This window comes from Dendrobium catenatum, unplaced genomic scaffold (assembly GCF_001605985.2).
Source record: "Dendrobium catenatum unplaced genomic scaffold, ASM160598v2 fragScaff_scaffold_665, whole genome shotgun sequence".
In the NCBI taxonomy this organism is placed as follows: Eukaryota; Viridiplantae; Streptophyta; class Magnoliopsida; order Asparagales; family Orchidaceae; genus Dendrobium; species Dendrobium catenatum.
The window spans coordinates 3,200,019-3,261,638 of NW_021319127.1; the positions used below are offsets into that span (position 1 = coordinate 3,200,019).

General features: G+C 35.2%; 2 protein-coding genes across 3 annotated transcripts; both read left to right on the forward strand.

The window, feature by feature from the left end:
* Window positions 1–6,040: 6,040 nt before the first annotated feature.
* Window positions 6,041–7,798, forward strand: LOC110092119 (heavy metal-associated isoprenylated plant protein 32). Its single transcript, XM_020816508.2, has 3 exons — window positions 6,041–6,392; window positions 6,547–6,622; window positions 6,716–7,798. Exons 1-3 carry the CDS (start codon window positions 6,345–6,347, stop codon window positions 7,612–7,614), a joined length of 1,023 nt encoding a protein of 340 aa, XP_020672167.1. The 5' UTR covers window positions 6,041–6,344; the 3' UTR covers window positions 7,615–7,798.
* Window positions 7,799–17,629: 9,831 nt separating this feature from the next.
* LOC110092125 (mediator of RNA polymerase II transcription subunit 33A) lies at window positions 17,630–53,335 on the forward strand. Of its 2 annotated transcripts, XM_020816516.2 has the most exons (12): window positions 17,630–18,006; window positions 30,708–30,818; window positions 32,444–32,785; window positions 33,926–34,230; window positions 41,325–41,416; window positions 41,503–41,857; window positions 41,947–42,157; window positions 42,565–42,679; window positions 42,906–43,067; window positions 43,151–43,820; window positions 44,910–45,116; window positions 52,130–53,335. In XM_020816516.2, the coding sequence occupies exons 1-12, from the start codon at window positions 17,711–17,713 to the stop codon at window positions 53,242–53,244; spliced, it is 3,981 nt and encodes a 1,326-aa protein (XP_020672175.1). In that variant the 5' UTR covers window positions 17,630–17,710; the 3' UTR covers window positions 53,245–53,335. The 2 variants fall into 2 exon arrangements, with proteins under 2 accessions (XP_020672175.1, XP_020672176.1); XM_020816517.2 differs by lacking the exons at window positions 17,630–18,006; window positions 30,708–30,818 and having other exon boundaries at window positions 32,655–32,792.
* Window positions 53,336–61,620: the final 8,285 nt, after the last annotated feature.

The following is a 61,620-nucleotide window of genomic DNA, read 5'->3' on the forward strand; positions in this document are numbered from 1 at the left end:
ATTTTTTTTTATGTTTTTATTAAACGGATATTATTTTTTTTCAATTAAATGGATGAGAATCTAAATAAAATTATTTCTTTTATATATTTCAAAATTTTGTCATTTATTAATTATTTACGGCGGGGGTTTTTTTTGGGACATTTACGTCAATTAAGACAAATTCACACACACATCACATATATAAGACTCGATTTCCAGATCTTTCGGTTGGTAGCCAAGCTCCCAACGAACAAACCAAGGTGAGCCGTGAATGACTGAAGTTATTATTCACCTAAATTTCAATATTTTATTAGCAAATCCGAACATCAATTTGCTTGCCAACAATTTTATTTCATTTAATATTTTTCTAGAATAGATAAAAAAAATCATGTGATCATTTGTTTTTATTTTAAAATAAAAATTGTTCACTAATGAGTTAAAATAAGGATTTATTTGATTTTTTTATTCTAAAAATTTTATATAATACATTTTATTTTTATCATAGCTTGCACTTAAGAGGAGAGAATTGATTTGATGTTTAGGCTTAGTTTTAGACAACTTTTTTTTACTAACTTTTAAAACAGCTTCATAAATTTTTATACTATAAAATTGATTTAGAATTGCTTTAAAAAGCATTAAGAAAGTCACCCCAAACGAAGCCTTAATCTCTCAGAGTAAAATCAAGTGCAAATAAGAGGAAATAAATAGGAGTTAATCAAATTATACTCAAAGTACTTGGCAGATGCTCAAGGAAATGGACAATCAAAACTTTGTTAAATTCAAGAAAGAAAACCTTCAAGCTAGAGGGTTGAAAGAAAACCTTCAAAGAAGATTAATCTAAAAATTCAATAATCAATTTTCAAATTTGAGTTTGTTTAAATTCAAGCTAGAGAGTTGAAGTGTTGACAAGTTAGATCAGCAATATCGGAGAAACTTACTTCCTAAGTGAAGCTCAACAATATATATAATGAAAAAGTATTCGAACTCAAGCTTGAGATGAGACTTAGGCTCAAATTTAAAAGTGATAAAATTACTTTGCAAGAAAGCTGAAGTCCCTATACCCAAAACTTGTAAGAGCTGTAAGGCCCCCAAGTAGACGAACAATTCACACTTAATAAAATCACCTATTGTATTTCACTCTAAGAATGATAGGATTTGTTGATCCCAATCCGTCTTTGATGAACGAAAGTCCAACCTTCCAGCTACCCATTTTCTGCATGAAGAAGAAGAAAACACTCAAGAGATCATAAATGATGAGCACGATGAATTACATAGCATACCAGAATCACTTCTCCCTTATCCTACCCCAAAGGTAAAATCATATATATCTAAGGAGATTTAATAAATAATATCATATAACTTTCATATATTAGACTAAATCTTTAATTATATTCTAGAAATAAAATCAAACCCTAGAACTTTTGACTCCCCCTTCTTTTGTGACAAGATTCACATTGAATAGTGAGAGTATATCTAGATTGCTACCTCTATGAAAATAAAATTCTCTTGAAGGAGAGGCCCATCTTAAGCCTCAATTTAGTTAAAATAAATAAATAATAAAAGGTCAAGTAATACTTAAATTTTTCTCAAGTTGGAAGCCTTTCAAACTTCTTTTATTCAGCAAATTCTTGAACAATTTCTATCCAACACATTTTTAGATATTAATCCTAGCAAATTATTTTTGAGATATTAATTCATATGTTCGTTTAGGGTTCGCAAAAGATACATTAAAATTGAGGAACTAAGTATATGATCTAAATCGCTCATGCTAAGCTCGAGTCAACTCGACTGGCTAAAAGAAGTTGATCTCACAATTCAATTAAATCATATCAGAACAATTAGTTGGAGCATGTGGGATCTTATATCTGGAAAATCTTAATGAGTATCTCACATAATTAAAGAGATATAATAAGCATATCTTCTCTTTTTAGTAATATTTTAATAGGTCATATTATATAATTAATGTATTTACCTTTAAATGTAATTTTTTTATATAGCATTTTCTCTATTCCCAAGTATAAATAGAGGTTCAAAGGGCAAGCCTCTCAAGCTCCCTACTTTTTGGCAATAAAAAGCCAAAGAGTTATCTTCTTTCCTCGTCTTCCTTCTTTCTCATTGTCTTCATTTTCGTTCTCTACTTTGCATAATCAATCTTGCGAATAATTAAGGTTCGAGTATCGCTCATGGCCAAATTTGAGTTCAACAATAAGTACATATAGAAATTTCTATTTTTTTATAAACCAAATCTCATTGTCCTTATGTAATCCTCCTTGCCATCATGCCGACAAATTCTCTTCGAACCAGAAAATTTTGATCGAAAATTACAAAGTGTCTACAATAGAGAGAAAATGTAGCAATAATACCTAATATTCAAATATTATAAGGAAATTAATGTTTCACTTAACCATCATATTTTTATCCAAAGGGAAAAGGACAAGCACTCCACACCAACAGCTATTAGCCAGCTTCTATTGAAACTGACCCTCCACCAACCTTCACATTATTCTGCAACCACCATTAGTTTTCTCAACACTAAAATAACGAGAATAAGAATTTGAAGCTGGCATAGGATACCCTTCAGCCATGAAACATCCGTTCATCCTCATCCTTTGTTGCTGCAGCATCTCAGAATACAGTACTGTTGGTGATAAGGATTAGCAGAACCTCCGGCCACTGGACCTGCCGCTCCGGCGGGCTGTTCTTCCAATCATTGCCTTGCCTATGACCATTTGTTATTGCCATCACCATTAGTTGTTGCCTTTGTTACTTCCATTGTTAGCTTCATGGGTCCCTCCACCACCATTTTTACTCGCACTATTACCTTTACAGTGCACTTCACCACCAAAAGCTTTTTTAGATGTCACAATCCCTTTGGCTGCAGAATTCATGGCTTTCAATTCACTCCTATAGCGCCATCAATTTCTTCATGGCTTTCTGAGCTTTTTAATAAGGATGGAAGAATCAAAGTTTCCGGTAACAGTTACCTTCTCCTGCTCTGAATCGAAAGGTAAAAATATATTAGAATTAGTAGAGTTACAAGAAAACTAATATCATCAATCTTTCAAAGCAAAATCTTAGCTTTCTTTTTACATGTTTCACCGTGGATGTTCACTTTAAGAACACAAGTCTGCACACTGAACAAATAGAAACAGCTGAAGTTATAAAAACTATGTAAGATTCAGTTCTTCATACAGAGAAAAATAATATGTGAAGAAATTTTAAACAAAAGTTTAAAAAAGAGGGATATATACTTTCATCTTGAGAAGTTCATATCTTCTACTTTATTGAGTATAGCATATCTGCAACTTCCACAGCAGAACAAATTCTCTAATTGAAAAGAACAAAATCTTCAACAGACGTAGCCATTGAACACAGATAAGGAGACAGCGGCTGCTTATTTGATAGAAAGAAATGGAAAGAGGAAGAAAAGATAAAAATGTTTTTTATTGTTTACTATATATAAAATTATTGACCTTAAATATAGTATTTAACGAACAATTAAATAAAAGAAGATTTACCAGAGATGCAAATATTTTAACATGAAAAATTATTAGATTTAGCTCAGTTTAAATGTATGTCATTGGTAAATAATATTCTTAGTTCTTTGTAGTTAGGAGAGGTACTAATGTAATAACATTAATAATTTAACTGTAGTTAATGAGTTCTATGGTAAAAATTGGGGGTAGGTTGTATGATTATTTTTCTTTGAGGAGAGAAAATTAAAAATCAAGAAGTTCAATCTAAATATTGGTGTTCATGTGGGAAATCAGAGTTCATATCGATGACTCGTATCATCTTATAGTTAAAGCCATACATTGAAATTGGTGGTGATAGTTGTCAATGGAGTTGGCGGGTGTTGATGTTGGTGACAATGGCATGTATCAATTATGGAGGGCATATGCTGTTGGCAATGACGAGCAATAAAGTTGGTGGGTGTATGTGTTGATATTGACGGCATGCATCTACTTTATATGTAATCAAGTGTGTCGACATGGGTGGTGATGACAGACAACAAAGTTGATAGACGTCAATACTAGCATCAATGGTGTACACCAATTTTATAAGTGATGTTGTGCATCGATATTGATGGTAATTATGTTCGTCTATTTTGATTTCAATAGTGTGCATCGAACTTATATGTGATATAGTGTGAGCGAACAATGGTGGTGATGACTAGCAATGAAGTTGGAGGTAGTCATTGCTATTAACGAGCATTAGCCTTAGGTGGTCTTATGCATAGACGTTGATGGCGATGAAAGGCAACAAGGTCGACAATTGTTCGGCAACAACCTGATTGTGATGATCAAGCGGCAATGGCCTCTTGATAGTAATCGGGCAACAATGGTCCAACGATAGTGATTTGGGGGAGGAAATGTGTTGATGGTTAGGCAGTAGCAGTCTCGCAACATCAGTCGAGGGAAGGAGGTCCGTCGGTGATAGCTGGGTGGCCATTGTTTGAAAGCGATCGTCCAACGGAAGTTATCAGATGACGTTGCTTTGATAACAACAATTGGTAACAATAGTCTGATGATGATTGTTGTACAATGGTGTTCACATAATGTAATCGAATAATGATGTTCTAATATAGTAAAGCAACGATCTAACAATTGTAAAGCTTTAGGATTCTTCGGACCTCTACGTCTTCTCTTCTCTTATATATCACCCCCATATCCTCCTCTATGTTTAGCATGTACATCTTGTTACATTTTTTGATAGTGACACTCTTCATAATTATAGTTAGAATTTAAAATACTTTATGATTGATTAAAAATTATATCAAAATATCATAGTAGGCTAAAAATATTAAATTTATTTGATACTAAAACTATAAATAAAAATTTTATATTACATTTATATAAAATAGATTTAATATTTTTTTAAAGCCTGCCCTTATTAAAAGTCATACCAGAACATTCTGAAGTAATTTTTTTTTCAAATAATAATAAAAAGATGACAAATATTCACCCCTCGTGCAAATACAATTTCACTGCCACGAAAAATAAAAATAAAAATAAAAAAAGAAGATTTGGTGCATTGAAATCCTAAGCCACTGTACTACTTACGGCAGGTCTGCAATCTTTTTCCTGTTTGTGGTGGCCCACCGCCCACTCCTCCTCCTCTACTTCTCACGCCCGACGACTCCCACAGCTTTTATCGTTACGGGTAGTAATTTTTCAATAGCCTCTGATCCGACTGAATTTTCAATACGATAGTCAAAATCTTTTCTGATCCGAAAGAGATAATTATTCAATTTTGATATATTAAATATTATCCGTTAGGATAGTTTTCTAAAATTTATGAAAAAAAATAGTAAATTTTATGTAGGCATTAAATTTATTTAAAAATAAGTGTATTTAATGCGAGAATTGCGACTTTGGGTGATTAAGTCATTAATAAGTGAACACATTTTAGATATCTTAGATATGTTGTTCAAAGTCATGGTGAGAAAGATGGGGATATTATCAGCATAATTTAAATTGGATGGCTAAAGTGGATGAATTCATCGGGCTTATTGCGTGATAGAAAAATCTCCCTCAAACTTAAGGCAAATTTCTATATGATGGTGGTGAGACCTACAATGCTTTATGGGGCCGAATGTTGGCCAGCAAAAAAGAAGAATAATACTAAGTTAAGTGTTGCAGAGATGAGGATGATAAGGTAGATGAATGGCTTTACTCTTATAGATATGATACGAAATAAGCATTTTTGTGAAAAGGTTGGTGTAACTCTAGTGTAAGATAAGATTAAAGAAAGTTGCCTTAAATGATTTGGTCACATAAAACGGCGGCATTCTGATGACCCAGTTAGGAAAGTAGAGGTATTAAGTTTGACTTATGTTAAGAAAGGTAAAGGTAGATCTAAAAGGACTTGGTTAGAGAATATTAGAAAAGATCTTTCCTTATTAGATTTAAATGAGAATTTGACTTTTAAGAGGACATAATAGAAGAAAATGATTCTATGTAGCCGACCCCATATAATGGAACAAAGTCTTAATGTTGTTATTGTTGTTTTATTATTATTATTACTCAAATAAATAAATAAATATCCTGCTGCTCCCTGGCCTATTGCTAAGAAGAAAAATGAGAGAAAAAAAAAATCTTCTCTTTCTCCTCATCACATGGCTAATATTATTATCATCATTAGCATCTTTCTCCTCCCCACATGCATAACATTATTATATCATTAGTTTCTGCTTCTTCTTCTTCTTCCAAATCCACTCAGTTCTCACCGACTCTACTTTCTGTTTCTCAAATAACCAAATACTGTCTCCTTATCTGTCTTCAATGGCCTAAAGTTTCTGTTTAGGATTTTGTTCTTTTTAAATTGAGAATCTGTTCTGCTGTGGAGGTTGCAGACCTGCAGCCATGAGTAAGCTCAGTAAAGTAGAAGACTTGAACTTCCTCAAGACAAAGGTATCTCTTCTTCTTGGCTGAGTTTTCTAAATTTAATCCTTTTTCTTTCAATTTTTTCTTCACATATTGTTTCTCTATGTTTGAAGACTACGTATTCAGCTTTATAGCTTTTGTTGAAGCATTCTTTAGCTATATCTGCTTGTTCTGACTGCAGACTTGTGTCCTTAAAGTGAACATCCATTGTGAAGGATGTAAGAAGAAAGTTAAGAAGCTGCTACAAAAGATTGATGGTATTTTTTTTTAATATAATTTTCAGCTAATTTGGATTTGTTATTGACTTTATTTTGCTTATATTTTTGTAATTTATTTGTTAAAAAATTCAGGGGTTTATACTATTGCAATAGATACAGAGCAGGGGAAGGTAACTGTTACAGGAAATGTTGATCCTTCCACCCTTATTAAAAAACTCAGAAAGTCAGGGAAACATGCTGAGATCTGGGCTGCTAAAAAGAACAGTAATATTGAATCACATCATCATCTTCCCAAGCTGCCTATTGATGCTGCCAAAGGACAGAAGAACTCCTTCAATAATTCAGAAACAAAAGACCAGAAAATGAAGATTCTGCAGGAGGAGCTGATGAAGATGAAGCTTCCATTCACAAAAGACGAGAAATCCGTTAAATTTTCTGCTCCTAATCAAGGTTTTGACAGTGGAAACGAATCTGATGATAGTTTTGATGATGAAGACGACTATTTTGATGAAACAGATGTTTCTGTTGATGAAACTGATGACTACAAAAGTGATTTGAAAGCCATGAATTCTGCAACTAAAGGGATTGTGATAGCTAAAAAAGGTTTTGATGGAGACGTACATAGTAAAGGCAATACTGGGAATACAAATGGCGGTGGAGGGACCCCCCATGAAGCTAAGAATGGAAGTAACAAAGGCAACAACAACGGTGATGGCAATAACAACGGTCATAAGCAAGGCAACGGTGGCAAGAACAGCAGTGGCCTTGTGGGCATTCCGATGGCCGCTGGAGCAGTTCCTGCTGGGTATTACAACAGAGGAATGGCAGCTTCTGCCGCTCCAATGGCCACTCCGGTGGCCGGGGGACCTGTAAATCCTCACCAGCAACAGTATATGACAGAGATGATGCAGCAACAAAGGATGATGATGAATGGACATCCCATGGCTTATGGGTATCCTATGCCAGCTTCAAATGCCTACGCTAGTTATTTTAGTGATGAGAATACTAGTGGTAGTTGCAGAATAATGTGAAGGTTGGTGATAAGTCAGTTTCAATAGAAGCTGGCTAACAGTTGTTGGAGGTGTGATGTGAAACAAATTAGTACATGAATGTTGATGTGTGTGGTTCCTGTGTATAATAGTAAGAGAGAGATTATGGTGTTGTTTACTTCTTAATGATGGTTAGTTTAATTATAATCTTGGTTTTGTCTTTGAAGCTTTTCTTTTCAGATTTTTCATGAGCATATTGCAAGGTCTGTGTGAAGCTTTTTTGTCTAGTGGACAACTAACTATCAGCTAAATACCGTTTATTACACAACCTATTACATCAAGTCCATTAATGCAATTTTATCTTATACCGTTAACATTGACTCACTTCTATAAATAAATGGCAAAAAGTCAAATTGAGTGTTATGGAAAGACAAATCCAACAAGCTTAACATCGCTTAATTGGGGTTCAAATTATCTCCAAATCTACATTCTTATAGTCAAATTGAGTTTTATGGAAAGACAAATCCAACAAGCTTAACGTCGCTTAATTGGGGTCCAAATTATCTCCAAATCTACATTCTTATAGTCAAATTGAGTGTTATGGAAAGACAAATCTAACAAGCTTAACATCGTTTAATTTTGATATAATTAAGATGCTCAAATGCCCAAAGAATGATCTATGATCAAGAGAATACTTATGTGCTTTTGGGCTAGATTTACGGAACATGACACTATAAAAAAATATGAATATATCACACTTTCTACATAAAGGGAAACTTGGAATAAGATTCAGGAGACCTCAAAGGCCTGAAAAATCTTAAAGCTCCATCAAGCCATTGCCTGGACATAGTCATTGATTCATTGTCACTATTATTATTCAACCATTTATGCCCAACCATATTATCATCGCTTGACTATAGTCCTTTGGCTATCATTGCTCGAATATGATCTCCCAATTGCCATTACTTGACATCGGTTTATGACCATTGTTGCCCGACTATGATTCTTTGACCACCGTCGCCCCAACTATAATCCTCCAATAATCATCGCTTAGCTTTGAACTTCCATTATCGCCCGACTATAGTCTTCTCACCACTATCACCCGACTATTATCCTTCATCCACAGCCACCCAACTATAGTTCTCCTACCATGGTCCCCTGACTACAACCCTTTAACTAACATCTTTTATTCACGACCCTTTGACCACGATTGTTCCACTACAATCATTTGACCAATGTCTCACAATTATAGTCCTCCAATCAATATCACTCTTCTATGATTTTTCGACCAGCACTACCTAACTATAGCATGCCGATCATAATAGCTCGATCATAGTCCTCCAACAATTATCATCCAATTACTGTCCTTCAACCACATTGCTCAACTATGGCCTACTAACTAGAGTCGTCTAACTACAATCACTTAACCATGGCCATTAAACTACAGACCTAGGATCACCATCGCTCGACTATGTTCTTATAACCACCATCGTCTTGCTACAATCCTCTAACTAGCATTGCTCTACTACTATCCCCTGACCATTATCGCCTAGCCAAGTCCTTTCACCATTACTACACAATTATGATCTTCTAAACACCATCCCCAAACTAGGGTCCTCCAACCACCATCATTTGACTACAGTCAGTTGAATATTATCTCCCAACTATGATCCTCCAGTATCTCTTGGTTACGATCTCCTAGCCACAATCACTCAACTGTGGTTCTCCAACCATCATCACTTAATCTTAGTCCTTCGACAACTATCACCTAACTTCACTGATGCTCATTAACTACATCACGTGATGTCGCCAACAACTTTAACCCAAAGAATCAACTATACGGTCAAGGTACGTCATTGCCATAAAGGATGACACCCTTGACTTCATTGCCGTCAATAACGACATGCATAATCAGCTATAAATTGATGCACATCGTCGTCACAAAACTATGACTCCTAATGTCAACACCAAGATTTATACTGGACTCCCTAGTCTCTAATATCCCTCCTCAAAAGAAAACAACTTGTATAGAATCTTTTTATAGAAAGTGGATTAAAATTGACTTATTGTTTTACATGTGTCAATCTTAAAAACAAATTCAAAAACAGAAAAAAGTATTTAGTATCTAAACTTAATAACTCAAAATAAATGAGATAAAGGAATAAAAATTAAAACTCAATTCATTAAAAAAAACGGCTTGAATGCACGAAAAATGTCGCTTAATGAACGTAATTTGATACTTTTATTTTCTATGGGAAAGTTCTCATTAATAATTTCCATTCATCAATGAAGATAAAGGAATCAAAGAGGCAGTTGTGATCACTTTTATTTGTTTATTTATTCATTTTTTTTATATTTTGATTTCTAATAAAATATATGTAGAAAGTTGATTGATAATGTTATGTTGGCGGTCACTAGCAAGTTAGGAGCAATAGTAGGTGAATGATGGTGATAACTATTTTTAAAAACATTTAAAACCTATTAAATTTATTTTAATTGTTTTAAAAAATAGTTTATTTTGATTTTAACATTTAAAAATGAATAATATCACTCTAAATAAATATTTAAATACGGCAAAAATAAAATAAAGAGATTCCAAAAAAGCCATAACTCTTTCTCTTTGGACTTTCAATAAAAAATATGATTTTATTTGATTCATTGTTGAAATTTTTGATATCATAATATATAATATAATGATGAGCTTATGATTGGTGCTCTCTTATGATCTAATTAAACTCAATCCCTTTAATTAATCCAAATCAAGTATTCAACACTAAGATAATCAAATCAAGAGGACTTCAAATTTCAACTCCAACCGAAAAATTCATTTTCCACTCCAAAATGCAGTCATTATTCTTCAATCTAATGACATTTCTTCTTCTTTTACGCTTTCTGCGAATGTAATCATCTTTAGCGTGCTTTTCTCTCTTTCACGTCCTTCTTCGACAAATCCCGTGGCAAATTTATTTGGCGTAGGTGAACAATCCGACGTCAATATTGGCGTCGTACTGTTCACATAGCAGAATTTGCCATGCTATTTGGAGTTCAAATAGAGCAAATGTTGGACGGTATACAATAGTATGGAGTTCGGTTGGAGATGATCTTAGGCCAAAGAACATTTCGCACATGATGGTGGGGGCCATAAGACCAATTGTATTGGATTGGTTTGAGTAGTACACTATAAGTTAGTAAGACAAATATGAAAATGTGATGTTGCTTTCTTGCCTGATAAGTTGGGCAATAAATTTATCATTCTATGGTGGAGATGAGGGTGGGCCCCACAGACTATGATGGTAGGATTGAATCAAAGGCACCAGGCAAAATGGAAGTGTTAAGTGGCCCCCATTGGTATTGTGGTTGAAGGGATTTTTTTGTTTGGAAAATTTTTTATAATAAATATTTCATTGCATTATTGGTGACATTGACATTTGTACTTTTAAATTCATTAATAAATATGACTAATCATGAAAAAAAGTATTTTTAATTGTAGGAAAAAAAAAATAAAACTTCTTTTTGAAAATTTATACAATTTTTTTTAATGATTTGCATCTAGAGGATGAGAGGTTCAACAACATCTTTGTAAATGGTTGTCAACATTAGAATGACTTAAATGAAAAAATATATAAAAAAATACATTGTGTTAGATAATTAAGGAAATTTTTGTTTATTAATTTAATTTTAAAGTTGAAATTATGTACTTTTTAAGTATAAATAACTTAAATATTAAAAAATTAATAATCATAAGAGTATAACACAAGAAAAATCTTCTTATGATCATCATTAGCCATACATCACTAATGTATAGTATAAAATATGAATAATAGATATACATGTGTTTTATTTAACAAATATTTCTGGACAAGCTCTATTCATGTTACATTAGATTAATAATCTATCATTCATAATTCTTTCGAATTAGTTTTATCTATCAGTACAATTAATGTATTTTCTTAATATTTTTATCATACATATTTGAATTACTAAAAAAAATAAAATTATTATGAATAAATGATACTCTAATGTGAATGTGAAACCTAATAAGCAATATAATTGTATTTTTTTTTCAAACCAAATTTTATTCCAAAAAAGATAAGGGAACTACAACAAAGATAAAAAAACAGCCGAAGCCAAAATACTTCAGATAATGGGATATGAAAGCAAACTCAACAAAATAGACAATCAAAGATGCATGAAAAGGAGCCAACAGTGGACTCGAGAAATGGCAGCCCCTAGCCAGACACCAATCATCCATTGGTGACAGCCACTCATAAGCACATCATTAGTCTTGAACCTAAATAGCTAACCACCAAGGTTGCCAACAAGCCCGGGCCAAAAAAGTGATAAGCAGGGAGCCGCCTCATCATCGTCCAAATCGTTAGTAAAGCCCACGACATCGAAAGCGAGAGGGTAACCCAAAGACTATTTCTTCTTAGGTTTACTTTTACGTCTTTAGCCACCACTATTGAGTACTGCTTGATCAACAACACAACCAACCATAAAACTATACATATCATCATTTACATGGTCACCAAAATCATCACTCTCCCCCTCACAAGGCGTGGAAAGGGACTCATCCATATCCAACCATTCAGATTGATCCAAAATAGAGTTATTCAAAGACCGTGCTAGATGGGCTTTCAAATCTGCGTTAGACATAACTGAAATATGAATATCAACATACTATGCATTTCCCTTCGAGACATTCACAATAGGAGACAAGTCCGACTTAACATTAATAGGTAAAATCAAAGCCAAATTAACAGACAAACTTTCAACATCACAAACCACATGCCCCAAATGAATAGAACCAACACAAACAACCAACTCATGGATTGACAAACATGGAAAAATAGAAGCTAACATATCCCCACCAGCAGGTACACCATCCCCGGAGCCCACAACAACAAATATATCACTCGAACCTGCCACAACATCCGCACAAGAATGGCTAGCTATAAGGTTAATACCACAATTATTTTCGATCAAATTTCCATCCTCACCAACACAAATAGCATTCTTAGGTGGAACCAAAGGAGCATGTTACTTCTCAACAAGAATAGAATCACCAAAGGCTAAATCAGAATTCAATTGAACAACATTATCCCCCAAACAATCAGCAACTCCCAACTACAACACCAATGGGACTCAACTCCAAATTTCTATCATCAACATTCTCCACCCTATTGATATTAGGTACAACATGAAGAAAGGAAGGGATAGCAGAATGATCCAAATTCCCTTCACAACTAACCAATATAATTGTTATTAGATCTTTTTCTTTAATATAGGTTTGACGATGATGAATAACTCAACATTCCTCTCTTCAATCATAAATGTATACTCTAAGAACCAAAACTATGTAACATGTCTAAATTTTTTAAACATCAATAATTTTGTTTACCTGATCCCTCAGTTCGGATTTTTTTTTCTGTTCCCCCTAACCTTTTGCCTCTTCCAACCCCCCTACCTTTGTCTTCCTATCATACCCTGGGTTCTCATGGAAGAATTAAATTTCTAAAAACATTTTTTCTCAATCTCAATATAAAATAAATTAGAGCTAACTAATTAATTCAAAACAACATTAACAACATGTAGTATCATCAATTTCATTCCTCAAAAGCATATATAAAATAATCTAGTTCACATGGTGACTATACATCAAAATAAATAACTAAATTATCAAACCACCTTAAAATCTTGCTCCTAACGAACTTGCCCTTATCAACTCATTTTCCTAAAATATCAGAGAAATATCACAAAATGAGCGCCAATAGCTCAATGGACTTCTTTTGCAATCACATTACATATATCGATATCCATTTTATTATAAATAATAAATTATTCATATATTAAGTTAAACATCTGGTTGTAACTAAAGAATTAATAGAAAGCAACTCCATATGAAAGTCAATATATCAATGGTTTTTTAATTGTTATTATTATTATTCAATATATCAATGCTTCAAAATACATATTATTATTTTTTAATTATATATATAATATTTATCTTCAAACATTTAATAGGAGTGTTTTTATATATAGGGTTATCAAAATATAGTCATTTCCAAAGCTATCATTTATACTTTTTCACGGACAAACTTTATAGAGGTGTTAGAAAAAAATAGAGCATTCTCATTATAAAATTATCACATGCACTTGTACTTAATTCATCAGTATATGCATACAAATTTTGGAATTCATTAGAATATGTTCAAAATATCAAATATATTCAACTCATTAAATTATCAAAATATGTAATGCATGAATGTACTATACATATGTTTCGATGTGTGCTTATAATTAACTCTACTTTCACTTATAACTCTCTTTAAACTTCTCACACCCATATACAACAAGTGTGGCCAAATAGAGCAAAATAGAAAATTTTTCAAAATAGCATACAGTAAGTGGGGCTAAAATCTCTCTTGCATCCACACGAGGTGGATAAGGCCATATTAGAATATGCAGGGCTCTTGTAACATCAAAGATAGTGCACTTTTACATTTTCCTTTATCATAATCTCTTCCATATGCATGCTATGAACTTACAATTTGAACATTTCAACATAGAATTATAGCATTAGACATGAAGACTATTATGCAAGAATTATCAGGTATACAACATTTAGATGTTAACATGGGTGTAAAATGCCTACTTGCTTAACTGTCTTTTTAAAATATCATTTCAAGATGACATCCAGAACATCATTTTAAACCTTTTGTTACCACTACTTGAAATGTCAACATTATATAATATGCACATAAATTTGTATAGAAAAAACTAACCATTAATTATAGTTTCTTACTATTAAAATGCTTAAAATGGTATATACTACAACATATTAAAAGTTTTAAGATTGAAGTTTATTAAAATCAAAGAAGCATATTTTTTTATCCATAACTCATTATATACTTATTGAAATTGAAATAAGAGATAAGCGTTTAAAAGGCTATATCGTGCTCTAAAGAACCCTTAATTGGTCCAACAAATAAATTGCAACACCTTACTGTTCAACCAATTCTGACTCTCAAATAATTTATGTATAGCTAGCCTCTCTTTGCATTAATCCAGCCTTCACATTACTTTACATTTTAATGATGACATGTATATGTTTGATAAGTGTAAATGTTGAATTGCTTATTAACTAGATTTTTATTTACTTACTTTTCCTTTGAATAATTTGTACTCTCATTCTATTTTTTTTCTTTTATGTGTTTACCTTTTTTACGAGCTAGGTACTTATGTCTTGTATGGTTGATGGCTGGTGAGTCATTTGCTTGGGGTCTTATGAGAAAGCTCTTACGTTTTACTGGGGGTCTGCAGATATGCCCAGCACGCCATAGTCAGGTAAAATTTATGCTACTTGTTAAGACTTCCTCATTGTATGTCGAACGACAACATATTAGTACACACATAACTGTTTTTACTTTTCCACCCTATGCTATATGATAGGATGTTTAGTCAATTGATCTTTAGTTAGTGCACCTACGAAGTCTTGGCCTTGTTCGCTAGGACTTGCCCCCTCTGTGAAACTTAGAGACCTTTGTGGTCACCTATGCCTGTAGTATAGGGCCATCCATTGTGCCATTTGCATTATTATTTTTTCACACGAAGTGGGCACAATTATGATAATTTTCTTTGGGATTTTTAGCCTTTAGTGTTATTTCCATAAATAAGTTAAAAAAAATGTAAAATGAAGTAAAATACAAGCTCTAACATGTTAGGTGGATTTTTATATGAGTGTTGTGTTATGAATCTCCTTGTAGGTAGTGTGTTCAACTTTATTGGTGGAACTTTGTATATAATCTATATTTATGAAGTTCATTTGCTCCAACTAACAACATAGATAATACTTAAAAGACATGAAATCAACATATAAAATATATCTAATGAATTTATAATCAATCTTAAAATTTATAATGAACCAACTAAAGAGAATAATCATAAATTAAATATTTCATTATGTAACAAACATAAAATTTATTTACAATTAGATGATTATCTGATAATCCGAGCTTACGAGACTATATTAAGTTAGTCCCAATAAGGATGAAATAAATCTCATGGCCTTTGTTTGACAAGGACAATCATCACTTAACTTAAATAATCAGTAACAAGTCACCCACAATCAAAACTTTATAGCCTCTATCATATTCAATTTGAAGAATAAGAATGCATATCAAACTCACAAAAATTCTAATGATTAAAATAACTAATAAAATGTAACAAGTATATAAATTTTTAAAACAACACAACCTGTCAATGAAGTTTATAGACTTGACTATCTTGAACTGCGGAGCTATGTGTCCTAAGAATGTTTCGTCCTCATGCCCACTATGACAACACCATGAATTAATTGACAGTTAAATTCAATAAAAATCATAAAACCTCTAAACAAATTCACGTAAACCTATAAAATCACAAAAATCCCTTAACAAAACTACAACTCTAAAAAATCATAACTAATCAACTAAAACTCATAAAAATGCAACATAAAATCTTATGAACCCTTAACTTAATCATGAGTAAATGTCTATGCTAACTAAGGTAAAGCCAAACCAAAATAAAAGTATGAAATCATCCCTCATGAATTCTTCAACACTTAAGTAAAATACTAAGACAATAAAATCAAACTTCTAACTAAAAATCCTTTGACTTTAAGCAAGCAAATGAACTCGTTGGAAGAGCAACCATAGTGCCATGACCCATATCAGATTTATGTTCATCTTTACATATTTTCCGCCTAATATGTGAAAGATATATAGGCTATATTACTTTGAGCTGTAGGACTACGTATCATGAGGAGATTTCATGCATCCTCGAGCTCACTATGACAATACCACATACCTCTTAAGTCAAGAGGAAAAGATCTATATAAATTATGTATATATAGTGAGTTTTCTATTCTCATGTCAACCTCTAAAAATAAATCTATCTTAGACATAGGAAGTCTATGATATTTTCTGCTTTTTATGGTGGGCACTAGGATCACCTTAGCGTGTCACTTATTGGTCTTGCCCCTAGTCTTAGATGACCAAGAAAGGATTAACTGGCATTGTCATCAGATAATTATTTAATCCTTGATTAGGTGTAGGATTGAGGATGAGTCATATGCCCTCAATTCTTTATAACCTTAGCATATGTTAGGGTCCATATCTTTGGACTCTTTATAACTTAATAATCATAATTATAACCTTAAAATCAAATATTAATTAATTCATCCTAAATAACTAACCACTTTAAAAAAACTTGAGGCCTAATAAATTAAACAATAAGAACTTGATTTTGCAATTTGAACCTCTCATCTAATTTGGAGTAGTTAGGTACACTAATTTTTGCACACACTTAAGTGTTGGATATAACACATTTTCATAGGCATCATAGGATAGGATAACTTTTTTTATTTTTTTTCTGTTACCTTTTGCATATGTAATGATGTGGTCGTTATTTTAGCTTAAATTATTTTCTTAATTGCTTTATTTTATATTTTGTGGATTGATGAGTGCTCACTTGTTCTTAAGTTATTAAATTTTTATAAAGATATATTATGTAGGTGGCAACGTTCTCAAAAGGCAAATAAAAATGCTCAAATAATTGTTATAAATGTGCTATATAATAGGTTTCATGAAGAATTGTACGCCCTTAGGAATGTGACCCTAAGAACTAGGTTCTGGATGCTGATATAATTGAAGGGATGTTACTTGATTTATAAATATAATGATATATATATGCTGACATTTAAAGAGTAATCGCTCATCATTATTATTTTTTAAATTATATTTTTATGGTGTACATTTTTTTTGGAAGCCTTAACACTAATATTTTTTTAGTTAACAAAAGAGTTATTTTATATTCATTTTAATCAATTTTTTTTAATTTGAGAAATAACTTTCTTAAATCACATCCAAAAAAAAAACTCAAATTACATGACCACAAAAATTAGATAATAGAAAAAATAAGTGCTTTACTGCTTTTGCTTCACCTAACGCACCCCCAATCGCTGTCACTCTTTAGCTACGCTCCTATCATGCTATAATAAGACGACAAAAGAACTCCGAATCGTTTCCGTCTTCGTTCACACCAAACATCCTAAGCCAGTAGAAGCAGTTGGGGATTTTTTTGGGGATGCGTTGACGCCATGCGAACGGCGCCGGCGGAGATAATGCGGGACGAGATGGCGGTGCAATGGTCGGGGGTGATGGAGTACACGAAGGCTGCGCAAGAAAAGGGAACGGATGCGGTGGATTGGGCAGTGCAGCTCTCGGCAGCTCTGGCCTCGGCAGGTGTGGCGTCGCCGTCGCCGGAGCTTGCTCAAGTGTTGGTCTCCTACTTGTGCTGGGCCAACGACGTCCCTCTCGCCTGGAAGTACATCGAGAAGGCACTCTCAGCCGGTCTCGTACCTCCTATGGTCCTCCTCGCCTTCCTCTCTTCTAGGTCTCTCTCCCTCTCTCTTTCTCTCTCTATGAATTTGAGATTATATTTCATCGAATGGTAAAGCAATCGAGTCAGTCATTCGGTGGAATTTCGTCTTTGTTTTTGGAAATTTTATTTCCTCGGAGCAGCTTATATGTTCTGGTTAGAAGATTAGGTTACATGAGAAAGATTTGCCCCTTGCTTAGAGATTCATCGTTTTTGCACTCCCGGCTATATGGTGCCAGGGGGCAGAGAGGTTTGGGTTAGAAAGTATTGGATGGCATATTGACTGAAATTATTGGTGAAAAATGAGTATCTGCTTTGGATCTTGGTATGGTTTTAGAGGGTCTGCTTCCAGTTGTATATCTTGACTAGTAGGAAGTTGACTGTGCAATTGATTCCTCCAACCCTTCTCCACAAGTTGAAGCTTGCTTTGTGATGGTCTAATTTATGTATTATTCTATTTTATTTTTTGCTCTTGATGAGTGTTAGCTTTATTAGAAATTTTTTGTTACCATATTCATATTATCATATATGCTTAATATTTATTAGGAATTTATAGTATTAATTATTGTAATATATCTTTGTTTTGAAGGATATTATCCTTTATTGTACTTTCTTTATTTCTCTTTTCTTTAATTTTGCATAGGCATGTTTCAATTAGCATTAGGACCATTCAAATAAAGATGTAGTTTTTTTTTTTTCATAATTTTTGACATGATGTTTGAGCCACCCTTTATGCCTTCTTAATTGTCAAGACAATTTGAAATTTAACTCTAAAATAACCCTCTTTAGTCTTTAAAGAAAGGCATATTTATGGGCAAGTTATCCTAAATAACACTTAGACCCATTAATTACTAAATTACCTCTAAGAAGGAAAACCAAAGACAACATATCTTCAAAAAATTAATTAATTATAAAAAGCTCCTCTTAATACTGTGTCACATGTGGATTTAGTTGCTCGTGATTCGCATGCCTAGAATTAACTGCTTCGCAATTCCCGTGCCTGTGCTTCGCTTGTTGCATGGACCTCTTCTCCCACCCATGCCTCACTATGATTCACTCATTTTATGTGCTTGCTTAGGATTCACTTGTTGCTCACAATACATTTGCTCTTGCCTTACTCGCCTTACTACAATTCAACTTGCAAGTCGGCCCCCGCATTCCTAATTCTCTCTCTAACTTGGATATTTGTAGCTTCGCTAACTTTTTCGCCTTTGCCTCCTATCTTGAAGAGCACATGAGGATTTTTTTTTCGATCTCGTGAAGATCCTTTAAAGATCTTGTCAAGATCTCTTAAGGATCCTATGAATATTCTTAGAGGATCTTGTATCTCGCGATAATTTCATCACCTTTGATCTCGACAAGGGTTTGTCCATCGTCAATCTTTTAATTGTTCTTGGTTTTCTAGGGAACACCCCTAATCGTCAATTTTGAAAATTTGTTAAACAACACTTGGCATAGATCTCTCTATTCTACTTATATTATATAAAATTTCTGATACGATCTTACCAGTAATTTAGGGCAAATAAAGAATATGGCTTTAATTAAGAAAACTCCTGGACTAAATTTCCATGGGTCGATGCAGATTACTTGGGAACTAGAGGTTTTTGGTGGCGGTTTTTACAGAATTGAGAGTTGAGAGAGTTTTGGAATTATGTATTTTTAATGAAGTCTAAAATCTAAAGGGATCTTGAAGGTTAAAGAACCAGTGACCTTTAGTTATGCGAGTAGTCAGCCGTGGGCAGCAGAAAATCATAGGCTGAACAGATGGGAGGCAGCAATCTTGGCGGGATGGAGGGAAGAATACTTGGTTCTTGAAGGCCTTGCTATTGAACTGGAGGCTGGACAACTAGGAGGCAGCAAACTTGATAGGATGGAGGGAAGAAAACCCGGTTCTTGAAAGCATAGGCTACTGTTCTTGCAGTAGAAATGGGTAGGGAGGCTGGCTGGCCGAACCTGGCAGTTAGCTGTGGACAATGACAAGGGAAAGGAAGAGAAGGAACGGTGCTTGGTCTGGACGATTGGAGAGCTGGAACGTCGCGGATCTTTGATTCTCCAAGACAGACCTGCGGCTGAGGGGAGAGAGAGGGAGAAGGTCTCGGCTGAGACTTGGAGGAAGAAGGGGGGTCCTGGAGACTCCAAGAGGGGTCCAAAGGGTAGCAACAATTAAGAAACAAATTCATTTAATTAATCAACCAAATTATGCCCCCTTTCTTATTATCACGGCCTTTAAATAGGCAGGTTTGGTATAGTTTGCACAAAACCCCTCTAAACTTTCAAAATACAGAATAATACAAGAGTTAAAACAGCTCTATTAAAGCAACTAATTAATCATTTGAAGGAGTTAACACTTGAAGGTCCAACTAGGCTTTTATTAACGATAATTTGAATAGGACTTCCTTGATCATTAGCTTGATATGTATCAATTTTGATGCTCCTTGTTGTAGCATTGTCAGTTTGTGGGAAGTTGTTAGAGCTATTATAATTATTTTATTACTTTACTAATACTATCATATATGCTTAATATTTATTTGGAATTTATAATATTGATTAATATAATATATTTGTATTATGAGGGATATTCTCTTTTATTTCACATTTTTATTACTTTTTTCTTTTGCCTTTTTATAGGCATATTTGTGCTTTCATTAGGATTATTTACATTAAGATGTACCTTTTGCATAGTGTATATGATGGGAACATCAGATCGTGGAGAGTCTATCAGAGACGTGGCTGTTGATCTATGGTCACGATTGAGTCATTGTATTTCTGAGTTATTTTATGTATTTTTATTTATGATGTCATATTGTATTTGCTTTATTAGTTTTCCGTTGTACCCTTTTATTAAGGGAGGTCGTATGTAAGCCCTAGGGGCATTGTCGTCATTTTATTTTTTGAGTCTTTATATGAGGCTATTTATAGCCCTATTATTCTTCTTTTAAGGTTAATGAATGATTGATTAAAATAATTCTTCCCCTTGCATGAGTTCTTGTGAGAGCATGAGAAATCGGAGAGAAATCCCTAGGAGAGGGAGGATTGCGCATCACCCACTAACCTAGACGAGTCGGGTTCGTGGTTTTATTTCTTATATCTTCCTTCTCCTCTCACCACCACCGGCCAACATCACACCCAAGGCCTTCTCCCTTCCAAAGCCCTTTCCCTTTACTCGACCAAACTCCAGATACTTCCCACCTAGCCGCCGGCCCCATACCCGAGCCCATCCAACCCGCTGGCCCTAGATCCCCTCTCCCCATTGCTTTCCATTGCCTAATTTGGATTGACATAATTTGGATAGATTTTGGAATTCAAATTCAATCATTTTGAAATTTAAAATCCTTCATAAATTACTAAATCTATTTTAGAAAAGTTCCTAAATTAAATCTATTTAAATTTCAAATTCAAATTGGATTTAATTAGTTTCTTTCCTAATTCCTAAAACCAAAATTACGCAAGCATTAATACTTGCATTTAATCCTTCCTCCCTCTTGATGCCCCCCCACCCCCCAGTTAAATCCTTCTTGATTTATTTCATAAATCCCTCCACCCTCTCTAGGAATAATTCCAAATCCCACTACCTCTTTGGCCGAATTTTTCTATCCCCCTACTATTTGATTTTTCCCAAAGTCCCTTGGAACGCTCTCCTTTTGGAAATACTTAAAGCCTCCCTCATCTCCTCTCATACTCTGGCCCTCTCTCTCACTCTTATCCGTCCATCTGTGAGACCTACAGTTCCCTTACTCGTTTCTCTTTGATTTGGATTTTTTTCCTTCTCAAGGATCGTCCAGGGACGATTGGAAATCGTCCAGGCGGATCGGTACTGCTAGAAAATATCGGCCTGAGAATAGTTCTGGGAGTCGTCCAGGACCGATCGTTTTTGTCTGATCGTCCTAGGACATCTGGGATCGGCCGGGCCGAATCCGACTATAGAAAATGAAAATCTGTCGTTTTGAGGAGAGAGAAAATCATTTTTATAAAATCAGATATTTGAGGAGTGAGAGAAAGAGAGAAAGCGAAAAAAGAGGAATCTTGTGGTTTTGGATGCCGCGAGCGCTTTTCGTCCGACGCTGCTGTTGGGAAAAAGTGAAGGATCTCGTGGTAATGACTCCGATAACCCTATTTCTGTTTTTTCAAAGATATGAGTTTGACCGAGTTATGATTTGTTTTGTGTTTCGTAGTCGACTTTTCGACGTGATTCTGGATTTGGCACAACTTCACCGCAAACAACTTTTGATATTGTTAATAGATAGATATTGCACACGATTTGAAGTGTTTTCTACGTAAGATTTTACCAAGTCGAACTTGATCACCGATTTTAATCGAAAGAAAATTCATCAGGACTTGATTGATTGGTTCTATAGGATAATAGTCTGTATATTGATGTTATTGGATCTTTGTCGTAATTTTTGGAAAGATTTGGTAATTGTGTCTTTTGCAGGATTTTTTGTTGTAAATTGAACCGACTGACGTTCGCCTGCCCGATTTTTCGTATGATTTCCGAATTTGAATTATAGATTGAATTGATTAATGTGGCATGACTTATGATTGATGATTGTTTTAGATTGGCTTTAATATGATTTTTGCCATTGATTATCGATGATTATTGAATGCCTGATTACTGGATACTGAAAGACAAGTGGAACATGGTTTTAACGTTGGTTGGATAGACTTGACTGTACAGATGGGGGCCGAACAGGGCTTTCCTTTAAATCATAGATCATGGATCATGGATTCATGGAGGGATTAGTAAAGATTATATGCCGACGGATCACGCCGACGGGCAAAGAGTGACGACTTCTCTTGATTAGAACCAACAGTATAGATATCTACAACAGCAATACGGATTCTACAACAGCAACAAGCCAGCAGTTCTGTGCTCTGTCTAGTAAACCGATTGAATGATCTGCCAATCGCTATGAATGTCCTGATCGTGCATGGAATTACGGATTTACTGTATCGTACGATCATTTGCATTCATTTGATTGATCATTGGATCAATGGCATCTATTGATTATTGATATGATATTGATATGGACATGGACGCATAGATTCTAGACTACCATTGATTCATGCAATGGATATGGACAAGGACGGCATAGATTCATAGAATTCATTGATACTATTGTAATCTATGCATTGATTGACTCGCTGCTATTGATTTATCGTATTTCTTTTCCGATTGATTTATCGGACTTGATAGTATAGACTGGATTTGATGAATTTGATTGATTTTGACGGATTATTGATTTTATTGAGTTATCGTATTTTGCTTTTCCGATTGATTTTCCGACTTGATTGATCATAGATACCGCACCAATATGATATGGATCTGCGGTATTGATTTCCTAGAGATGAACACTTGATATTGATAAAGATTGTATAATTCACCGCAACCGATATTGATATGGATCCTTGTGTATGTGATTCATAGATATCGATAACGACATGAATATAGAATTGTATCGATGAATAGATACCGATATCGACATTGAATATAGATATGATATGACGATATCGACAAGATATAGATATGATATTGACATATGAATATATATTGCTACGACCGATTCCTGACATGATATTATACCATTGAGTCGTGCGTACCGGTTTTAGATTGATTGATTGAATGGATTTTGCCGTATTGGATTTGATTTACGTTAGACTGGATTTGTTTTTCAATTGCTAAGATGTATAGATTTATTTGAGTTTGATTTCGAACAGTTTCGATGGATTCCCTGTTGATAGATAATTGACTGGAAAAGTGCTTTATTGATTGAGATGATATTCCCATACTGTAGCATGCGTACTGTCTGTCATTATTCCGAATCTGTCGTAAGTGTACATTGAATATTAGTGATAGTATCGAGTAAATCGTTATTGAATAATTGGATTGACTGATTTGCAAGAGTACGCTTCTGACACGAGTCCCTTTTTAATATATTGACGCTATTGATTGCTTTTATAATTGATATAGAATCCATTTGATGACAAATGATATAGATACATTGAATGACTAGACACACGATTGAATTGAACTGAGTAGTATTGATTGAGAGACCCTGCTTACGATGATTGGACATTGCCATAGAGCACTTGATTGATTTGATTGCTGAGACATATTGATTTATCGATTTTCTACCGCCTGTATTGATAATCGACTATTGATTGCCGTACTGATTATGATTTTCGCTGTGCAGACTTTGATTTCATGACGAATGGATTTCTGCTTGCATAGACTCATTGACCATTGGATTGACTTGATTTTTATATGACCTGCATATTGATAGCTCGACGGCTTTTGATTTCATTGTAGGCTTTGGTTGACCTGCTGGGCTTTTGTAACTCATTATATGTGGTTTAAAATTTTCAGGTCCGAGCAAGGCAACTGGAATGGAGTCGATCAGATAATGTCATGACGAATCCTTTACTATTTGATTCTATGGGGCGTCACACCCCTCTCTCCTCATCTCTCTCTTCAATCACCTCTCTCTACTTTAACACCCATTCCCTTCTAGGAATTAAATTCAAACTTAATTCCTAAATCCTTCCCAATTAGAAATTTGAAATTTATTTCAGATTTTTAGTTAATTCTTCCTCTCTTAGCTTACTTCTCCTCTTCCAAACCTCACCCCTTGGCCGGCCATACTTCACCATCCCCACCTCAAGTTGAAGAGAAACTTCTTTCTCTTTAACGGAGTTCAATGTTGCTAGTGATCTCCGGAAGCACCGTCATCTTGCATTCATGAATTGCCAATCCGGAGCTTGATTACGGCCTCTCCTACGACGAGCAAGGATTTGTTTGCATCTTGCACTCGACCTTCTTCGATGTCAACCCGCGCATCGACTACACCATAGAAGAGTACGTAGAGCGTATCTTGGACACCTTTGTCGAGGCTATTGAAGAGCAACTTGGTACCGTGCAGTGGAAGATTACATCCTACATCCGATCCTTGACAAAGGTATTCCAATCTTTATTGTGGGCTCCGAAAATTCGGCCTCGGCCTCCGCCCGCATTTTCTTTTTATTTAGCGAGGGAGTTTTAATAGAATAAGTTCCGAGGTAAATTTTGGAAGGTAGATGGGTTTGTAGATAAGACACTATCCAGAGATTTCGCCCTTATTTTGTGAGGACTTTATGATCTGAGTTCTGTTTTCCTATAGGCGCAAGCCCCTATAGTTAATTACCCCTCCCGATCACGAGAGAGAACTTTCGATTAAGGCTAGTCGTCGATCAGATATGTAGAGATACGTAGCATCTGGTATATAGTAGCAACATGGGTTTTGGATGTTGGGAAATGGTTGGAAATTGAAGAGTTGGCTTTGGAAGATTTGAAGATTTGGATTGGGATATTTGGGAAATTTTATATTTAAAAATAGAAATTTCACCATCTAGCACTTAAAGCGGATGGTGGGGGAATGAATGATGGACCCAATCAAGATCCCATGGTTCCTTCGTCTCGGGCCATCGTGGTCCCTGGTCTACTTAGTCAGAGGAGGTAGTCGACCCAACCTGACAGAAGGATTTTTGTCGGCAGCCATGGGTTGCTTCGTCCAAGGGGACCTTGTAGACCTGGGATGGGTATTTGCTTAAGGTGACAAATTTAAATCCACCTTAGCTAACAGAGGGCTTTGTGCCCTATCAATCATATCCTATTGATTCATATCTCAAGGATTTGATGCCAATAAGGAACGTAATGGCGTTGGCCATAACCGGTATTTCGTGGTGCCATTTGGCGGCAAAACCACTCGGTTCAGAGGACCCCGGGTCATAACCGTTTACCTGCAGTGCCATTTGGCGGCAAAACTGCCGGTTAGAGGACACGTACCACGTCCTTACTACAGGAGACTATTTTGAGAATGGATCATAGTGATATTTTCAATTAGGCATTTGGCTCTTTGCGAGTTGAAGTAGTATTTAATTTGTCCACATCGACAAACTGTTGCGGAGGGTGGATAGATTTTGCTTTAAGTGGGTTGATGGATTTATTTCATTTTAAATATTTTTGGGATTTCGAGATGATCCTTGGAATTTTTGGATTTTGTGGAGTATTTGAGTGGCATTTGAAAATGTTTGTGAACCCCTCCGGTTGAGATCTGCATTCAACACGGTCATCATCGGGGTGTTTGGGGTCATTTCTCTTTATGAATTAAACCCTGTCAACTCGACCAAGCTATTGCTCGAGGATCGGGTTTCTCGTATGCTTTATGCCTTTATTTAGTGAATTCTTTTGATTATAGGCCTTGAAGGCCTAATATGAATGTATTAAAACAAATACACCAGTTGCCACAACCGTGTATTTGTTTGAAGGTTCGAACCCTGTCGACTCCTATTGATCCGTATAGAAGGATCAGGTTCGAACAAGAATTCACTTATTGACCTGCGCAACATCCTTAGACGTCACGTGTGTATTAATAACACGCTCGCCGGGGCCTATACGGGTTTGGGGGCATTTTGTAATTATTTATTGAACATTGTCGACTCCTATTTACTTTCTTAGGAGGATCGAGTTCAAAATTTGATAACCCGCGCATCATCCCTAGACGTCACGTGTGTACCAATAACACGCTCGCCGGGGCCCATACGGGTTCTTAATTGCATACCCTCCTTTAGTGTACCTAAGTGTGTACAAACTACAGTGCATGTGCGAGGGTATTTTGGAATATTTATGAAACACTTTCTGTCTGCTTCCAAGAACGTCGTGGATCCGGTGGCGCGGCGTAGCAGCTTGTGGGTTGAACTGTTTACTGCTTTGTACAGGTAGACTGTCGTGCACTACTTGCATGATTTGTGCAGGCAGATTATTGTGCACTAACTAATCTCCTGCCTTGGGTTGTAGATGCTAGTAGATAATTTGTTGTATGTATGATGAATTTCCAACTGTAACTCATCAGCACTTGCGCTTGATATAGTTACTTTGTATCTTGCTCGTGGACAATAGATTGGGTGTACTACGAGTCTTCTATAGTGGCCCATGGGTACTCGCATTTGTTGTAGTCATTTGGTATTTCTTTGTTTGTAGAAGACATTTGGTGTGTTGTAGGTCTCCTATGATGTGTCTTCTATGAGGACCCGTAGGCATTTATACTTGTTGCATCCCTTGTGCACTTGTAACTGCTTCATATTTCTCATTCATTATTGATTGATTCTTCCAAGTAAATTATGTTTAGAACTTTGTCTAGCAATAATCTCTTGCTTGTAGGAGGTTGAGATATTCGCTAGCAGTCTGATTTATTAGTTGTAGAAGCATCTTGGCCTCTAGTAGATTGTAGGGACGCATCATTATTTGCTTATATATGAGTGTTGTCCATTCCCATTTAGGAATTGATTGGATTGAATGTTCGAATCATCATATCACATTAAATCCAAGCCCCCTTATAGTTCTTTTGAATTTGATCTTTTTTTTGAGGTATCTTCTTCGAGTTGGATTGTTATTGGTGATAAAGATGTAGGAGTTTCCTTGTTTAAGACTCAATTTCTTGTTCTCTTTCTTTTTTTTTGTATGTGTTTGAGTCCAAATTTCATTCACACCTGAGTTTAAACTCAGTATGAGTCTCCTACATTCATTCAAATTTTCTGTCATCATGTTGAGTTCATCCGAATTTGAGTCCAATGCTTGCAAATTCAATTTTAGATTCATTTAGATCAATTGAATCAAGCTCATCTCACTTATCCTTTTGAGTTTGACCAAGCTCAAGTCTTATGTAAGTTCAACAATCGACCCAAGTCTTTGCTCCTCTCATTTGATGTTTACATTAAGCTCAAGTTAAGTACTTGATAATTGTCCAAGTCTTTTATGTTCACTTGCAAGTTATAGTCAAGTCAAAGTCAGATTCAAGTTCTTCATCATTTGAGTTCTTGTAGGTCTCCTTCTTTTGTTCAAATCCTTGTTGCATTTGAATCCATTTCATGTTCAAATTCATCACAAGCTTAATGTCATTTGATTAGAGTCCATTTGAGTTCAAGATGAGTTCTATCCATGTTCATAAGTCCTCTGCTCTTGTTCGAGTACAAGTTCTATGTCATTGCTCAAATTGTTCAAGTCAAGTCCTTCGCATGAGTTCAAGTCATAGTCCAAAATGAGTTCAATCAAGTTCTTGTTCATTTCAATTAGAATTGAATTCATTTGGGTTTAAGTTTATTTAAGTAGATTGAATCAAGTCCACAAGTCCCATTCTACTCAAAGTCCTTGTCTGTATCAGACAAAAATTCGGCATGCCTCCCGCATCTCTCCCAGTTTAGGGGAAAATCCAAGTAGGCCGCCTACCCGCCACGTCAACAAAGACGCTGCACGGTTTTGTTTATGAGAACCGCGCAGTATTTTTGTTTTTCTCCCACCAAGCGCAATAAAGGCGTGCATGGGGTTTTTTTAAAAAGCATTTTTAAGAAAAAGGGCAATTTTCTTTTCTCCCCGCTCGAGGTAACTTATAGTGACCCCGCTTCGTTGTACAGTGCCGCACCGAGGCCCCCATCCCACCACGTCACCCAAAGAGCGTATGCTTTGGGCGGTTTTTCGGTCCGCAACAACGAAATTGAGAGAGAGTTTTGAGTTTAGAAGAATCGTTACCTTCGCGGGGTTGTCGGATGTGATGGCTCGTGGATCAAGGGGTCACTCGCTATTACCTCATCGTAGTATCGCACCGGCAGGGTCGGTCCCATCCTACACGCGCACCAAAGGCTGCTTGGGCGGTTTGCCAGTCCGACCGATATATTAGGTAAGGAGGGCATTTTGTTTTATTATAAATTATAATAGAATTAAATTAATTAAAAGATAACGATAATTTAATTATAATTAAGTAATTAGTACTAAAATATTATCCATTAATTAGTAGTTAATTCATTATTAAAATAATTAATTTTGATTAATTAAACATTAATAAGAATTAATTAAAATTGAAAGTAATTAGCTTATAATTAAATAATGTAATATATTAACTAAAATATCACTATTTAATTAATTCATAATTAAATAATTTATTTTGATTAATTAATATTAATTAACTATAATCAAAGATAATTAATCATAATTAATAACTAATTATAAACGATTATCATTATCGTTAATTAATAATTATTAATTTATAATTAAAATAATAAAATAATAATAATAATAATAATAATAATAAAAATAATAATAATAAATCCTTCTCCTCTCCCTTCTCTGTTCGGCAAAATGACAGGATTTGGCCGAATGTATGTGCAAAGGGGGAATTACCTTCACTACCAGCGAGCTCCCGTGTGGCTTCCGATCGGACAAGAGGGGACCTTGTCGAAGGAGATGGAGTCGGGTGGAGGCTAGGGCAAGAGGTATGGGAACTCCTCTCTCTCTCTCTCTCTCTGAGGATCGGGAGGCAGCGACGAGAGCTACGGTCAGAGAAGACAAGGGCGCCGAGGTGACGTCAACTGGAGATCGGGATCAGAAGCAGCGGCGAGATGGAGATCGGAGCTTTCGGACGAGAGAGGAGAGGCGTTGGGTCGGAGGAGATTTTGTTGTGGATGGGTCGTGTGGGTAGCAGAAGAGCGGCTTCTTCGTCTCCTATTTAACGACACAAAAAGAGTCCGATTCAACGGAACTCCTGCAGGAATCGCGGAGAAGCGACACTAGCGGCGCCGATTTCAGCTGGATTTGCGGCAGAATTCATGGATATGTCAGGTAAGAGGTTTGCGCACTGGATTCATGGCTTCTTCTCCTCTTGTTTTGTTTATACAGAGGTTAACATTTATCTTCTCGTATTTCTTTAGTCTCACTCTCTTGCTTGTGATTTGATTTTAGTCATGAAGATCGTCTTCGCCTATTTCTGTCGAGCTTAGTAAACGTAGGGATTGAGTGCTCTTCATTTGTTTCTAATCTTATTGTTAGATTAGGGATTTTCGTTGAAAGCTACTATATTTGTATGTTGTTGATTTCCTATGCTATTTTGATGTTTCAAAGCTTTCATCGTGCAACTTAGCCTAAATGGAAGTGACCGCTCTTGCGTTTTATTTTGTCGTTTCATTTGCTAATAGTTCTAATCACTATTTTTTCTAATCAATAAATCGTGCAAGCTCTTTCAAAATTATTGCCTACATTGTAGTCCTACATCAGTATGTCTCGAAGTTCAAGGGATTCAAACTTTTGTTTGATTGCTAAATGATTTATTAAATATAATTATGCTCGCCTGTTATGTTATTCCTTTGGCCTTTTGCTGTTAAGAAATGAATGCAGTTGTCATATTTAAATTGGTTGGGAATGTAAAGTTATGCCGTCGCCACAGGGCACCTCTAGTTCTAGGAGTACTTTGTTGAGTTTGGTTCACATGATTTTTCTTTGATGATCTGGGCTGAAAATGGTACTCTTATTTCCTTGTTGCAAAGCTGTGTACATTTTATTATTTTTGTAGTAGGAGCGTACAGAGTTACAAAGTTGATCATGTGATGCCTTGGTGATTTTATATTTTTACAAGAAAATTATGTTTTGATGTTTTGTACTATTAAGGCGAGGCTTAATATAATTGGAAATACTATTGAATTTGTGCATTCTTAAAGGTACCATCTTGTAGTAGAATGGATAATTCAGTATTAACTGGCAAGTGTGCAATGTTCATGCAATGACTGACATTGTTGATTTGTCCTCTTGTACTCGAATCAGTATGAGACAAATCATGATATCTTCTATTCTAAACTGATTGTTTCTGATATAACCGTTTTATATCATGTTTCATATGCTTTCTTTCTTATTTGTACAGGGTAATCCCAACTCGGCATTCTAGACCAGCTGCATATAGGCTTTATTTGGAGATCTTGTGGAGACATGCATTTTCTTATGCATCTCAAGTTCGAGTATCGAATTTCAAAAAGTGAGGATAAAATGTAGTTATGATGTTGTATTTTATTGCGGGATGGTATGCTTTACATGATAGGCATCTTACTTGCAATATATTCTGTTATTTGATATATTATATGGACTACATGATTATTCTGTAGAAGGAAACCGTAGTGGGCAATGAGTTGTCCAATATCTTTTTGCCATTCTAGTTTTTTTTTTTTCTTTTTTCCATGTTGTCTTTCATCTATATTTATATTATTTTCTAATCTGTAGAAGATACTTTGATGAATGCAGTGAGAAGCTATATAAGGCTTGCTTCGGTAGAACTCCCTGTTGTTTGATCTCTCTCTCCTTTTAAAAAAAAGGATAATAACTTCAAAACTTCTCAAACAAGGATAATAATTTAATTTATTTTGCAGACAAAAATAAAGTAAAATATTCCTGAATTTATGCCAGGGTTTCTTGGCCTAAGCAGTACTGCTAGGATTCTTTATAAAGCTGGTACTACCAGTAGGGATTGTTATAAAATCTTGACATTACATTATACTGGGTTGAATAACAAATTCTGGCAGTGCTACCAGAGTTAGAAGATATATTCTAGTTTTAGTACCTATGTTTCATGAAAATTTTGTAGAAGGAAGGTTAGTTTTCATTCTTTATAATAGGGCAACCTATTGTCCTTGTTTGCAAATTTTATTAACTGTTATTTTCTGTTCATCTAAAGGCCAAACTATATGGGGTTTTATTTAAATATCCCATTACATAATAGGCCCATGCTTATGTATTTACACTATTACCTACTTAGAAATTAGGCTAGTTGATCTCATAACTATTGTCCATGATAATCGTTGTATTGTCCTTCAACAGATTTGGTATGATGATGTTTTTCTCATTGCTCTAGACTTAGGTGTTTGGGTCTACTATACTGTTTGAGAATGGTATATGGATGAAAGTATTGTTACTTGTATAAGGTATTTTTGTTTAGAAGGGGAGATTCCTCCATGGTACCATATTAGAAGATAATGAGACTTGGGATTAAGTTTAATGAATCAACAATACGATATGGCATGCTTTATTAATGTAAGTGTTTGTCAATGAAACAAAACAACAACAAAAATCTAGAATATAGGATGAGAGTGAGGAAAAAGTTAATTTATGTTGGCGAAATTTGTTTGTAGCTTATAATTTAAAAGCTCGTAGATAATTTCTTTGTTAAGCTATCTGATATTTTTTTGATGGAATTGATGTATTTCCTTTGATATAAAACTTTGAGAGGGATATAAGGTAAATTCTATATAATCTGTCATTTTATTTTTAAAGATCGTTCATTCTTTATGTTTTTCCTGAAACATTTTCATTTATTGTATAGGTAGCAATCAAATAGTTTGGTTGGTTCCTTACATTTTTGGGGCATTTTCTCTCAGCAAGACTCACTTTTTTGTTAAGAACTAATCATGGCTGTTTGCTATTATCGTGGTTAAACTCCGATATTATTTTATCTTTTATTGTTAGAAGCAACTTCTGTTTTTTGTTTCCATGTTAAATGTAGCGATGATAAATTTTTTTGTATTTTACTTTATTTGGTTAGCATTTGCCTGTAGAAAATAAAAATTTGTCCTCAAGCAATGTGAGAAGTGAGCCTATCCTTTTATGCAGGATCATGTTGTCCATAGAGGATTCTCTTCACCTTTCTGAAAAATTCGGCGTGCAAGCATCTGAACCAGGGTTGCTGGTGATTGAATTTATCTTTTACATTGTATTGCAGTTACTAGATGCAACATTAGATGATGAAGGGTTGTTAGAACTGACACCAGAGAAGAAGTTTAGATGGCCCATTAGAGCAGAGGATATGGATATAGATGGAGAACCCTATTGTCAAAGGAATGGATATGGTGAAAAGCTGCAAAAAATAAATAGCATGAAGGCTACTGAATTGATCATACAATTCTTTCAGCATAAAGAAATTTCGAAGCTTCTTTCATTGGCCCGCGAAAACATGTATGAGGTTTGATATTTGATTATGCTCCACAAATTTCTTTTATAACTTGCATTGACATGTTTTCTTGCTTAACCATTCTTCTGGATTTTTACTATTTCATTTACAAATATTTTTTGTTTTTAAATCAACTATTTGATGCAGAGACTGTATATAGTAATTAAAACTTTATGCACAACAAAAAAATTTCCATGACAATTTGGTTAGATATGAATTATTTGTTAGTCTGTTAATAGGAAGGCATTACCTTAATCAAACTTTTTGAATATTTTCTAGTAGCACTAGCAAAATTAGTTATGTAATTGTAGAAATTGCAATGATTAAAGTGTCAAAGCGGTAAGGACGTTTTTTTGGTATAGTTTTATTAAAATACGGTGTTGAGAAGTACTTGCATTTGGGATATTTAAAAGCTGTACCTATGGTTGTCAAAATGGGTTAACATGCGGGTTTAGGTTTGACCCAAAATTGACCTGATATGAACCCCGCCAACCTGAATCAGACCCTTTTAATAAATGAGTTAAAAAAGGTTGACCCAATCTCAACCCTCTGGCCACCCAAATTACTCCGAATCCGACCCGATAACTTATTTTGATTAAACAAAATTGTAACTTATTAACTATAATTTTTGGATTGATTGATTAAAAGCAAGAAGACCATACCAACATGCAATAGAATTTAAAAAAAAAATTTAAACAGGTTATTGTCAGGTTAAAATAAGGTTTGTTGGTCAAACAGAACTCGACCCACTTATTAAACTAGTCAACCCAAATCCAAAATTTTTTACTTGGATTTTTATGTAGGCCCCTAGATGCGTCCTCAAGCATCATTTTTTAGTGATTAAATACCTGATATAGATGGTCCTTTTGTTATTCCTTTACCATAATTGAAACTGTCTATGATCCTTCAACTAGCCTAAAATTAGTTTTAAGCTAAATGCGTGTTCTATAGCAGTTTTCATTAGATACATACAGCTAAATGTTTCTCCAAGGTTAAGGTTCTACATGAAATGCTAGCTAATAAATTTAAATTGTTTTTAGCATCTTGTAATACCGTACTTTATGCTTCCCTTTTGTGATCCACTATCATGAAGTACACGAGTACATGAAATATGATTCTCTACTAATTCCTGTGCTAACTGCTAGGCCGACCCACTGGGGATCTTTTAGTCAGCGGTTACACTTGCTCTCCACAAATTCATCAACATTGCAAAATTCATCAGTACTACGAGAAACTCTGCAGCAGTTGCTACTTGATGGCTTTGGCAGATCATGCAAATCTGGCAGACACGTAGAATTTTGTGCAGTTATTGCTCCTGGGTGTATGGCATCTCCAGGTGGTCACTGTCATGGGGCAACTCGTTCTTCCCTTTGGATTCCCATAGATCTCTATCTTGAGGATTGCATAGATGGTTCAGTTGCAGCAACCAATGCCATCGAAATTCTTAGTGGTATGAACATTTGGGAATTTTGACCTCTCTCCCCACACACGCCCACACAGAATAGGAAAAAGTCAATTTTTGTTTTCATGTTTCATTATCATGAATCTTATTTCACTGAGCCGGAAAATACCCAAATTTCTCTTCTACTATATTTTAGCGGCAATGAAACAAACTAGATTTATTAGGCTGAGAGTTGAGCTCAAAAATCAGTATTATGCGAAACTTTGTTTAGCTCAGATCGAAACTAAAAAGTCATTCTTTAAATAGGATAAATCTTATTGGGGATTGGTACTTTTATATCATCGTTAGCATCTATTTAGTTTAAGCTTTGTGAATCATCCTCCATTCTTTATTGTTGACAGTGAAACCATATGAGGTATATATAGTGTTGGAATGGTCTATTATAATTCTGCATGTAACAAAGCTTCATCCACACAGATAGTTACAAAGTTTGTTTTTGATGATAGAAGTTTCAGTCATAATATCAAGATAATTGATGTGGATCTTGAACATAAAAAAAATTGGGATCAAGTTTGATCACTTTTTATGAATTTATGATTGATAATTAAAGTTGAAGAAATGAGTAGTATTTAGCCCTTAACCAAAAATATCTTTAATATCTATTTTAATTTTGAATAAATAACATGAATATTATTTGAAACATTTTACCATATATGCTTGTAAAGTTTTATATATTTTGAGCATATATAATAATATGACATCATTTATTTCAATATTTAGACCATCCACTAGGTGGTGACATTAGATGCTTAATGCATGACCACCACCACAACATAATCATCCTCATCATTAGCCTTATCTCAATTTTTTTGCTGTTGGCTTTATGAATTATCATTTTTCATTCATTTCTGTTGAATGCCACTCAAGATTTTATGCAATATTTTTATAGAAGTTTATGAAATTTTATGTTCAACTTCTTTTTGTGTTGTAAATGATGCACTTTGCATTTGCCATATATTTGCTTTGTTGAAAATTGGCAAAAGTAAGCATGCATTACAAAGGACCCATTCATTGGAAGAGTAGTAGTTGTGTCTGAGCATAGAAATGCACGTGCCCGCTTGCGTCTGCATGGACTATTATTTTTTTTCACGGAAAGAGGAATCTTTCAGCAAGATTTTATTTTGACTTATTTTTCAACCATATAACATCTAATTTGCAAACCATGACCATTCGCCTTAAACTTTACCATAAAAAGTAGAATGTTTGTTAACTTCATGCAGCCCTAAAATGATTGAATCATGCATCTAGCATACAAAATTTATACCCTGATTGAAGGTCTAGATAGTGAGATAAACGAGTCATTAATTATTTGTTAAATTCAGAAAATTGGAGAGGGAAAAGGCTTTATTTTATTTCAAAAAATAATCCCTATGTGTAGATCTATACTAGATATCTTAATAAAGAAACAAATAATTATATAATCATGTATAATTGCCCTAACAGAATCCTTCCTAAATCAGCTACATGAATATGGAAGGAGATCGGCTTGATCCAAGTGAGCCTTCCACGGATCCCCATCATGGCCATAAGATCAAGAGCTAAGGGATGACTAGGATTAGTAGGATGGCTGGGATAGTATTTGACCCTCTCCCTCAAGCTAGGGAATACATATCTGTCATTCTCAGCTTGGTAATTAGTCCCAAAAAGGTAGAGTTAGCAAGTCTCTTGGTGCACCATAGAGTCTTCCATTTTGTCAAAATTTTGGGACGAATTAGTTTCAGACATTGCGACAACAAATGATAATGATGAAGGCTATATCAATCAAGCTTGCAAGGTGCAGGTCAGTAATGAAGGCTGCGTTGAACAAGAGCTCTCAAGATGTCAAAAATGGCAATAAAGGGCGGTGGTGGGACAACAGGAAAAGTGGATTAATTATCGTTCGGGTCTGTCTCCCTCTTGGTTCTCAAGGGAAGGTCGGCAATGAAGGCACATCAATCGAAAGAAAAAAAAATTTAGGGTTGCGACAAGCTTCAGGGACAACAACAGAAAAAATAAGTCTCTAGCAGCTCAGTACTCGGCATGCAGATCTCCTCCTTCGCAGGCCGTTCGATCGAGCTAGCCTTCTGCCCAATGCAAATTAGTCGTCCGACTCCACCCAAACAAATTCTTGTTCGACCGGCCTCGTACAGATGCACGTAATGCCTCTGATCCCTTTGATATAATCCGAGTAAGGAGTGCAGGTCTTGCACTCTTGCTCGTCTCGGCCCTGAACCTGCATGAGTGGGAACTCTTGGCTCTTTCCAGATGCACGTAGGAGGCTTTCGCTCGGCTCCTCTTGGTTTCGCCCCAAACACACGCAAGTGGAGCCCTCCCGCTTGATCTCTCCTCAGTCTTGAATGCATGAGAGACTCCTGTTTCCGCTTCTTCTAGCCATATGCATGAAACAAAGGGCACGAGCAATTTGGATTGCTTGACTCTCGTTCAATCCCCAACGTCAATGAAGTCTGCTTGCTCCTATCCGCTTTCTTCGATTTGTATATCTCACCGATTACGGCAATGAATGTCGTTGGAAGGACCAATAATCCTTAGAATTCCAACAATGAAGGCCGGTGGTGAGAATCTAGCTACGATACCATGTTAAATTTAGAGAATTAGAGAGGGAAAAGACTTCTTTTTATTGCACAAAATTATCCCTATTTATCGATCCATACAAGATATCTTAATAAAGAAGCAAATAATTACAAAATAATGCTTAGTTTCCCTAATATAATACTTCATAAATTAGCTACACGAATATGGAAGGAGATCAGCGTGATCTAGGCCATAGGATCAAGAGCCAAGGGACTGGTAGGATGGCTGAGACAGTATTTGACAAAGTAAAATAATATATATTTTTTCATATATAAAATGGCATTTAGATCAATTTCCATGGATTTGATTTCAAAAAAAAAAAATGCTAGGGTGATGCTTTTGAGGCGCTTTATAAGGAGTATTTTTTTTATCAAATTTGACCAATGGTCAAATCTTGATAAAGAATGATCAAATTAGATCACCAAGTTGTTACTAGTTTTGTAATTATTTTCATTTTACATTATAAGCATAAAATATAAAATATTTCTATGAAGAATGGATTGTCCTCATAAAAAGGAAAATAGTCTTATATATGCATTCATAGACCATCGATCAATTACTAAATCATAAAAAAGTGCATTGCATTAAGTTTGAAGGTCATCATTAACAGTAACAATATCAACAAAATCCAAAGCAAGGGAATATGATCAACCCTCCCTGATGGGTTTCCGACACGTGTTACAATTTAAGAATAGTTCTTCTTTTATAAAAGCAAGGCTGACCCCCTCACCTTTTATGTGAGAAACATCAAAATCAATGTCTAAGAATTTTCCAAACAATCTTGCTTGACCATTCCAAGGAACATGAAGATCGCAATCAAGTAGAACCATTCTCTTTCCTTGAATGGCTTACCAACCCATGTGATGCTTAGTTTATGTTAAGTGCTCTCTTGTTACTCTACATACAAATCATCATGGAATCTTGAATATCAATGTATGAAATATTATTTTACCTGGTTTCTTTCTTGCAATTGTAGCAGTGGCTTGCTGGTTTCCTCTTGGAAATCTTTGGTGAGTTCTCGGATTATCTTAGTGCTTGCACTAGTTATTTCCCATTGTCCTCTCAACCAAGCCCCTCTCTCTTACCCGAGTCACCTCTTGCCCGCCACAATCGACTTAGAGCCTCCCCGAGCCATAGACCATTCTCACAAACACATACCCTTGTCCCTCCTAGCCATTGGCCGCCTCCCTCCAAACCCTAAAAAGCCTTCCAACCGCCCTCTTATCCACTCTCTTAGTATATATGACTCAAAATCCTTCCAAGACTTTTAGGTCACTCAGAAAAACCTCTCATAACTTGAGCCCTACAATCCTAACCCCTTTCAAAGGATTCCATAACCCAAATCCTTGCCCTCACTTCTCAGCCACCCCCTCCATTCCCCATAAATACTAACCCTGGCTAGTTTCAATCAACAACCAAAAGGATTACCTATCTCCCTACTAATGACCAATTACAAGCATCACCTCCTCCTCAGAGATTCTTCCCATCTCCATCCATATATGTATATATTAAGGTTGACCGTAGAGAACCAAGCGATGTGGAGATGGTTGACCGAACCATGGGAAAGGGGCCAAGCCCCCTCATCCTCCCCAACGGGTGGGGAATAATCTCATCCGATTTTAGCTGTAAGGGTTGAACTCATGATCTCTAAGATAGGAACCATTACTCACAAAATATTGTTATATTAGTTTAAAGTGCAAAAAAATGTGCTTTAAAGCTTAGTGTTGAATTCAGAAGATTGGAGAGGGAAAAGCTTAAAACTTTATTCGTCATGATCCCTATTTATAGTTTATACAAGATGCTTAAATAAAGAAACAAATAACTACACAATAAAGAGTAATACAATCCTTCCTAATTCTGTTGTCTTACTAAGGAAGGCTCATAACGTGAGGGAGCTTTCCACGGATCGCTATTTGCAGCCGTGGGATTAATCCGGGATTGAGGGGCTGGGATTTAACACATAGCATTCATGAAACACTTTCAAGTGGGCCCAACAAAGCATAGGTGGTATGAAGTAGAAGCTTCTTGATGGATTGCACTCTTCACAAGGCACTGTAAACTATGAAAGTATACACTTCAATTTTTGTTGATTCTCACTTTCTAAACATTTTTATTTGTGTGACAGATAATAAAATGTAAAAAGTATAAAAAAATTAATCCAATGAAAGTATACACTTCAACTTTTGTTGATTCTCACTTTCTAAACATTTTTATTTGATGGATTGCACTCTAAACATTTTTATTTGAGTGACAGATAATAAAATGTACAAAGTATAAAAAAATTAATCCAATGCTTTCTAAATTAAAGAAGGTAGGGGAATAATAAAAATTCATAAGTTTTAAACGAAAATTACGACTTCTTAAGCACCCCAAATGCTGTTGGTTCCCTCCACTTCTTTTTTTTCATCCTTCACCAGGTTTCTCATTTCTCCAAGGCCCCACTCCCAATTTCAAAAATAATAGGGGTGTAAACGAGTCGAGTCAACTCAAGTTTTGGCACTATCGAGCTCAACTCGTTAGTTGGAAAGTGAGCTCGAGTTGAGCTCAAAAAGCAAGCTCGAACTCGAGCTCGTCCTACTATAAACGAGCTTGAGCCAGCTCACGAGCTTTGGCAGGCTCAATTCATTTTCCAAAAAAACCTGCAGCATTTATGACAAAATTCAATTTTTCTAAAAAGCTGCAGCATTATTCAAAATAAAGCTTCAGTATTTTCCAAAAAAAACTTCTGCCCGAAGAACTCCTTTTAATGCCCAAATATCACTCAAATCAATTTTTTTTAATTGTTTTTTAATATTAAAAAAAGCTGTAGCACTATTCATGTAAATGTTTGCTGTTTTAATTAGCCATCCATATTTTTAATATATTTTTTAATATTTGATTTGACACTAGCTTGCATGGGATTTGACAAAGCATGCAAATGTCACCAGCAATCCGTATTTATTATTAATTTTTTAACTATTTAAATTTAAATAAAATAAATATTATTTAAAAATATTAATAATAGTTCGAGCCAGCTTGCGAGCTCACGAGTTGAGCCGAGTTTGAGCTCCAACTCGAGCTCATTTGATAAACGAGCTCAAGTATGCTTGCCAAGTGGGGAACCTTAAATTAGGGAGGAATATTTAAATCAAATCCTATTTGAATTTGAAATATATTTGATTTGAATATTTTCCTAAAATAAGATAACTAAATTAGGGAAAGGATTTGAAATTTAAATACATTTGAATTTAAATTCAAATGCTTTTCATATTGAAACACATCCACAATAGGAAAGAAGGCTATCAAGCAAGATTAACTCCTATCAAGAGCAAAAGGGGAAGGGGCGGCGGGTAGAGAGAGAAGGGGCCGATTATGGGAGGAAAGGAAAAGGAAATTAATCAAGTCTTCAATCACGGGAGAAAGGATTTAATCAAATATAATTCCAAATTGATTGGAATTTGATTTGAAGAACTTTCCAAAATAGATCTAGTAATTTAGGAAATGTTTTAAATTTCAAACTAATTGGATTTGAATTCAAAATTATTTTCAAATTATCTTCAACCTAATTTAGAAAACGAAAGGGAATGGAGGGAAGAGGCTAGGGGTGAGGTGGTCGGCCGGCTATTGAGGGATTTATGACCGGCGGTTTATATGGATAAAGTGGAGGAGGCTTGTGGCTTTGGAGGTGTTTGTTGGAGAATCAGCCGGTGGCAAGTGGGGGATTTTGGCCGGCGGTCAAGGGAGGAGGAGAAAAATATTTAGGAAAAGAAAGATACAATCGTGAGCCTGGACAAATCCTGCAGCTGACGTGTAATACGTTTCCCTTCTCCAAGGAACTTAAGCCATGAGCCCGGACCCATCCTGCGGATGGTGGAAGCCCCGATTCCCCCCCATAGAAATCTCACCCAAGTTCTCTCCAAAGAACACAAGGGCAAACTTTTTTATTTATTAAAACTCCATCATACCATTACACTACAAGGGTTTCTATATATAGGCATCAGAAAATAAAAGAAACTAAAATAAAACGATCATGCCGCTAGGGCTTACATAAGATTAGACCCATAAGTAAGGGTAAAAATGAAAAATGCATTATTAAAATTAAAATTATAAATAAAATTTAAGATAATGTAGGACGATCACGGCCGTCGATCTTCAGCTCCTCCTCGGATAGGCATGGACGGTTGGATGTCCGCATCACTTGTCTATCTACACTCTATTTTCTCAAATTTTTTTATTTTTTTTGTTTTGCTCAGAAATCATACTATTTCTCCATCATTTAAGTATAAAACTGATTTACAGACATGTTTCTACAGAAAGTTCGTATTCCTATATAAGATACATTTCTTACTGAAAGGTTTAAAAGATTTTTCGAAAAGAAAAAGTGCTTTGTTGACTCATGATTTGGACTGTTTTAGTCATGATTAAATGATCCAAGATTTTGACATCATTGGCTTGGATCAGCTTGAATTTGATATTTATCGACCTAGGGATTTGGTTTCATGCCTGTTGACCAACTAAATAGCTTAATACAGGTTTAGTGAAGACCCTTAAAGCTGTTAATGGGACTACCTGGCACGATACTTTCTTAGGTCTTTGGATGGCCTCTCTTCGACTCGTGCAAAGAGTAAGTTGTTCTTTCAAAGATCTTCTGGAACTGATTATTATGTGCAGAGAGACTGAGGAAAATGATACTATTTTGTGTGTTAATAGGAAAGAGAACCTCATGAAGGCCCTGTACCTCGGCTTGATCCGCGTTTGTGCATTTTGCTTTCAATTACAACACTAGCAATTGCTGATATTATTAAAGAAGAAGAAGCTGAAATAGTTGATGAAGTGGAACATAGTAACCAATGGAAATCAAAAGCAGTGGGCGGAAAATGTCGTCAAGATTTAGTCTCCTGTTTGCAGATACTTGGTGATTATGAAAGCCTGTTGGCTCCTCCTCCATTATTTATCTCTGCTGCCAATCAGGCTGCAGCAAAAGCTATGATGTTTTTGTCAGGTCTTCCAATTGGAAGTGGATATTTAGAGTGCCCCAACATAAATGACAATGCAATTAATTTATGTAAGTTATTTTTAGAGCACTTTGAAAGATTGAGTATAATAATTAGATTATTTGGTTATTTTGCTTGCTTATACTGAACCTATATGCAGCTGGAAATCTGTGGCACTTGATTATTGAGTCCTGTATTTCACGGAAATTAGTGGATACATCAGCTTACTTTTGGCCTGGTTATGTAAGTGGAAAGATGAAACCAATGCCTCATTCCTTACCCGGCCAGGTTCCTGGGTGGTCCACATTAATGAAAGGAGCTCCCTTAACACCTTCGCTGGTAAATTCTTTGGCCAGAAGTCCTGCTTCAAGGTGTGTATATTCATAGGTAGTCAGAAGTTAGTATGCTACCCGCCATAGACCTGTGAGATAGTCTTGTTAAGATTAAAGTCAGTAGGAACGTAACAATTTATTACATCATTATTTCATACATCATGTACTTTTATCATTTTGCTAATATAAAGCTTGAACGAATCTATTCATCATCTCATTTTACAAGCTGGTATTAAAAAATCAAGTTGTTCTTTTGATACTTCAAGCTTAATTCCAAATAAATATTTACTGTGAAGGTTATAATCTTCATCCTCCGATGTTTTATCCATTTTGAACTATAATTTGCATTTAATCATTAAGGGAAGTTCTGATCTGTGAAATTTTAATGTTTACACGAAAAAATTTCCTGGTGAAGTCACTGAATCAGCTCTTATAAATTTTGGAAGTTTAGCAGAGCTTGAGAAGATCTTTGAAGTTGCAATTAATGGATCAGATGATGACAAAGTATCTGCAGCCTTCATTATTTGTTCAGCATCTCTTATCCGTGGATGGGGTATCCAGGTAGTTGATGAAACCTTCATTTTTGTATCAGTAATGCTGGCTTTACGAAGTTGTGTTTCTTTATCAAAATTTATGCTGTTAGCGGCTTGCAAGTTTATTCTGCAGTTCCTTTTTCTTAGTGAGCATTGCTAGTGTTTCTCTCTTATGATTATTGTTAAGTTCAGCTCAAAAAAAAGTTCAGCTCTTATGATTATTGTTACCTCTTTAATCCTTTTCAATGTTCCAGGAACACACAGTCCGCTTTGTTGTAAAACTGCTCTCACCGCCCGTCCCTGTTGATTATTCTGGAACTGATAGTCATCTCATTTGTCATGGTCTTATGATGAATGTTGTCCTTACAGGAATATCATCTGTGGACTGTGTTCAAATTTTCTCTTTTCATGGTCTGGTAGGCAACAACGCACTATATGTCATGTGAAAAATGATTAGTTGGATATGAGTGCCCCTTCAACTCGTTTTTTGCATTTCCAGGTTCCAGAGCTTGCAGGGGCATTGATGGCTATATGTGAGGTTTTTGGGGCTTGTGTTCCAAACATTACTTGGACAACATCTGGCGAAGAAATTACTGCTCATTCGGTCTTCTCGAATGCATTTATTCTTCTATTGAGATTATGGAAGTTCAACCATCCTCCGCTAGAGTATTGTATCATGGGTGATGGAGCTCCTGTTGGGTCACAGCTGACTCCAGAATACCTTCTATTGTTGCGCAATGCAAGTCTACTTTCTTCTTGCAATTCAACCAAAAAACGTGATGGCAACAGTCTATTGTCAACAACATGCTCGTCATTACCACAACCTATTTTTGTTGATTCTTTTCCAAAGTTGAAAGTTTGGTACAGACAACATCAGGCATGTTTAGCATCAACTCTTTCTGGCCTAGTTCATGGAACTCCAGTTCATCAAAATGTAGATGGCCTTTTAAACATGATGTTTAGGAAGATTAACAAAGGAAATAACCAATCAGTTGGCCCTGGAACATCTGGAAGCAGTTTAAGCAATTCTTCTGGTCCTGGAAGTGAAGATTACCATGTTAAGCCAATGCTACCAGCATGGGACATCATGGAAGCTGTTCCTTTTGTTGTTGATGCTGCTTTGAGTGCTTGTTCGCATGGTAGACTCTTCCCGCGTGAGCTGGCAACTGGTAAATCAGATTTTTTTTTTGTTGGACCTCCTGTTATTGTGCAAACATCTTCACATTTTTATTATATATTATTTCTTTCCTACTCGATATATGATTTCCTTTCTGGATTTGCTATTTTGATTGTATCATATTCCTAAGTAATCGCTAAATTCATTAACCATCTATATTTACTTCTCGTTAACGTGCATTGCTTGCAAGTACATCAGTTCTGTCTTTGTTTCTTTACACATCTTGGCAAGTGCTTCCAGAAGCAAATGGCCAGGCATTGGCTTCATATTTCTTCGTCATTGTTGTTCCATACTGTAATGATTCCCTGAAATACTAGGGAAGTTTTGACAATCTTTCGATCCCAAATTCTCCCTAGACAATGAAAGAGAAGGGTTTTCCTGTTCTAGTATCTTCCCAAAGCGAACGAACTGTTTCATGAATTATTAGATAATGTTTTAGCTCTTTTCTCCATGAAGGATTTACATAGTAGAGGATGCCGGTATCTCCAACAATGGAGACAGGGTCCAAGCATGCACCACATATATGCAGGCTTATGCTCCATATATGGTGGTATTTCATGAATAAATCCATACAAACCTCATACTCATGCAGACATCGAGACATTTTTGTTAAACTTTCGTGCATATTATCCTTTTCAAGAGCACTTTAGTCCGGGCACTGTTGGTCAGATCCTTGAACATATTAAGTAATCCCTATTTTTGCTAGAATGTAGAGATCCAATTGCCCATTTCTAAAACCAAAGTGGTGAATTGCACTATTAAGCAAACTTCCACTTTATGATTTGATTAACAAAATGTAATAATCATTTTTAAGGTGCTGTTCTTTTTAGAACTCTTACTTGGCTAAATACAGTGCAGCCTTCGTACAATCAATTGGTTGGTCTGTGGTCCTGATTTTCTGGAAGATAAAATTTTTTGGTCTTAAACTTTTGTGCATATTACTACAATTCCAACTCAATGACAAACATGCGGCCTTTCTTTTAGGTTCAATATATCACTAGCATAAGGAAAATACTGTACAAATCTACTTGACGTGTATACAAAGCTGATGGTTGCTTGTCAAACTGTTACTCGCTTTTAGGCCTCAAGGACTTGGCTGATTTCCTACCGGCATCTCTTGCGACTATCGTAAGCTACTTTTCTGCTGAAGTAACTCGTGGAGTCTGGAAACCTGCTTTCATGAATGGCACTGATTGGCCTAGTCCTGCTGCAAACCTATCAACTGTCGAAGAACACATCAAGAAAATTGTGGCTGCTACCGGTGTTGATGTTCCAAGCCTTGTTGCTGGTATGTGCATGGTCCTATTCAACTATTGTTACATTTCTTAACAAATTTATTTGTGTACGTAATATTTGAATCTCATATAAGCTAACTCAAGAAAGATAATGGACAAGAAAGAATGGCCTGGGTGCATTATAGCCACTATTATTCTTACCCGTTATCGTTAAATTTATAGACTCGTTTATTTTATGGTTATTGGTGAAGAGAATAAGAGGAATATGTAATCTACTAACATGGATATAGTTATGTGGGAGATCCTAATACAAACTTAAATGAATGTAAACTGGAAAACAAGGTAAATTGCTAAAAACTTCATCAGGCCTTGGGTTTTCTTAAACTTGAGTTACATGATTTCAGTGATCTTACATGCTGCTATGTTTCATAGTTTTAGTTATATTTTTATGCTGGGGATTTGTGTGAAAAAAAAAAAAACAGAAGACAGGTTTTAAAATCTTAAACCAATGCCTGATTTTCGATTATTGTGATTTTATTTCATTTCCTTCATTTTCCTTAATTTCAAACAAAGACTTAATATTGAAGTTGAAAACATCAATATTCTCCAACAGAAGTTGAAATGGCTAATATATTCTAAGTTAATTTCTACTTTTCAGCGATTGCTCTCCTTTTCTCACACATGCCATCTAATAAACCTTTTCACGTAGGCACGCACCGTACTACAATCATCCTTAATGCCCCACCTCTGTGTCTTTCTTCTCTCTCTCTCTACCTCTCTACTTTTGGCTTCCACTCAAAAAAGCATTAGTCAGGTCGAGAAGGCGGAATGCTTTGTGCGAGCTCAACAAAACTCTATGGAAGAAGAAGAATCAAGACATAATACTAGTCTATTCCTTCATGAAAATAAAAGTTACGATTTATATTTTTGTCTCCTTTTTCAACTATGCATTTTATAAGTTGATAGCCATTTAGGTAGGAATCAAAGTTAAAGAGAATAAAAAGCTACATGACTAAAAAGGAAAGTGGACCAGTGAAATTGTGGAATAGGATGTAGAGATGATTGAGGCGAGTTTTGTCATTCAAGAAACTGAGAGAAAGATGTGGTAGTGGGATTTGGAACTGGAGACAAACTTGTTACGTGAATGATTGAGACTAGGGTTTGTAGTGTTTGAGTGAGTACATCAATCCTCTTGGTCTTTAGACAAAATGGATTGCGAATTCAATTCGAGGACATCAACTGCATTAAGTGGGTGATGTTTAAAGATATCTTTGGCAGTAAAATTTTTTAGATCTTTGGATGATTAAATAAACCAATTTTATATGCATTCTCCCCAAGTTTCTTTTTGATTGCAAAACCGACCATTCTTCCTAGCTCGTAGTTCGTGAATCATTCTTACTGGTTGTTGATGTTTCCTAATAGGATCATTACAAGGTTGCCTTTTTTGAACAATTTATGCTGACTGATTTGTGCATTGCAAATATTGGAAAGGAGGCCGACCTATGGATTGATTAATCATACTATTGAAGGCAAATTCACTCGAGCAAGCACTTCATCTCATTGCTTTGGTCTATCACTAGCAAGACGTTAGATTATGGAGTCGAGAGTGAGGTATTCCACCCTCATTTGTCCATTAATTTGAGGATGACAGGCACTGCCAAGTGTAAGGAAACATTAAATTTATTTTAGTAGGTAGCATTTGAATCTCATATGAGCTAACTCAAGAAAGATAATGGACAAGAAAGAATGGCCTAGGAGCATTATATCCACTATTACTCTTACCCATTATTGTTAAATTTATAGACTCGTTTATTTTATGGTTTTTGGTGAAGAGAATAAGGGGAATATATGAACTGCTAACATGGATATGGTTATGTGGGAGATGTTAATACAAATTTAAATGAATGTAAACTAGAAAAACAAGGTAAATTGCTAAAAAACTCTATCAGACCTTGGGTTTCCTTACACTTGAGTTACATGATTTCAATGATCTTATATGCCACGAGGTTTCGTAGTTTTAGCTGTATTTTTATGCTGGGAATTTGTGTGAAAGAAAATGAGAAGACAAGGTTTAAAAGCTCAGATCAATGCGTAATTGTCAATTATTGTAATTTTATTCATTTCCTTCATTTTCCTTAATTTCAAACATAGACTTAATATTTAAGTTGAAAACATCAATATGTTGCAATAAAAGTTGAACTGACTAATATTTGCTAAGTTAATTTCTACTTTTGGGCGGTTGCTCTCCTTTTCTCACACATGCCATCCAATAAACTTTTTTTCACCTAGGCACCGTACTACAATCATCCTTAGTGCCCCACCTCTGCGTCTCTCTCTCTCTGTCTTGTCCTTTACTGTTGGCTTCTACTCAAGAAAGCATCAGTCAGGTCGAGAAGGCGGGATGCTTAGTGCGAACTCAACAAAACTCTATGGACAAAGAAGAATCAAGACAGAATACTTGTCTATTTCTTCATGAAAATCAAAGCTATGATATATTTTTTGTCTCCATTCTTTCAACTATGCATTTTATAAGTTGATAGCCATTTAGGTAGGAATCAAAGTTGTAGAGAATAAAAAGCTACATGACTAAAAAGGAAAGTGGACCAGTGAAAGTGTGGAATAGGATGTAGAGACGACTGAGGCGAGTTTGTTCATGCTAGAAATAGAGAGAAAGATGTGGTAGTGGGATTTGGAACTAGAGACAAACTTGTTACGTGAATGATTGAGAATCGCAACGCTACGATGCTGAGCGTGAGAATCGCAACGCTACGATGCTGAGCGTTGGCGTTGTAGTGTTTGAGTGAGTACATCAATCCTCTTGGTTTTTAGACAAAATGGATTGCGAATTCAATTCGAGGGTATTAACTGCATTAAGTGGGTGATGTTTAAAGATATATTTGATAGTAAAAGCTTTTTGATCTTTAGATGATTAAATAAATCAATTATATATGCATTCTCCCCAAGTTTTTTTATTGCAAAATCTGCCACTCTTCCTAGCTCGTAGTTCGTGAAGCATTCTTACTGGCTGTTGATGTTTCTTGATATGGATCATGACCAGGTTTCCTTCTTTGAACAATTTATACCGACCGATTTGTGCACTGGAAATATTGGAATGGAGGCCGACCTATGGATTGATTAATCATACTATTAAAGGAAACTTCACTCGAGCAAGCACTTCATCTCATTGCTTTGGTCTATCACTAGCAAGGCGTTAGATTATGGAGTTGAGAGTGAGGTATTCCATGCTCATATGTCCATCAATTTGAGGACGACAAGCACTGCCAAGTGTAAGGGAAACATTAAATTTATTTGAGTACGTTGTATTTGAATATCATATGAACTAACTCAAGAAAGATAATGGACAAGAAAGAATGGCCTAGGAACATTATTGCCACTCTTACTCATTGTCGTTAAGTTTATAGACTCATTTATTTTATGATTATCGGTGAAGAGAATAAGGAGAATATATGAACTACTAACATGGATATGGTTCTGTGGGACATGCTAATACAAAGTACAAACTTAATGAATGTAAACTAGAAAAGCAAGGTAAATTGCTAAAAAACTCCATCAGACCTTGGGTTTCATTACACTTGAGTTGCATGATTTTAATGATCTTACATGCCACTATGTTTCATAGTTTTAGTTGTTTACTTGTATTTTTATGTTGAGAATTTGTGTGAAATAAAATGAGGGAGGTATAACACCCTCATTTATCCATCAATTTGAGGATTACAGACGCTGCCAAGTGTAAGGAAAACATTAAATTCTTCTACGGTACATGCCAAATATGGCTCTCACAGTTTGTCTCGATTAGATGTGATGATTTTTAGAATTCCATGGAGTTCAAAGATCTCTTGGAAAAATAAATTAGCCGCATTGACAACATTGATGACTTTTTTGCAAGGTTTAAAGTGTGTCATTTTGGAAATGTATCATTTTGGAGAAGCTATCAACAGCGAAGAACACAATAAGAGGCGCGGCTCAGCGCAATTTTAAACTTTTAAGCCTCGAAGCTTATGCAATGAGAGCCGACATTGAGGCGTACGCCTCAAGTTCACTGATGTGCGCATCGCCTCATGTTTTAGAGGTGTTCGCCTCTTAAAATAAAAAAAACCCTAACCTCATGTTTTAAATGCGTCTTTGGTCATTTCCGAATCGAAACTAGGTTTCTCCTCCCTTATTCTTAGAGCGAAATTTTCCCCTCTTCCTGAGTTACTTCCATTCGACCAGCGTCTTCTTCCTTCCACCATGAGTTGCTCTTCGCTTATTGCTTGGAGTTCTCTTCTACCGCGAATTAGGCTGGAATCTCCTTCGACCAACCGCTGAAAGCTCTTCTTCTTCATGGTTCCATCTATCACCTTATTGTGAAATACAAGATCGATCCGTTCTGCCATAAGAACCTCCATATTCTGCTAAGTTTCCACAATTTGTCTGTCTGCTCAGTACCGCTTGGTATCACTCAGTATCGCTAGGTACATTCTCGGCACTACTTGGTACAACAATACTTAGTACCACTAAGTACATGTTCGGTATTGCTAGGTACATGCTCGATACCGCTCGGTACTTGCTCGATACCGCTATCTTTGCATACAAACAACTTACGAGCTTTAAAAATAAGCAGAACTTCAAAATTACTTTTACAATAAAAAATATTTTTGGGGGCGCTGCCCCCGGAAACCCTCGCAAGGGCGCTGCCCCTTGACCCTGCGACCTGACCAGGTAAGTCGAACCTTTTAGGGGGCATTGCCCCCTTGGACCCCCGGCTGCCCGACATATTGTTGTATTCATCATCTTTAATAATGGTTGTTAGTGTTAGTCTGCTTCTTCATGAGTGCATGCTTTGTATAAGTTTTCTTAATGTAGAATAAATGAAGCATTATATTTAGGGGTTTGATATATTGCACTAATTTATTCTTCTCATATAGGATGATCAGAAGTAAGGATAAAGCTGAATTAGGTCATAGAAAAGATCAAACATGGAAATATAACACTCAGGTAGATGTAGGAGGAAGTGATAAAACATATATCTATCTAAAATGCAATTACTGTGACAAAGTTGTGAAGAGTGGTGTGACTAGGATGAAGGATCATCTTTCAGGGTCTCACAAAAATATTGATCCATGCTCCAAAGTTCCTGATACTGTAAGGGAGGAGATAAAGTCATACATGAATAAATCTACTACGTCAAAACATCTTGCACATAAGCAATTTGAGGATAGAGTTGATGTTGGTTCTTACTACGGGAGTGAGCGCATCGTTAGGGATTCATCTTCTTCGATGAAGCCCATTTCATCTAGGATTAATGAATGATGAAGATCCTTTGCTTTGCGAGGGTGTGTCATCTGATGATGAATGGTATGTAGATGATGAAGTTGAATTGATGCCGTCTGAATTACAAAATGAAGATTTAAATATTTATTTCTTTGATGGTCATAAATCATCTACATCCACCACAACTCAAAAATAAATCAAAAAAGATATATAAATAATATAGCTTTCTTTTATTAATGTATTACATTATTATTAATTTTAATATTGTTAAAAAATATTTAGGGAAGAGGAATATAACTGATTTTGAGGAAGGAGCTGATTGGGAGACATTGGACCTATAGGAGAGGAGGATGGGGAGAGAGCAATTCATCATAATGATTCAAATGAAGAAGCCCTTAGTGATGACAGTGCTGATGACTTATGAGTTCTTATGTGATATGTCATTGCTATTTACTTTTGGAATTATATGTTAATGAAAAGAATACTGTGATTTGGGAAAGATAGAAATTGAGTTGAACTATATTTCATTTTGTCTTATTATTGAGATATTTTGATTTCACTTTATATCTTGTGGCTTTTTATGTTTAATATTTTTTACTCAGTAGTATATAAAAAATTTATCATTTTATGTTTACGCAATCTTTTGATTTTGAGGCTTACGCCTCAAAACGTCTTGAGGCTTATGCCTTGCCTCATGAACGAAAAACGCCTCAATACCCGATTACGCAATTTTAAACATTGCGAATGCAAAGTCTCTTTTCATTCTATCATCAATAAGCCTAGCACAAAATCAATTTAATGTTTTCCTAGTTGTTGGAAATGAGGACAAATGAGTAGTGTCCTATATTTTGGGCATGCATTTTAGGTGGTTGGCAAATTTCACATTGCTAAACAAAATTGGTTGTATCTTGAAGATTCCGCGGCTAAAAGAATTTGTCATCTTCCATGACAATTGTCTTATCGCACCCCATATGCACTGCTAATCGCCCCAATGCTGATGTCAGGTTATATACTCGCTTAGGGAGGTTCTTGACTCAGTATAATTGTTGTATGAAGAACTCACCATTGTTCTACTACTGGTTGCACCTTAGTTTCACTGAAGTCTTCGTCTTCGACATATATTTCCTCAAGGACATCGAATCTAATTAGTTTAGGTTGCAGCGTGGCTGGCATGACATCAACAATTTGGTTTAGAATTTCAGTCCATTGCTTGAAGAAAAATGTAAATTTTTGAAGGAATATCATCCACATAGCTTGAATTCGAGATAGATACTTTTGAGAATGAATATATTGAAGTGTCTGATGATCTTTGTGGAGTATGAATTCAATTTCTATATTTAATGCGCCATACATTGTAAAATACGTATATACAACTCTTGCACAACTATGGTGCTGTGGACGGACTTGTCACGCAGATATTGAGAGTCGCGGTGGCACAGCACTAGTGATTGGTGCTATGGTGCTGGAGCAACTGCATCACTCAACCTGTTTGTTTCAGAGTTGGGGAGCGTTGGGTTAGATAAAATAAAGGCATAGAGGACACATGTTGTATTTTGTCAAGGTCAAGTGAGAAACTATTCATGTTTAGAGGGTAAAAATCTGGATCAATGACAAAGTCGATTATTTCTACTTGGTGATTGTACATAAGGTCATGCTTTATCCATTACAATGAACTTTTTATGGTCAAGTTGTATCCGCAAATCATATCCATTTTCTAAGCATACAATGACATTTATGTTTTACTTTTTCCTTGAATCGACTTGCTGATATATTTCGCATTATATGAGGACAGGAGGAATCTCCCAAGCAACACTTCCATTACCTCTGGCAGCTTTTGTAAGCCTCACCATAACATACAAGCTTGACAAAGCATCTGAACGGTTCCTCAACCTTGCCGGACCTGCTTTGGAGAATCTTGCTGCGAGCTGCCCGTGGCCAAGCATGCCAATTGTTGCAGCCTTGTGGACTCAAAAAGTTAAGCGCTGGAGCGACTTCCTCGTCTTCTCCGCCTCCAGAACCGTCTTTCATCACAACAATGACGCCATCGTACAGCTCCTTCGCAGTTGCTTCACCGCAACACTTGGCCTCTCCGGCGACCATATGTCAAGCAATGGCAGTGTCGGCAGGCTTCTCGGTCATGGATTTGGCTCTCATTTCTGCGGCGGTCTTTCACCGGTCGCCCCCGGAATTCTATATCTTCGTGTCTACCGTTGCATAAAAGACATTGTTCTTCTAACCGAAGACATCCTATCTATCATGATGCAATCAGTCAAAGAGATTGCAGACACTGTTGTATCGAAAGAGAAGATTGAGAAGCTGAAGAAAACCAAGCATGGACAACGATATGGCCAGGTATCATTAGCCACTGCCATGACAAGAGTGAAAGTGGCTGCGAATCTTGGTGCTACTTTTGTGTGGCTATCAGGAGGATCAGGTCTAATACAAGGCCTTTTCCAAGAAATGCTTCCATCTTGGTTCCTGTCTGCTCATGAGTTGGATAAAGAAGGAAGCAGTGGAGGTTTAGTCTACATTCTGGGAGGCCATGCTCTAGCCTACTTCACTTTGCTCTGTGGCATGTTTGCATGGGGAATCGATACGACTTCGCCGTCGAAGCGAAGGCCGAGGGTTGTCGAAGCTCACATGGAATTCCTGGCAAGTGCACTGGATGGGAAGATCTCACTTGGCTGTGATTTGGCGCTATGGCGCGCTTATGTGTCTGGGTTTTTGGGGTTGGTGGTGGAGTGCGCGGCGAGTTGGGTGATGGAAGTGAATCTGGGGGTGGTGAAGCGGCTGAGCAGAGGCCTGAGGAAGTGGAATCAGGATGATCTTGCTCTTGCTCTTCTAAGAAAGCGAGGCGTTGAGGCCATGGGAGCTGCTGCAGAGGTGATTCTTGCCTGTCAATGGTGACTGTAGATAGAGGTAATTAAGTACTTTGCTGTCTCATTTTGTTGTAAATTTTATTTAGTCTATTTAGGGGGTAAATTAAGCTTTGGATTTTACAATGCTTCATTAGTTTAGGGTTTTTTTTAATGATTTGAAAGAACTGCTGTTGCTAACTTGACATTTTTGGCTTGAGTTCTCATCTAATGTATAGATTGGGTTGGTGTGTGTTGTGCCCTTTTTTGCTGGTTTTTTTACTGTGTTTGGGTTTCAATTGCTGCTTCTCTGTGATGCACAAATTTTATAATATTGAAATGGCTTGTCCAGTTAAAAAATATTGAGAAAATTAAAAATATATATGAAAAATGAAATTATGAGTTAATAATTAGAGGTTTTTTTAAAAGATTAATAATTGATTTATTTAGAATATCTATTTTTAAATAATTGTTTATATTTATCTTTTTTAATAATGGTTTATACATATAGTTTTTCTGTCAATGACTTCTACAGCGATAAATATATTAATGAGAAAGTCTTTCAGTCTCAGTGTTACATTTGCAAATTCCACTATTTTTAAATATGCTTTTTATTTATAAGATTTCAGTTTAAATGGTGACTTTTATAGTCAAATTATTAGGCTAAAATCTTTTTATTGGGATGGAATTTTTTATTGTTTTTTAAATTAATTTTTTTAATATAAAATTTCTTTTGAACTGAAGATTTTTTACTCAGAGAAATTAATAATATAATTCATTAATTAATATTCATTCAATAATAATTGTTAAAAGTTCATTATTTTAATAATTAATAAAAAAAAGAATCTTTACATCTATAATACTATTATAAAAGTCATTTGAGTTTTACTCCCAAATAAAATCTTAGCCTTTCATTTTTATTATTCAAATAGAACCATGGCCTTTGATTTTATTATATTATCATGATTAATTGATAATTTAAAAAATAATTAATGTATTATTACTTTTTATATGAGCATAATGTTCATTTAAGCAAATAAATGAAGAAATTATTTAAATTCTTTAATGCTTCTTAGTCTTCCTTTTAATTAAATATTCCTTTGTATTACGCTTTTCGTATCCCCTAAATAAATGAAGAAATAATTTAAATTCTCTAATATTTATTAGTATTCCTTTATATTAATTAAATACCCATTTATATTCCGCTATTCGTGTTCCCTACTCTTCCTAAACTTAATTTAAACCGTAAAAAAAAAGGACACCAAAACAAAACATAACAAAAACAAAAAAAAAACAAAAACAAAAACAAAAACAAAAACAAAAAACAAAACAAAACAAAATCCCGTCCATGCATTTCACACAACCCTTGGAACTCCTATGTGCACCCTTCCTATTCTTTCATTTTGATATAATTCTCAATTCAAAATTATCACAAACTCTTTCATCTCGCTTACGAAGTCTCTCGTGAGAGATGAACTCAGCAGCTCGCTCGTGACAATTGTTCTCTATCGGTCTTCACGTTGCAATTATCTAGCCCTCATTCCACTGTCTCATATCTCCTCACATAAACTCTCGACATGGCATTATCATTTTTTGCTTCAGTCCCTTCTTAATAATGGATTATTATTTAACATAAGAGTTTAGATCCTTTTGTAATGTCAGATTATGCAAGTGACATGTTTCTACTCTTTCTCCTATTTTTTTATCAGTTTCTTCTATTTTATGATATATTTTATCATTGAAATTGTTAACAGTTGCTCGTTCCTCTTTTCACCCTTACAGAGGTTAGCAACTAATCATGATTTTAGTAAAAAAAAATTTCATTTGATTTTAGTAAAAAAATATTTCATTTCTTCTACTACTGATTTCATTTAGAGAAAGTTTCTAACAACTAAAAAAAACAAAGTCTCTCTATTTTTTTTTTTCTTCACATATAAATAGAGACAATGACTTATGGGCTAGAGGTAGTGTACATTTGACCCGTTAATAAGACTGAACAAATGTTAATATTTGTTTTATTGAGATTTCCCCTTTTTTGAAAATGAAGCTAATTCTCTTTTTCTAACGTCTACTTAAATTAAGGGAGACATCACCCATGAATATTCTGATAGTTGTAAGGGTATAATCAAGTTTGGAGATGTTCAGGTCTATTTTATTATATTGAACCATTATAAAAACTAAAGTAAAAAAAATAAATAATAATAAGAAAGCACTGAATTTACACCCCGACTATATGTGAGATTATTGATGTATTCTTCTCTATTTTCATTATTTCCTCTTCAGTGGATGACCGTAAAAAGATGAATCATTCATGTTGGAAAACAAATCGGCGACAAGGGCAACACAAATGTCCAACTTATCAAAAAATTTACATATCTCACATATGAATTTTGATATTTATTTATGCAATACCTAAATATTAAAATAAATTTAAAATTATTCTTAAACCTAACTTTTTGATATGCCTCTTGATATAAAATGAATAAATGATCCCTCAATCTCAGAGTTATTGTTATTAATTATTTAATTATAAATATTTATTATTTGGCTAATACAATTCCATCACTATCAAAAAATAAGGTTATCGCAGCACAAATTTTGAGCTATCGTGGTGGTTTTAACCGCCACAATTTTCTTTGCAGCGGTTCCAAAACCGCTACTAATACGTTGTATATACTATGCGCTACAAAGACATTCAGCAGCGGTTTCACGACCGGCAGGGAAGTAAAACGTATTCTTCTCTATTTTTTTAATTTTTCTCTTCAGTGAATGACTGTAGAGAAAGGAATCATTTATTCTGGAAAGCCAAGCAGCGAAATGCCAACAAAAAGTTTTAACATATCAAAATTTTTACATATCTCTCATATGAATTTTGATATTTATTTATACAATACCTAAATATTAAAATAAATTTAAAAATATTCTTAAACCTAACTTTTTGATATGCCTCTTGATATAAAATGAATAAATGATCCCTCAATCTCAGAGTTATTGTTATTAATTATTTAATTATAAATATTTATTATTTGGCTAATACAATTCCACATAGCTCTTAATTTTATATGAATTATAATATGGTTATAAAAAATAATGAATATTTTTCTCATAAGAGATGATATAAAATATTTTTTTTTTCTCTCGTAGGTTTTTAACTGCTTTGTAATATGAGTTGTGTTTGTAAACAATTTACCTGTTTTTTATTGTCTAATTTGATGCATTGTTAATCTATTTATTATTGTAGCAAATGAAGTAGATATATTTTAATTGAAGAAAATTAGATTTTTTAATTTTTTTATGGACAATATAATAAGTAACTATTTTGAATCATAAATTACCTGTTGAAAATTTGAGGGTGTAATAGTTGAAGATTAAGATCACAAGAAAAACATATTATGATAATTTTGTAATCTTTTGAGTGTCTTAGTGATTTAATAATCTAATAATTTTGAATTTGTTAGATTCGCCTTATCGAGATGCTCAACTATAAACGCATAGGATTTTGAGATTGTTTGATCCGTCAATTGATATCCCTAAGCTTTTAAGTATGTCTTAAGTGCTTGATTTATAATTCATTTGGACTCAGGCCATATCAATCATGATTGTCGCGTCTCATTGAGGGCAAATTATCCTCTTTGTCTACAGTAAAGCGCAGGACCTGCGCTTTACTGTAGACAGAGAGGACTGAACGTGTTCGGTGACCTGATGCAATAATTTGCCCTCATTGAGACGTTAAGTTCAACAATGACTCTACTGAAATTGGAGTTCAAATAATCCTGAATTCAACAACAAGATTTTAATACAAAAATTACATTAAGATTCGTGTCCATTGATCTTTTTTTTTTTTTTTTTGATAAATATCACTTAATAAGTTATTGAAGAAAATATAAAAAATTTCAAAATAGATTAACACTGCTGAAAATAGAAAATTTATCTTTCAATTTACTTATACTAAATTAACACTGTTGAAAAAAAGGGCATTTTTTAAACTAAGTATCATTTAAATTATAATTAAGCGATTAACCAACGAAAAAAAAAAATTTAAAACTCGCCAAAGTCGCCACTTACCTATTTAGGATAAGTCGCCCGTTAAACGGGCGACTTACCTCTTTTCTTTTAAGCCCCGTGGAGACCCCTTCCTGCCCTAAAAGCTGTGTTTCGGCGTGAAGAGCTTCGGCGAGATTCGGCGATCCTGGGCTTATCCGCGAGGTAAGGGTGTTTTAACATTTTTTTTGTATGTTTTCTGTGTTAAATTTATTTCCTTTAGGAGTTTTTTTCATTTAAATGACTTATGGTGGAAGTTTAGGGTTACTTTAGTGATTAGATTTAGGATTTGTGTGTGCTATGTGGTATTTTTTTGTGAAAGCTTGAGGAATAATTTGATTTGTGGAAAAAATATAATTTTTGCTATGATATATTTTAGTAAATGTAGATTCACATTTTTTTTAGATTTATAATATGTTGAACATATATTATATGAAGATTATATAAAAAAAATAAAAGGATATAAGGATATTTTGGATATTTTTGAATAAAATTGAATAAAATTTATATTATATATATCTTAAAATTAATATAAGAATATTTTTGTTCATATTCTTTCGTTTCGTAGACAATGCAATTTTCTTTGTCAAATATGACTACTCTATTCATAGATTCGTGTTATTGTTAGATTTTGATATCGAAGTACAATATAGATATTCATGGGCAAGTAAAATTTTTTCCTATTAAAATAGAAATTTAAATATATTTATTTATCCTTTTGTGAAAAAAGAAGGTATATATTTAAATATATTTAGTTAAATGCTTATGTGAGATTTTGATTATTTCAGTGTAGTAAGATCGTGTTGTGTAATTGTAGGTAATCATAAACGATACTTAGTAGTGCAACAATGTCTGGACGGGGAGCATCTTTTGTTCTTATGTATGATGGGCAGTTGTCTTTAGATGAAAAATATTCACCAACATATGTTGGGGGTAGTTACCGACCGTTGCAAGTGTCTGCAAATACGAACTTAGAGCAACTGAAGATTAGGATTCTAAAATCCCTAAAATATGATACATCGAAGTACTCAGTAAACTTAGTTTGTCATCTACCCATAGGGAATGAGTTCATAGCTTCGGTTGTAGACGATGATGAGGTGTGTCAGATGGTGTTATCGCATGCAGTTGGGCAAATACTTATACTTTATGTAGATGTCAAATAAATTACTACACGTAATATAGCTGTTGATCAACTAACATCTCACATGCACGAGATATATACTTTCGATGGGGTGACAGAATGCAGTCCGACCAATCCAAGTTTCGTGCAACAATATGCTAAGTAAGTTTTTTATTTATGTATTTTTTAATGCATTTTAAAAAATATTATCAACTGAGAAAGTTTTCATTGTTCACAAAATTTCGGTTATGTGATAAAGTGAACAGCATAGAAGTTTTTGCCATGACATTCCTGAAACTTCAGAGAGACCATCAGTTAATGTTGATGATGATTATGAAACGATGAGTAGTGGATCAAGTGAAGCAGGTCCTGATGATTATGATGATCACGCACAATATAATTTAGATGAAATTAATGTTGATATGAATCCTGAAATCCATAGCATTCTCCAAAGTTATTGTTACACGAATGTTGACACTACAGAAAGAATAACAATAAACAATGATTTTGTGAAGGCATATTCATCAACTCAAAAATGGGATGAGGACGTAACAAATGATAGAGCTTATGTTGGTAGCCAAGTCGAGGAAGAATTTTCAATTCCAATAGAACTGATGGAAGGTATGTGTTTTATCAAGAAAGAGGATCTTCAGTTTGCATTACAGGGTTGGTCAATAATAAATAATGTGGAGTATGTCATTGTAGCTTCAAATAGACAGAAATTTACAGTGGTTTGTGCTCAGAGTGGCAGGTCAGACAGACCATGTATATGGCGTTTGCATGCGGGGGTGAGCAAACGTCTGGGGGGCATATGGAAAATATCTTCCATGAAGAACCAACATACTTGTGCAACCCCGATTCTAGCGACTAGACATAGACAATGTAATTCACAATTTATAAGCTACTTTATATTGCCCAGTATCAGAAGGCGTATGGATCTCAAGCCGCGAGAGATTATCGGTCAAATTGAAGCAAAGTTCAACATAAAAGTTTCATATATGAAAGCTTGGGATGCTAGAAGAAAAGCTGTGAAAATAGTATTTGGCAGCTGGGAGGAGTCGTACCGAACCATAAATTTGTTCATGGATGCTGTTGTGTTTTCAATGCCCGAAACCGTTTATAAGATACAAACGTCTGAGAATCATAGATTTGAGAGATTATTTTTCTCTTTTGGTCCATCGATTAAAGGTTGGAGCTATTGTCGCCATGTACTTTGCCTTGACGGCACATTCCTGTTAGGCAAATATCAAGGCACTTTACTAACCGCTGTGGGAATCGATGCTAACAATGGATTATTGTGATGATTTACTTGGGCAGCATCTGGACCCAGATGTTTTGTATCATGACCCATTCAATCCACGGATTACAGCGAAGTTTAGGATGGGACAGGCGCATGCGCAAACATGTGTTTCACTGAGATGGTTGAGGTGGATTTTCTGGAGGGACTCCTATATTGATCTTTATGAGATGGATTTTTGGAGGCATGTACGAGCTTATATTTTGTTTCTGCTTGGATGTCACCTGCTACCAGATACTTTAGGCTCTGAAATTCATTTACAGTACTTGTCATTGATGGAGGATATAGCAATATTCAGGACTTACTCACTTGGAGGTGCAGTACTTGCTCATTTATACAGGGAGTTATTAGAAGCAACGAGACCAAAACGAGCAAACATAGCAGGGTGCATTCACTTATTGCAGATATGGGCATGGGAGCATCTGCATGTTGGAAGACCTCAGCTTCATGTCCCATTTCCTGTTCAGCTCGACGGTCTGAGCGTTGGAATAAGGTAATTTGTTTTATTTATATTATGTTATTTTAATACTATTGCTAACACATTAATACATGTCAAATAGATGGAATGAGGAACGGCTACGGGAGGTACCTGTAGGGAATGTTATGACATACAGGGATGAGCTTGATGGCTTACTAGAGAGTCAGGTTAGTAAATGAAAATTATATTGCCACATTTTATTCATATTAGTTCAATATTATGAAGATTAAATTGTTATATGTATAATGGTACAGGTAATATGGAAACCATACACTATTGAGATTCGTGCACAGGTTCCAGAGATATGCACTTCAGGTCAGGACACTTGGTTGTCTAGAGTTCCTTTGATCAGTTGGAAAAGGGTTGATTGGCATCTCCCTGATCGAGTACTATGGCAGTTTGGATATTGCCCATCCACCGATATCATGCCAATGGATCCTAGTTTTGTCAGAATTGATGGGCGTGGTAAGTCAGATACAGATTGGGCATTATATCACCAGGCCAGTATTGCACTATGGGAGAGCAGGAGAGCATACATTGTTACAACAGAGATTCCTAGGTTGGATTATGATTATAAAGTGAAGCAGTACTTAGCATGATTTCATTCTTGGGCTACACTATACATGCTAAAGGTCCCAGTGGATCCTCCCAGTACATACTATCCAAGATCACCAGCTGAACGTCATATGGTAAGTTTAAGTTATGTAAGAAGAGTTAAATTTGATTATTTGATAAATTTTAGCTTAATTACTTATCTTTGCAGCGAGATTTCTTTGTGAGCATGGAGAGGAGATTGCAACCATATTTCGGAGGTACTGAGGCGACACCTTTGCAGGTTGATGTGAATATTGTTGGAGATATGTGCCAAAGATTGCGACAGCAGATATACATTGACGATGCTCATTATTTTGAGGAGACAGATGCTCAGAATACATCGTTTAGTCCACCCGTTTCGACTACAGATCCATATGATGTTGGCCCATCGTCCTATCCCGATCTTGGTCCCTCTCAGAGCCACTTCACACCAGAGTTTGACATCGCCTCCACACCTCAGTTCATACCTTCTTCCTTGGGAGATCCCCTAGTTACTCAGCAAGATGTTAGTGATCAAGAGCAGCGCCATCTACGTACTAGGCCACTACGAGCACCTCAACATTTTACTCCAGGCACTAATGCGATTCCACGTCGACATAAAAGGAGGCATTAGTTGTATCATATATCTTTTAGTTGCTTTAGTTCCATTTTGTTGTTTATGTAACTTATTATGCTACTATGAAACTATTATTTTTTATCGTAAATTTCATTATGCTCTGGGAATTAGTTCTAGATGATGATAATTATTGAATGATCCAAATATCAAAGGAGTAAATTGAAGGATAACGTAAGAAATACTTGGAATTAAGGTAATTATATAATAATCAAATCTATGTTTCATAAACTATAAGCTATGAGAACCAAATATCAAAGGAGTAAATTGATTTTACGTTATAAA

Coding starts and splice junctions, on each gene's coding strand:
- LOC110092119 (XM_020816508.2), top strand. CDS start 6,345: ATGAGTAAGCTCAGTAAAGTAGAAGACTTGAACTTCCTCAAGACAAAG. Junction 6,393..6,546: donor TGAACTTCCTCAAGACAAAG/GTATCTCTTCTT, acceptor TTCTGACTGCAG/ACTTGTGTCCTTAAAGTGAA. Junction 6,623..6,715: donor GCTGCTACAAAAGATTGATG/GTATTTTTTTTT, acceptor TAAAAAATTCAG/GGGTTTATACTATTGCAATA.
- LOC110092125 (XM_020816516.2), top strand. CDS start 17,711: ATGCGAACGGCGCCGGCGGAGATAATGCGGGACGAGATGGCGGTGCAA. Junction 34,231..41,324: donor TGCCATCGAAATTCTTAGTG/GTATGAACATTT, acceptor AGCTTAATACAG/GTTTAGTGAAGACCCTTAAA. Junction 43,821..44,909: donor CCCGCGTGAGCTGGCAACTG/GTAAATCAGATT, acceptor ACTCGCTTTTAG/GCCTCAAGGACTTGGCTGAT.